Below are 71,200 nucleotides of genomic sequence, written 5' to 3'. Positions count from 1 at the left end.
GGGTGCATGAGGCAGGCACATGTGTAACTGACACATAGATATCTCTCTGATCTCTTTTTCTTCGAATTGCAAGAATTGGCAGAGAGGCAAGATCTAGCGGTGATGAGGGACTTCAAGAAGCAGGACATCTGCTGGAAGCCTCATGCAGAACATCTGATGAGTTCTTGCTTGGCCCTGCTGACAACTTCATCTCTCAGTAGGCAGAAAAAGCAATGAGGAAAAACTGCTACTCAAGACTTAATTATGACCAGTAAGGAATACATGGATAATGCTGGATATGGTATAAGAAACGGGGAGAAAAATGACTATGGCACTCTCCAAAGCTAGTAAGTGATAAGGTGGTCCCTCATTATAAGAAACTGTGACATCCATCTCAATTCCTTTTTGGAAACTGACAATGTCTACATAAATTAATTAAAATATTTAGATTCCTATTTCTTAGATACCAGGGCTGCAGACTTCTAAAACTTCAGAGAGAAGGATTATGATCTTGTGACCCCTGGTGCAAAATCATAATGGAGCTCCACTCTCCAACAGGATGGGCACTTCTAAGAAATGAAACTCAAATAAAATAATCATGAGTCATTCTGAGAAGAAAAGGAGAAGGCAGTTAACAAAACCCATGGGTCTTCATAAAGAGCTCTTTGATGAGCTCAGATTGAATAAAGACCTGCACAAAAGATATAAGTAGGAAAGCGTAACCCAGAATAAATCCGAAAATTCACATGGTCCTGTAAGGACAACAGGAATACTAATGCTCGGTATTTATGGAGGCTTTACTGTGTGCTGTTCTCATGCTTTCACATACATTAACTCAGTGATTCTTCAGAAGAAAATGATGAAGTAGATATAATATTTAGCTTCTTTTTACTGATGAAGGATTTAAGAGACAATGGTTAAGTTTCTGGTCTGAGGCCAAAACACCAGACCCAGAGTTGGGATTTGAATCCAAAGAGGCTGGCCCCAGACTTGAACCTCTTCACTCCTATTTTCCACTTTCATCTACTGTACAATGCTTCTCAGAACACTGTGTGGCAAGTTAGGGAAAACACAAGTTCAGACAGATTTAAAGGGAACATTTCCTGTAAAGAGAAAAGGAATTAATAATAGGGGCAATACAGGTTGCAAAGAGGGAGCAGATGTCAAAAAGAGGCAGCCCTATTTAATTAATTGTTTTTGTTGCCATTTTTCCAAGGGAAGATTTTTAAGTTTGCAAAAGTGTGATTAAACATTGTTGTAGTCTTGAAATAAAATAAAGCGGACACAAGGTCTAATTGCTCCAGCATATTAGCTGTCCTGGGGTTTGGGTGGTATTGGTCAGAAAGGAAAGAACAACTGTGTTTGCTGCTGTTGCGCCACAAAATAGAAGGCCCAAACCAGAAAGTGAAAATGGACAACAGAGTCCCCAAGACCCTAAACACCAGCCTGTCAGGACTTTTGCCCCATTTTACTCTATATATTCAACCAGAACTAAGAATATGCTCAGGTTTAGGTTAATATTTTGTAGGGGAAAACCGACCAATCATGACACACATGGGAGAAATGCACATACTGAGCTGTGTGAAGAGGTCTCTTGCCAGTGCAGCACCTCACCACTTACAATGTGCTTCTCGTGCCCTCTCTTCCTTGATCCGCAGGTGTTCTTCAGCTGTAGATGTTCCTAGCCTGTCTAAGAGAAGTTTATAGGAGGAAACTGACATGCTAGCAGAACTGGAACTGAATTTAAACTAAAGGCTCTGGCCACTATACTGAGCTTTCATGGTTGCTGTCCTCAAAGATCTGTCTGATAATCATGTACACGAGTGCTTAGCTTTGTTCTCTTAGTGCTATATAAGCTCTGAACTAAACAGAATTTCCCAGCTCCCTGACATGGTTCAAATGGAGCCGAGAGGACAGAATGTAAAGTTTCTCTGCTAATTGGAGGCTTAGTCTGTTACAGCAGTGGTTCTCAGATTTTCAGATTTCATGAAAAAACAATAACAAATGGAGGACTTATGTAGGATCTTACCACCTGCCTTTTATCAGCTCATTTATAAAAAGAAAAGTGAACATCAAAGAAAGAATAGTCTACCACTACGTTGGCTTTCTCTTTTTACATTTTGCTTCAGAATGTTAAAAAAAAAAAAAAAAAGTTGTCACAAACTGGCAACAATCCACAGACCATTATTTGGGAAACACTGGAGTGGAGAGTCTTCAAGATTTTGTTTTTTAATTTTAAAAATCGTACAACTTTTAAATCATATATTTTGGTACTTAATTATGCCTGCTTATTTTTTAGCTAACATCTTGAACATGTACTCAGTGCCAAGCAATATGTTCATTTATTTGATTGAATTGTCCAGATAACCCCGTGTAACACTGCTTGTTAGTCCACTTTCAGGGGAAACTGAGACTCAGAGAAGCGTAGTGACTTGTCCTGAGTCTTACAGCTTGAAATCGAACATTGACCTCTGACTTTAATGCCTTTACTTCTGTTAACGGCTATAGATAGAATGTTTATGCCACCTGAAATGTGAAAATGTCTACCTACAGTGTGATGGCTGGGAGGTGGGACTTTCAGAAGGTGACTAGCTCATGAGGGCTTAGGATCAGTGCCGAGAGAAACCAGAGACATTGTTCACCATGTGAGGACTGCGTGGGAAGACAGCAGTCTGGGAAACACGAAATTGGTCCTTGCCAGACGTTGAATCTGCCGGCATGTGGTTCTTGGTCTTGGCCTCTGGAACTGTGAGAAATAAACGTTGGTCCCTTAGCAGTCTATGGTATTTTGTGATAGCAGTCTGAACAGTCTAAAACCGCAGCAGTGCTATCTGACTTCTATTATCATTTCTGTAAACATTTCAAGTATCTTCACAGATCTGAGTTCCTGGATGGCAGGGTCTGTACACTTTTAATTCTGAATCCCAGTCATAACATAGTGTCTCTACTGCACTGAACGAAATGAACAAATATTTACCAAATACCTGCTAGGTTTCAGATCATAAGTGTGGGGGTTTACTGAGGCACACACCTGCTATTTATATTTATTGATTACTCAATTAGCAAATTCATATGCGAGGACTCTGACTCAACGAAGGTGGTAAGATTGAACTCACCTTCAACTCCTATGTTACAGGGAATTCAAACTCATGGGAATCCTCAGCAATGAGAGTCCATTCCCTGACTTAGCACCCAGAGACGAAAAGCCCCAAGGTTCTCTTGTGTCTCAGCCTCTCCTGTCAGTGTGAAGACCAGCGAGGACTGCTCTTGTCCTGTTTCCTGTGTTCTCCAAATACCTAGCCATGCCCAGGGACTGACAGGCTGGAAAGATCAGACATACTCCCTTCTGGGTGTTTCTGAGCCCCTGAACCACTAAAAGACTATTGGGAAGAACCCACCACCAGCCAAAGAGCGGGGAAAGCCTGTTCTATGAGAAAAAAAATGAGAGAACCGGGGGTAATACAGGCTCGAGGGAAAGATCCTAAAATGACTGGCAGATCCTAAAATGACTGGGAGCCTGCCGTTTGACTTCGCAGCTTAAATTCATACAATGCTCATCATCTGTCCACCATTCCATGTGCCAAAAGGACTTTTTGTGTTGCGCTGCCGCCTTCCCAGTGAAAATCCTTGTACCTCGCCAGGAACCACCAATCAGCGCCGTTGTCATCTTAGTGTGAACACAGCAGATGTGACTGAGCAGCCACAGGGGTGTTGGCGAGGACTGGGGCCCCAGTGAGGCTGTGGAACTACCCGTGCCCTGGCCGGCCCCCCAGCCTTCCCTGTCCCTGCCACCCTGCCCTTCCCGCAACTCAGCACACTCACGCTCACTCCTCCAGCGTCAGGGCTCAGGGACTGTGGGCGGGTGCGAAGGAAAGTGAGAAGAGTAAAATCTATCCATGACAACCTGAAGGTGGCAATAATCACATTTTCTGGAAAATTGCCTGAGAATGAACTACATGTTCTTGTGTGGATATGCAAACATATGCAAATGTATGCAAATGTACGACCCTCTTAACTGTTTTCTCCATCTGGCCTTGGACCCTTGTGGTGAGGCCAGAAGCAAGTGGCTTTAAGAGATGGATCCTGGGGCCGGCGCTGTGGTACAGTGGGTAAAGTCGCCGCCTGCAGTGCCAGCATCCCATATGGGCACCGGTTGGAGTCCTGGCTGCTCCACTTCCAATCCAGCTCTCTGCTATGGCCTGGGAAAGCAGTACAAAATGGCCCACATCCTTGGGCCCCTGCACCCACGTGGGAGAACTGGAAGAAGGTCCTAGCTCCCTGCTTCAGATTGGCTCAGCTCTGGCCGTTGAGGACATCTAGGGAGTGAAACAGCAGATGGAAGACCTCTCTCTCTCTCTCTCTCTCTCTCTCTCTCTGCCTCTGCCTCTCTGTAACTTTGCCTTTCAAATAAATAAATAAATCTTTAAGAGAGAGAGAGATGGGTCCTATCCAGTTCTCCCTTTGAGCAGAGAAGGGTAGCTGGTTCCACATACCCTTTGTTCTCCTGGCCATCTTTTTCCCATTGCTTGGGTATGGGATGGGGTTAGGGCACCTGGGCAGGCTCATGAACAGTAAATATATCTTGCTTGGGTTCAGGATGATCTGATGTGGAGAAGGCAGACTGCTGTCTGATCCCTGTCCCCTGGCTCATCCCCACTCCCAGCCCATGATGCGATAATCTGACAACATTATAGCATTGCATTGCATTGCGTGTTGCAATAAAGTGGGAATCTTCCTGTCCTTGAACCTCAGCCATCTGTAAAATAAGAAGGCAGAACCCGATTAGCTTTTTTTTTTTTTTTATTTGACAGGTAGAGTTACAGACAGTGAGAGAGACAGAGAGAAAGGTCTTCCTTCCGTTGGTTCACCCCCCAAATGGCTGATCTGAAGCCAGGAGCCAGGTGCTTCCTCCTGGTCTCCCATGTGGGTGCAGGGACCCAAGCACTTGGGCCATCTTCCACTGCTATCCCAGGCCATAGCAGAGAGCTGGACTGGAAGAGGAACAACTGGGACTAGAACCGGTGCCCATATGGGATGCGGAGGATTAACCTAGTGTGCCATGGCTTCGGCCCCCGGATTAGCTTTCAGATCCCTCCCAGGAGGTCAGATCTGAATGTCTTAAATTAGTGATAGCAACTCTAGCGCTGTTGCCACTCACCTCCTACTGGGCATATGAGAGAGGAGGGGAGCACGGGCTTTGGGCCATTCTGGAATACAGATCTGGGTCCACATCTTAGATTCCTCTGGCCTCCAACAGTTTACGCTCAGGACAAGTTTATCAACTTCTTATTGTAGGGCCCCATTTTTCTCTTTTGTACATTAGCCTGTAGGGATCTTTGCATTTAACCTCTGTCCTCAATGCAAGCATGAATATACATAGCAGACACTTAAAGTGAATAGTGTGTGTCCAGTACTGGGCTAGATTCTAGAAACTGAAAGAAAAGAAAGCTAGTCTTGTGGGGCAAGACACAAGGGCAAAGGTTCAACAACACAGGGTAATATTGTTATGCCCAAAAGGCTTTGGAAGAATACAGCAGGTACATCTAACTCAGAAATCCACCCTGGAAGGAACACAGTGGATAGTTGCAGACCAAGGAGCATCGGAGCTAAGAACGAGTAGCCATTGGCCATACAAAGCCTTCCAGAACCACAGAGAGGCCATGTGCAAAGGCACAGAAGCCCAGGAAAGAAGATGGTCTTCTTCAAGGCAGTTACTTGTCATTCTTTATGATCATAATGCAGCACTATTACCAAGGATGGAGTCAGGTTGGGGGAAGGTTAGAGAGACTGTGGGTGCCATGCTAAGGCTTCACTTTACTCTAGGACGACGGGTAGCCTGTGACTCAGAGGAGTGACGCAGATCAATTGGCATGTTTTAAGACTTTGGCTGCCAGTGGAATTGTTTGGGGTGAGTCAGGCTAGAACCTTGGAGACCCATCAGAAGGCTGGAAGTGCTAGTTCCCCCATCTGCTGATCTTGTGTAATACAAGGCAGCATCCCACACCACTGCCCAGAGCTACTTCACAGCACAATTATTTTTGGGCTTTCTCTGTCTCTGCCCTTTCTTCCCTTGGGCTCCTAGTCCACCCCCAGCTGCATGGTTTTCTCCTGTTGTTCTTGACCCTCCTTACAGCAACATCTCTGATATATTAACTTGCATGTAGTGTCCCTTATTCATTGCCCCCTTTTAAGTGTGTTTTCTATTCTAAAAGAGGAACACAAGGAGAGGGCAGTGTTTACCAATGAGGGAGAAATATCTTCAATAGCAGTCATTGCAGACATCTACAGTGTGTGTGTGTGTGTGTGTGTAGCAAGAACTGCCAGACAAGGCCCTCAACTACTGACAGTTTACACAACCACCTGTCCTATAGGTCTCGCCCACCCACTGAAGGAGAAAATAAGGAAGCTCTCAGATGTGTGACTTTGAGGGGAAGATTTGAGGAAGGTCTATATTTTCAGGACAGAGGAAGCCTAGGAAAGAATGGGCCCTGAGCTTTTTGCTACTTTTTTTCTAAAACACAAAGACTAAGGATTTGTACAGGGCCAGCCCTCAATGCACGGTAATTCCTGAATTCTGAGATGGAGTCTGGAAGGCAGGGGGTCTGGAGGAAGGAAAGTTCAGGGTGCAGGGCTTTCCATGGACATGAGAGGGTGGGGGGTGGGAAACCCTGGATGAACATAGGTCCAGGTCCAACAGCCAACAAAACATGGGGTGCTTCTTAAACTTTAGTGTGCAAGCCCTCACCTAGGATCTAGTAAAGTGCAGACCATGATTCAGCTGCAGGTCTGGGTTGGGGCCTGAAGACTGCATTGCCTGCCATCCCCCCAGCCATGCTGATTTTGTGACACACAGCCGTGCTCTGAGCAGCATCAGAACAGGTGGCATCCATGTATTTTCAATGAGTTGGGGAAGCTCAGTGGCTGCTGAGCAGATGAGTTCTTACAACGCCTCCACTCTCTCACAATAATGAGGAGCTTCCAAAGAACAACACATTCCAAGGAGTGGAAACTAAGGAAAGGACTGTAAGAAAGCTTGGCGCGTGGTCATTTAAGGACCCTGGAAATAAGGGTAGGCGAAGGGCATTGCAGAGGAAGCACTGCCTTCGGGCAGTCCAAGAGCATTTTATGGTGTGCTCGAAATAATATTGTAATTCAATAAAAGCCCACCCAAATGCCAACAGAATTTCCACCAACTGTCCCCATTACCACCACTTCTATCAACATTGCACTGCCCCACACCTCATGTTGGCTTCTCTTTTAAAGGATTGTGTCCTAGGAGCTTCCTGTTAACCACCATCTCAGGCAGGTCCTGTTAGCCCTTTGGTCACAAGGTGAGTGGGGACCCAAGGTCAGAGGTGGAAATGTGGCTCCGTGCAGTCTGGTTCCGATGGGCTTTTGTGATGACTTGGGTTTCGATGAAATGGTCCCAAAAAGTGATGGCACTTACCCAATTTGCTGATGGTCTAACTCTTCTTTAGCGTGAATTGCAGTGTATATTTTCTCTCGGGTATAGCTCATTTTACATCTTACACATCCATAGGTTCCTTTATTCTTTACACCAAACCTTTGCACTAAGAAGGAGAGGTGCCATTCTCAAATGAGAAAACAAGCTTGGGGAGCTGCTGCCTCATCAGCAGCCCAGCAGGCAGGCACCATGTCTCCAACCCAGCCCAGTGCTCTGTCTGAACACCCCTGCTCTGATACACTTTGTATTTTCCCAGGGAATGAAAATGACCCCTAGGATCTCTAAGTGATGGCCTGATATCTGGGGAGATAGATATTAACACTGATTTTGTAAAAGCCTCCAATCCCTTTCTTTCTCTAAATTTACATAATTCAAGACAAAGGAAAAAAGAGACAGAAAATTTGGAAAGAAATTCATGAATTCTTCCCTCTCTTTTTTACACCATTGATTCTAGAGAAGAACTTTCTAAAACACGTATTTGGGCTTCTCTGCTTTCTTTTCTTATGTCTGCTGTATAGCCAGTTTCAGCACAAGTGGGAGATGAAGTGACAGTCTCTAACCACTAGAGGGAACCCAGGCACCAGCTGCAATTTTTTTTGTAGCATTTGGTGCCAGGAACTGCACCCACCTCTTGGAAAAATTCAGGTCAGGTACAAATCTGGCTTGGAATCCCTTATTGTTCTACAAACCAGATCCTGAAGAGACCAATGTATCCAAGCTCTGAACCAGAAGAATTCAGTTCCAGAATCCAAGCAAAGAGATAAAGATAATCACAAGGGAGACCCAGACACCAGAATCAAAGAATATGTGTATTAGTCCAGCTCTGTGATTTAACACATTAGCACAGGGTTGCAGCATCCTCTAGCACCAAATATTCTGATTAAGAATATACTAGATTGGGTCAAGGACTATTGCAAATCTCTCTGCAGGTGATTCTGAGGCACTACCAATTCCAAAGGAAGCCACTGGACTGGTCCTGGCTCTGTCCCAAACACAGGATACATCTGCCACATTCTGACATTTGTCCTGTCCAGCCTCTACTTGAATCCTCTCTGTAACTACAAACTTGCAACTTAAATTGTTTCTAGCCTCTTATAAAAATTCTCTACTTTCATAACAGTATTTGTATTTTGTGTGTTTGTGTGTCTACCCTCTGCTTTTCATATTAGTCTCACATTCCACAAAGGCAAGGCCCATATACAATATGTTCACCACTGCAAAACAAGGAAACATAATGGGCTCATGAAAATATATATAGCCTCCTCCCCTACCCTTCCCTCCCTCCCTCCTTTCCTTCCTTCTCTCCTTCCATTAAAAAGAAGGTGATAGGGGCTGGCACGGTGGCTTGGCTAGTAAAGCCGCTGCCTGCAGTGCTGGCATCCATTAGGGGCACTGGTTTGAATCCCGGCTGCCCCACTTCCGATCCAGCTCTCTGCTGTGGTCTGGGAAAGCAGTAGAAGATGGACCAAGTCCTTGGGCCCCTGCACCCATGTGGAAGACCTGGAAGAAGCTCCTGGCTCCTGGCTTCGGACCAACACATCTCCTGCCATTGCGACCAATTAGGGAGTGAACCAGAGGATGAAAAACCTCTCTCTCTCTTTCTGCCTCTCTTTCTCGCTGTGTATAACTCTGACTTTCAAATAAATAAATAAATCTTTTTTTAAAAAAAAGTGATACCTATCCCTATGATAGAGTACATTGTTTTTTCAAAAAGGATTTATTTATTTGAAAAACAGAGTAGTTGCAGAGAGAGGAGAGACAGAGAGGTATCTTCTATCTGCTGGTTCATTCCTCAAATGGTTGTGATGATCAGAGTTGGGCCAGGCTGAAGCCAAGATCCAGGAACTCTATCCAAGTCTCCCACAAGGGTGACAAGGATCCAAGTACTTAGGTCATCTTCTGCTATCTTCCCAGGTACTTCAGTAGGGAGCTGGATCAGGAACAGAGTAGCTGGGATTCCAACTGGAGCTCCAATATGAGATGCCCATGTCACAGCTTAACCCACTGTGCCATGATACCAGCCCCAGATTCCACTGTTGAAAGCCTTTCCTAACAGTCAGCCCAGTTTTTTTCACCCAGTGTTCCTCAGTCTGAAACTACACACATCTAATGTTTCTTTCACAGCCCAACTCTTTAGTCATTTAGAAGCAGCTGTATAGTTTTCACACTTTGCTATGTAAGTATCCCTTGCTCCTTCAGCCCCACTCGTAGGAGTAACGTGTTCTCTAGATTGTCGTCATCTTGGTCACCCCCCTTTTAAAAGTTCTGATTTGGTAGTGGCCCTTTTAATACGTGGCTCCTGGAACTGGGCTCTCTCTTCTAAATGCAGCCTGCTCAGGGTGGGAGTGGCACGATGCCCTCTCTTGTCCCGTACACTGCGTCTTAATGCAGCTTGAGTCTGCATTAGCTCTTTGGCTGCCACACACGCTATTGAATCATCTTTAGCCTGTGGCCAAGTGAAACCTCTAAATTTTTTTTTTTTTTTGGTAACAAAAACTTCTGTTGAGCCATGTCCCTTTTATCCTGTTTTTGTGCAGCTGATTTTTTAAAATGAAGATTCTGCCTTAATCTCTATTAAATTTTATTCAATTTTTGGAATTTTTGTTAGACCAATGATCCTCCTCCTCTTGCTTCTTTCATACTCCCTAAAGGTTTCCAGGGATCTCCCCGTCAATCAAGTGTGTATGTGAAGTGAGCAGCCCTGTTCCGAGGCCTGAAGGAGACCATGGTTGGGAGGAAAAGCATGGTTGTGGTTTTGGAAGCTTGCAATCTGTTATCAGAGACAATATGCTTCTTCTTCACCTCTTCCTGAGGTCACAGACAGACACAGGCCAACAAATTAATACACAGCGTTCCTCTCCAGTCCTCCACACCCATTCCATCTCCTCTGGGAATTGCCTTTGGAGTCTACCATGGCTGCCTTGGAAGAGCGAGTGGGGCACAGGTCTTCTAGGCTTCTGCACGTGGAGAACATTCCTGAACTTGGCAGTGAGACAGGACCACTTGCTGACGTGATTTCCTACTGCTCTCCAGCTGTGAGGGAGAAGCACGGCCCCCAAAGTGTAGGTATCTGAGGGCTTTGTGGATTTCCATGTGTCCTGAAATCCAAATCACGTCCAGAGGACCAGGAATTCCTGAGAGCCAGGGAAGGAAGGAAGGATTTGCTAGGGGCCAAGGGGGTCCAAGGAAATGCTTGAAATGTACCTTATCCATTACTTTGTTATTCACTATCTTGAACTTAGTAGGTATTCAGTAAATTCTTTCAGTGCAATGAGTTATAGACCTCAAAGTGCCTTAAAGGGTTAACTTGACAAGTACCCAGCACTTGTCAGACAGAAATAGTCCCACAGGGGGGCGACAGAGGCCAGAAGGTGAGAAATGGACGGAGCTCGAGAGTGGGCAAGGGGTAAGGCTGAAAGTGAAAAGGGAAACTGAAAAGCAGAAAATCGTGAAGACCAAATTGATCTTTAGGTCCAAGGGAGTGTGGGCCCTCGCCCCAAGTGTGAGGAGTGGCTGGACTGGAATTTGATTCTGACCTCATAGAAGAGTTTGTCTCTGAGAACTCTGGAGCAGTGTCCTGTGACTCACTTTTCCTGCAGTGCGGATGAAAAGTGAAAACCCCTCCCAGCTTCCCCCTGCTGTCTAAATCCCAGCAATGACCTAAGAAGGAAGATGCCACTGTCCCTCCAGCGTGTGGTGAAGTCCCGCTGGTCCCCCTCTCTCCAATTGGCAGTAAATTGACTCAGAAAACAGGTCCACAGGTCAGAAATGCTATCCTATCTTCAACCACCAAAAGACAATTGAGGTGTGAGAGATGGGGACAGAGGGGGAGGTCAGTTTTCTTTCTTTCTTTCTCTCTTTCTTTCTTTCGAGTCAACTGCTTGCTCTCTTGTCCTTCTTCCTACTGGACTGAAATCTCCAATATGGGCAGATTTCTTACATAAAATGGATCAATTTGTTTATGTACTCAATCAATACTTGCTGAGCTCTGTGTGCCAGCCTCTGGTCCCCTTGGAGCATATTCACTAGGGATGAAAGGGAAGAGTGGACCGCCACTAAGAAGAAGATAATAAATGAATGGACACAGCGATCTTAGTGTGCAGCAAAGGCTACAACAGAGCAGCCAGCCCAGGTGAATCGGTTGGAGAATAACTGGGAGTGTGAGGTGGCCAGGGTTACTTGCCATTGGATGCCCAGGATCCCAAAGATGAGAAGGTTCCAGTCACATCAGGAGCAGAAGAGTGTTCTAGGCAGATGAGAAGTCAGTGCAAAGACTCTTAGAGTGAAAAAGATATTTTCAAAGGATATACTCTTCTCTGAAGGGAGGAGAGAGCATCCACTTTGCTTATGGCCGTGTCCAAATACCGATGGAGTCTATGGTTACAAAAGGCTTCCATAGCCTTGGCAGCCCATGGCAAGAGCCTTGGGTAATTACTGATGTCATAAATAAGAGTGTTAATTGTTAAAGGAACAACAGAAGTCACTGTGCACTTACTTCCCATGTAGGAACTCTATCCCTAATAAGTTGTACTATTGAGAATCTACTGCAAATTTTGTTCTCAAATTGTACTCTATATGTTGTGCATGTATGTAGGTTCAAACTATTGAAATCTATGCTTAACATGGAGTTCATCCTCTGTATATAAAATCAAACTAAAAATGAAGCATAATGAAGAAGGAGATGGGAGAGGGAGGTGGGATGGGAGTCAGGGTGGGAGGGTGGGTATGGGGGAAAGAACTACTATAATCCTAAAGTTGTATCTATGAAAAGCCATTCATTAAATAAAAACTTAAAAAATTTTTTGAAAAAGTTTTGTGGAAAAAAAAAAAGAAAAGGATATTTTCCCACTCAGAGTATAGGAGACCTGCCACTGAGCACAAAGTTGAATGAACAAGAGAAAGACACAGCTTTGGACAGATGGAAGCACTAGGGCACAACCCTGAGCGAAGCAACACTTGGGGCACAATGTGAAATTTTCCTAAAGGGAGACTGCGTGACTTTCATCAGATCTTCTAAGATCTCTCTTCCCCTCCTCCCACACATGAACAGCACCTGACTTAAAGAGAGAATGGCCCATGCTCTTAGAAAGGCCAGGAGAGTGAGGAGCGACACACGTGACTGTGTAATCCTCCAAGACACAGAACTACACAGGGAAAAAACTATACACAATGATCCTGATGGGGAGAGGGTGGAACTCGAGATGGTATCGAGAAAGCTTGGCGAGTAAGCAACTTCAAGTGCCCCCAAATGTGGCAGGAGCAAGCCAAGAGCTGGGGGGGGGGGAGTGTAGTGATGGGGAGCCAGGGCTCTCACAGATAGTTTGCACCATGAATGGGAGACACTGGAGAACGATAAGGACTCAGTCTTCTCATTTATAAAAATGTGTCTGAAAGATCCCCTAACTCTGAGACCCTTCCCTAGTGTATCCCACTGAGTCGGTGCTGATGTTTCCCCATTGCCCTGAGCCAGTTTTCCAGAGACTGTCTCCTGGAAATTCTCACTTCAGATCATTACAGGAAGGCTGAATGCAACAGGCATTTTTGCTGAACTGATTTCTCAGCCACCACCACGGCTATCCCACCCGTTGCTGTGTGCCCCACACCCCTCCTGCCCAAATCACCTGGTAGATGTCTGGAGAGGATTTGGAAGGACCCTGGCTTGTTAATTAACCTAAACAGTCACATTCGTCTGCAAGGTGCATTATTGTTAATTAAAACTGCGATTCTCCGTGTGCCCAGACGGCGGGCTGCTGTTGTCAGAATAATTAGATAGCACACGATGGTTTTCCTGCAAATCCCTGGCAATTAGAGTTGGCGGTGAATTGGGTTTGGAATCCCAGTGAAGTTCTCCATCAGAAATCCTCTGAGGGTGTCTCCAGGAGAAAGGTGGTAATAGGACTTGGGGATTAAGGACATAGGGCTGGGTTAAGGGGTATGAGGAGCAGCTGTTCCTCCCCGAAGTCCTCTGTGAGGGGCTCCAGGCTGAAATAACTGAACTGTGGGCACCATTGTGATGTTCAAAAGTTCTCTAAGAAATAGGTCTCTCCTTAAAGAAGCCTTACCATGCAAATTGAGCCCCTTCCTCCAGCTTCCTTTCCCTTCAGGTTTATGTGCTCCCAAGAGCTTGCCTCCCTGGCTCTCATCTTTCAGAAAGGATTTTTTTTCTTTAGCCAGAAGGGCCAATAACTCATACACAGCTAAAGTCCCTGCCAAGCCTCAGATTAAATTCTTAAGGGTTCTAAGGAAACAGAATTTGTATTCCTGAAGGATTGCAAACACAACCCCAGATCCAGACCAATTTTAGAGCGGCTGATGGCAGGCAGGGGGTTAAAGGGACAGGGGTAGCAGGTCCCCGAGGAAAGCACTAAAGAAATGACTGAGGTAGAGGTTAGACTTGAGGAAGAACTATCCAACTGCAGCATAGATAAGGGCAGGGAGCGGGCAGTCCCAGCCTGCAAGGGGCAGAGCTGGAGGGGGTGGGAGTGAGGGGAGATAAGCTTGCAGAGCTCTCTCCAGTCCACTCTGACCTCTTATCAGCCTGTGGCTTCTGCCTCTGCCTTTCCATTGTGAGGGATGTGATAGCCGCTGAACTGGGGCTCCCTGTAACTGGACAAGTGAGGAAGGATTTCCATCTGGAGGCATGGGTGGGGGCCAGATAAGGCAGCCCTAGTGGTCTTCAATTAAGCTTCCCTTGCAGTGACTTGACATTGGGAGATTCAGAGCATCAGAAACCCCCTCCCCTCCCTCTCAACTAGGTCAGCTTCCAAACCCAGCCCCTCAGAAGGGAGGCAGGCAACATCTGGCAGGATTGAGAGAGAGAGGTCGGGGCTGCAGGGGGATTTGCAGAGAGACTGGAAAGGGAGCAAGAGAAAGCAAAGCACTGGGGCACATTCGGGCACCGCGATTGAAGACCTGTGCATCATTTATGTTTGTAAATTATTTCCATTTTCTACATTTTCTCTCCATTCCTTTCTGTTTCAGGATGTCTCCCGCGTGTCTCAGTTGGTCCCTAAATCCCGCCTTTCAATTTAGGATGCACCAATCAGGAGCTAACCTGGTAGTTGCTAAGAGACAAGAGGTGGGAGATTTAGAGGCTTTGTCATGGCACCTACCCAGGAAAATTCCCTGAGCCTTTTGCACCCTCCTACCTGAGATGCTCTACCTCATCTCCCATTTACCGGCTCCCCCTCCTCCCCGCCCCCAGCCCAGAGACTCAAGCAGAAACCACTTAGGGAAGAAGCCAGGAATAGCACATCTTTGAAAGATGTAAAGACCCATGTAAAACACCTGCTCACATTTCCCCTGCCTTTCTTGAGTTGGAGGGAAGAACTCTTGTTTGTGGTCTCTCAGTTAGAGGCTGTGTTTGTTGCTTCCAGTTCACCCCAATGAAAAATGGAAGGAGAGGTTATTTCAAAGGCTGGGGCTCAAAAGGGAGTTTGGGGGTTCCAAAATGATGAATCAGACCGGGGCCTCTCCCTTTAAATTTTTGCACCCTTCCCAACTTCTTGATCTTTTCTTCCCTCTACACATCCTACACAGAAAACACTAGGCATAAAAAATCAGGGTAAGGAAAACTCATTTGCTTAAGGAATGAGTCATAAATTCTGCTTTCATATCCTGAGAACAGAGATGGGTGAAGAAAAGAGTGGGGGGAGGGGCCCTCAGAAAGGTCAGTGCACACCCAGGTGTGTGAGGTCTGCTCTCTGGCAGAAATGCAGGCACACGTGTGGGTCTGTGTTCTTACATGCATGCCTCTAACAGGGCTAGAGAGTCCAAAAGGTGGAGAGACAGATGCACCACGCTGCACTCAGGAATTAGGGTTCGTGCTGAGGAATAAACTTTGGAGAGAGGACTCCTGAGAAGTGGCTATAAAACTATCTTAGCCTGTTCACCAGGCCAAGTAACAGTCCCCAGATTGCTTCTCCCACCCTGCCCACCATTGCGCTGATCTCTAAACGAAGCCAGAGAGGAGACAGAAGACAGAGAGGGGCTGCACTGGTCAGACAGGGGAAAGGAGCTACTGCTATGGGCTCTGCTGTCACTCCCCTTCTATTCCTACTGCATTGCTTTCTGCAGCTAGCTTCTCCTCTTCCTTTACCCTCTAAGCCATCTCTTCTGAGTGTTTTGAGTTGAGCTGCCTTCTCTGTTCTGGTTCCCTTTCTCTTTCCCCTTGAGGTGGCAGCGGCCCCACCCCCAAGAGAACATCTGCGTGCCCTGAGGACGTTCGCATGTCATTCACTTTCTCCTCAGGCCTGCGAGAGAAACACACAGGCAGGAAAGTCTGCCATGAAATGTCTCTCCCTGCATCCTCCTCCCTCCCCTCTCCCCTGCATTCCCAGACAAAATAAGAAACCACCTATAAAAGCAATGTAGCCTTTAATTCAGGTTGACAGATGAGGAGCAGGCTAGGATTTGCTCCCAAAGGTGTCCAGATGAGAAGACCGTCTCTCCGCGAGGGGCAGGGAGGGCAGGGAAGAGCGGGTGGCCTGGTGGCAGAACAAGGCCAAGAGCAGGGGCGTAGCCACGCAGTGCAATATTGCCAGGGCTTCTGCGAGGTGCAGCAGCAGGTCCAAAACCTTCTGGACCAGGCATGTTGGCAACAAGATGATCCTGAACCTCACTAGGGTGTCCAATCCTAGGAATATCCCATGAGGCCACCAAAAAATGAACCAGACCCACAGAATGTCAACCCAGGGGCCTGGCCCCCAACCCAGGGCTTTCCTCAGGCCCTTGGCTCCCATCAAGCCCAATGGCCACAAGATAAAGACAACAAAGCAGGCCACAGCATGTGTGGACTGCAAAGCTCCCAGGCCCCTGCTGGATGCCAGGGTGCAGAGGCCACGGGAAGTATCACTGGCCAGGGTGATTGGTAATCCCAACAGGGCAGCTGCCACCCAGATTCCCACAGTGAGTCCCAGGGTGAGGCCAGGAGACTGGCCTGCTCCAAGCTTGGGGCCCAGACAGGCACGGCACCCAATCAGCAGAGCCTGGGCAAAGGCTGAGCCATACCAGACCCAGTAGCCCAAGCCACACAGGATGATGCTGTGGGCACTGCTTAGCCCTGGTGCCAGGATGGGCACCACAATGCTGAAGAGGGCACTGCCCACAGCCAGCTGTGCCAGGATAGGCCTGCCAGGGCAGAGTTGCCAGTGGAACAGAGGTCGGAGAAGGGCGAAGAGGACAGTTCCACTCGCCAGGATGCCCAGGACGCTGGCGAGGATGAAGAAGGGCAGGGAGGAGTCGTCGAGCAGGTTACAGGAGTGGCAGGGGGCAGCTGCCTCCAGGTCCGCGTTGTAGTCAAAGGATTTGTAGGACTCATTCTCATCGTAGGAATAATTCCATTGGAAGTTTCCAAGGACCCACTGGTTCGAATTTGGGTCAACTGAGAGGGAGGGCTCCACCTGGGGGAAAAACCCAGAGGGGCAGTCAGACCATCTGATTCTGCCCATGGAGGAGTCTCCTGGGGACAGAAGGGAAGAGGGCAGGGGAGAAGCACGGGAGCGCCTGGATTGGAAGGACAAAGGAACTGGCAGGAGTGGGTGCAGTGGGTGGGGGGGAACAGACAAAGCAGGGAGACCAGGGTCCTGGGAAAGCAGAGGAGGCTAGAGGAAGGACTGGAGGGACAGAGGCCAGGGGAAGGACACACGGGGCCTCAGTGGGACCTGGAAGTCACAATCGGAAAGGTACATGAGGCCAGCAGTGGGGACAGGAGACTCGAGTGAGGAAGAGCAAAGGGAAAACAATTTCTAGTGTGAGAGAGAAAGGAGAGACATTCTAGGAGCAGCATGGAGGGGTATAGATCCAGGGGTAAGCAGAAAGGGGAGTGGGGGTGATGAGGTAAGGGGTTGTGGGGCACAGGCCCACACTCACCGGGTGCAGACAGTTCCCCATGGCACTGTGCGTTCAGGGCAGGCAGAGAGAAGGGCTGGCACGGCTCTGTCAGGGGCTGTGGTTCCAAGATAAGTGCCAAGGACTAATGAGGGCCCTCAAGTCTGGGAGGGCCACGGTGCAACGGGGAGGCATTCAGGAAGCCTGTATCCCACGCCCACTGCCTGCCTAAGCCTCAGGCTCACGGGGGCAATGGCCCCGGGGGCTTCCTGTTTTGCGGTTGGACCTGCGGGGTCAGACCTCTCTCTGGAAAGGAAAAAGGTGGGGACCAGAAGGTGGACGTTTTCCCGAAGGTGGGCAGGGACGCTGAGAAGCCAGGGGACTTTCCAGCAAGTAGGGGTTCTTCAAGCACAAGGAAGGAAGAGGGGCCAGGGGTGACTTGTGAGGCAGAGATAAGAAAGGCATGGATAGGCTGGAGGGAAAGGGTGGCTGACAGCTCTCACTGCTCTCCCACCCGCTTGGGGAAAGCCAAGGCCATTCCACAGCCATGTTTGGAGGATGGGGTGGTTAGCAGGCTTCTGGGTTGGTCTGTCCCGTCTGAGGGGGATGCCTGTGGTATGGACTCTGCGTGTATCAGCCTGGGTGTGATACACACCTGTTTCTCTGTGTGTAGCAGTGTGCACACGTATGTATTATGTGCTAGGGGTGTCTGGGTCTCGGCACTGCTGTCTCCAGATCTGGGTGTTTCTTTGTGAGCAGAGGGAGAGCTGTCAAGGCTACATAATGATGTTACTTCAGGGAAAAACTGGGCATGAATCTTTCATGCCATGCGGAACACACATCCTGGCCTGTTTAGGCTCTGGGGACAATGGGATAACGTATTTTAAAAGGAGACTGTGGCCCACAGGGTAATCCCTGTCCTGTCTCTGACAGGAGGTGGAACAGCTTCTTTGGCCTGGCGTCTGGCAATGTAAAGGTTCTTAAGGGAGGTGATGCTGCTGCTCCTCTCTGGCTGACAAAAGGGTATTCACCTTGCCGGTAGATTCCCAGAAGCCCCTTCTGCCTGCTGCTGTCTCTGCACCCCTTTCTGAGTTCTGTTCCGTCAGGGGAGACACAGCATGGACTGGAGGGGTGGGCCAGGGGGTCGTTAAGGATCTTCTGCCTCGTTCACACAAGGATGCCTAGGAGCAGAGCACCACAGAACCAGGTGCAAAAGGAGGGGCCCCACGTTTCAGGTCCAACAAGACGGGGGCTAGCTGTGAGCTTGTGGGGGTCGGTGACGCTCTCCCGGGTGGTGAGGTCAGTGTCCATGTAAACGTCCTCCCTGGAGGGGCAGGAGTAGTTCGGTGCCCCAGCCCACACACACTGGATAGCAAGGACCCGGCCAAAGGGGGAGGAGGCTCCTTCTGTCCTGGGAGAACAGCATTGTTTCCATCCTCAGGTGCTCATGGGGTACCAGGCGCCAGGCACAAGGACTCCCAGGAGAATGGCCCTTCCACACCAGGCACAAGGACTCCCAGGAGAATGGCCCTTCCACCAGGCACAAGGAATCCCAGGAGAATGGCCCTTCCACACAAGCATCCCAGCCGGCAGCGAGAGCAGCAGAAAGGAGGCTGAGCAACACGGATAATCCAGATATATTGAGGGCGGCCCCTCTGAGATTAGCACAGGAGAGTTAGAAAGATTATAAAGATACACGATCCCCTCCCTGTTCCCTTCCCCCACCCCCCCACCACGGACAGACGCACACAGCACAACGGCCCCTCTCCCCCCGCCCCACCCGTACAAATATGGCTTCTGTGTAGTATGGACAGAGTGGTTCAGCTCGAAGAGGAAAAGTCATTTTCCCAAAAGCGGGTGCTGGGAGACTAGGAGCCTGACAGGCCTGGGACCCAAGGCTCCCTTGCTGCTGCTGTATGAGGAGTGGGCCCTGGCTTAAGTGAGGGGCTGCCTGCGGTGCCCAGGGCCCTAACCAGTGGCTGGAAGATTCATGACGTTATTACCTGAACTGAAGGGGGTGGGCAGACCTGCTGGATTGCAGCTGCCCCGTTTTGCGTTTTGCACATCCATGTCAGAGCGGGGAGGATGTGCTGAGGGAGGGAGAGGGAGTGATGCCACAAGCATCAGAACATCAGGATGGGGGCGGGCAGACCGGCCAGGACAGGGAGAGTGCACAGCCTCATCTCCAGGGCAACCAGCTGAAGGAGCCCCCACCCCGCCCCGCCCCGGGACAGAGGGGAAGACAGAAAACCAAAGCAGAGGCAGGGACCCAGCCCCTCTAATTGCTGGGTTCAGATGGTGGGAAATCCAGGGTCAGCGCCAGGAAGAGCCTGAGGGTGCATAGCAAAGGCTGTGGCACTGATGCCACAGCTTGGAGAGGGTATGTCAGGGGAGAGACTGGGCGCTCTGAGTTTCAGGGAGATGGAATAGACAGTGGCGCAAAAGCACATCCTAAGACTCCTCTGTCTAGGACAGACGAGTGCTGGGGGTGGCCTGGGAAACACAAGGATGGTACAAACCCCGACTAAAGTCCTCCACTCCCAAAGCCCTTTCGTGTCACTTCCCACACTCCGTCCACCTGCCCGGGCCCCGGCTCTTAGCATCCTCCTCGGTTCCTCTCTCTGCCTCTCACTCACACAGACACACGTGCACATGTATACCCACGCACACTCACACACACAGTTCACATTATTCCCTTAGTTTGGGCAGGAAACAGCTCAGTGCAGCGAAGCTCCTTTTAGTATTTTTGTTGTTATGTCTGCCTGGCTGCTGAGGGAGGGCAGACTATGTGCTGGGGTCTGGATGGACAGGACACACGGTGGCACAGGATGGGGAGGAGCAGTTGCTTAGCAATGCTGTGAAGAGTGGTTGCCGTGCAACGGTCCAGGGGTCCGGGTAAGAGTGTGGGGCCCCTCAGGGGGAAGCAGATGCAGTTCAGGCCCCAGTGCAGTGCCTCTCCTATAGCTGCTGGAGCAAGGAGGGGCCTCCACATCCTGCCATCCCCCAGGGCAGTTCCTGTGGAAAGAGCCTGGCTTCATTCATTGATGGGGAGGCAACAGGTGCACAGGGCCCTCTCCGTCATTCTTCCTCTTCTACTTTTGCTCACAGGTATCTGTGCCCTCCCCACGTGGAAGCTGCATGCCACCTGCGTTCACATGGCCTCCGGACTTGGGAGTGGGGTCAGAGCAGCAGCCCCCTTCCGGTGTGTGGCTGGCCGAGGGAAAGCCACCTCCAGCCTTTGTTCACTACTCTCTGCCTCCTGGGTTTCCGGAGAAGCTGTGGCAGCTGCTCTGTTGTAAAGGATGGAGAGAGGGCTGGGGAGACCCCGCCCTTTCAAACCAGCCCTGCTAGTCACCCTTTCCTTACCCCTCTACCTTCCTCCTCCTCCGCACACTTGAGATTTTTTTTTTCTTTTCTTTTCTTTTCTTTTTTTTTTTTTTTTTTTTTTTTTTTGCTTTCCTCGTCCCAGGGCCCCCACTTCTCCAGCCTGGAGACAGATTTGGGATTTGATTTGGGATTGTTACAAAAATAATAATAACCCAAACGCAGAGAAGCCACGGAAAGGGCTGAGGGCAACCCTCCCCTCCCCCCCGCCCTCCTCCCTCCCCATTCCAAACCGAGTACAAAACCGCACCCAAAGCAGACATTCTGTACAGGGGGGGTGGGGGGGTGGGCTGGGGAGCAAGCGGGAGGGGCGGCCCTGGGGTCACTCTGTACAAGTCCAGGTTGGTGACGGCCCAGCAGTCCCCATGGGGCCCCTGGGGGCGCAGGAGGTGGGCAGGCGCCCCTAGATGAAATACTCCTTCTTGTCTTCCCCTCCTGACTGCCCGCCTTCTGCGTTGATGATGGCCGTGTCTGCGTCTGGGGCGTCATCGGAGCCCTTGGCCTCATGCGTCAGGTAGGTTCCTGTGTGGAGAGAGAGGCTCCTCCTTTCAGGAGCAGCTGGCAGACAGCTGAAGTGCACCTTGCCCACCCTCCCGCCCACCCACTGTTGCTCAAGCAATCTTTCTTTCGTCTGGAGCGTTCCCACTTTACCTAATTTGCATGTGGCTGTCAACATCCCCCCCTTGACCACACCCCTCTGTGAATAATGAATCCAGCCCTTAATTGGAATCTCATCCATAAAATGAGCAAAAATACATAAATAAAAATAGATGTGCATGTGGGTGGTCGCGAAACTGCTGTGTCAGCCTCAGGAGCAATGCCATTGAGATCCGCCTCCCGTTGACCAGCTCAGGGCCTCTGGCTGCTGGCTAGAAGATGAGACAGAGCAGGAGTCTGAGAGGGAGGAATGAGGGAGATGATAAAGATGTAGGAGGGAAAGTTTTAAAAAAAAAGAAGAGTGGAGAGGAAAGACAAGAGATGATATGGGGACCACTGGAGGAGACCAAAGGAGCAGGGAAATGAGGCTCACAGACAGACAGACAGACAGACAGACAGAAGGACAGTGCAGGAAGAAGGGCTTCGGCACGGTGTGGGAGACTTGTGTCTTACAGCAGAGACCCTAGAGGCAGGGCAGCATGGGAGCAGCAGCTGCCTGAGTGGGCAGGTTTGATTTCACTTGGATCATCACCAAGTGATTGGCTTTACTGCAGGGTTGGTGGTGCTGTTATCACAGGGTTGGCACCGATGGGGCTGGTGGCATTTTTTCTTTCTCAGACACTTCAAGGAGCTGAGGGCATCTCTGAAGGGCCTTCCTGCAGCCTGCTTCTTTCTGCCTGTCCTTGGCTGACCTCCCCACCTCCTTCCAAGTCCTCTGGTTGCAGCCCTCACACCTCTGACCTTTATGCCGGATCAAGTAGTGGCCCAGGAAAATGAGCAGGATGAGCAGCAGGAAGACGATGAATGCCACAATCCCTCCGATGATGGCATGGTAGGTGCTGGAGGATGAGGGCACTGGGCTGGGGTCTGGAGGGAAAGGGAATGCACAGTCAGATGTGGGGAGGACCCCTCCCTTACTGTGATGTTCTGACGTCGCCTCGGGTGCCTTGCACAGCACAGAACAGGCACTAAGGTTGCAAGAACAGAACAGCATCACCCAGCAAAGGGGACATACCTGATCTTGTGCTTTTAATTTCTTGCACTACACCTGGAACATAGTGGGGATCAAAACAAGTTGGTGTATTCATGATTAAATAAATAAATCCGCTCACCACTAACCATGTAAGTTGAGTTCTTGGCACAGCAGTTTGATCTTGGTCAAAGATGATTGCTTTAACTTCTCGCTCCTCTCTCTCTTCCACCTCTCTCTCATAATGTTCCTTTCCTAGCCTCCACACTCTCTTACCTGCCCGTCTTCTTCATATTCCGAGCTGACCCTTCTAGAGGGCTTCTCAGCCGAAGACCTTACTGTGCTGAGATCAGATGGGGGAAGGAGCTGTAAGAAGCTGACGGGGCTAAGAATTAAGCTCACCGACAGCACCTTACAAAAGATGATGGACTATGATCCCTGGCAGCAGTGTATCTTCCTGCCAGTAAAACCCCATCCCTCCACCTGTCCCTGGGACTCCATCTTCACTTTGCCGCCATCCAAAGATGTGTAGACAAGGATTGACTTGCTTTTCCCGTGATGACTGATGTCTCTGTCACTGGAAATACGGACTTTGTCCTCCAGAGAAGCAGAGGTGAGACTCATTCTGCACAGACTTAGCCACGGTCAGGGCCCTAGGATCTGAGGCGACGTCTGCAGGCCCAGGACACGGTTCTGATGCTTCCAAACCCACATCAGCTACAGATACAGCTTCCCCACCCTTGGGAGACCTACTGTTTTTCCAAAGACTCAGCTTGAGTCTTGATGCCTCATTGACTCCTGGTCTGCTTTTTTCTTTCCTACCTTATGTTTCCTCAGGCTTGGCTGGCTGGACCAGCTTTTAGTTCCTTGCCTGTCTATGCCTTATTTGAAAAGAAAACATTTGTGCTCTGTTTTTTATGCTTTGCTTGGGAGGCAAATACTCCATAATATGATGGGTTGAATGTGATAGTACAACTTGGAGGGTGCTTTAGCCACACCTTTTCCCAAGGAGTACGTGTGACATGGCCCACATTGAAAATCAATCCTGGAGCGCTGTTACAGAGGCCATGGAAATGGGAATTCCTTAGGAAAAACACAGACTTTCATGGCCCCAGCGACCTCTGGGGTCATCAGTTAAAAGCTCCTTCCACTGGGTAGAACCACATTTAATTTCACCCCAGGCACACCCACTTAGGAGAATCCTGGACGAAGCTGCAGCAACAATTTCCACCACCAGGCGTCAGCACTGGGAGCATAGTGGATCAGACAGGACTTCCTCTGCTCTGGTTTCAGCGCAGGGCAGAGGGGAGAGATCAGCAGATACCAATCACAAGGGCACAAAAACTTTCTCTCACTGCTGCACATCGTCAGAGTCAGGCTGGAGAGCTCTGGGGGCAGAGACCGGGCCTCAGTGCATTGTCCTTGCTCCTGGCATCTTACAATAGCCTTGTTTATTGTGCTGAGGCAGCTCCCACTTGCTGAGGTCAAGCCTTAGAGCTGGAATCACCCATTCAGACATTCTGGTCCCAAGAACTCAGGGCTTTTATCCCTGGGAGGCATGGCTGTTATCCTGCCATCCCCAGGCCACCCGCACAATACTGCTTTAAAAATCACTTCAAGTAAGGCAGTTGCTGCAGTCCCCCAACAATGCATTTCCCACATCCTACGGAAAGGTTTGGAAGACTTTCTGGCAGCACCCTGCTGCCTCTGGGATCTTAAAAAACTACGGCAAACGGAAGACCTTTCTCTCTGTCTCTCTCTCACTGCCCCTCTGCCTGTCAAAAATTAAAAAAACAAAACAAAAACAAAACAAAAAAAAACCTCCACTGCCAACTCCCTATAAAGGGGCCTCTGTGCTAGGCTGTCACTGCTCCTAAAGCCAGGTTTTGTGGTCACAGCTTCTTCCAAGAAGGTCCCTGGTCCCTCTGGAAGATGCATCATTCAAGAAAAGATTCTGATGGCTGCTCTGAAGAATACAAGCTTATCTCTCTTTGCTGCCTGGGGTGTGCACAGGGTGTCCCAGGCCTTCAGGGAAGGGAAGGACAGCGGCAACATGCATCCCATAGGTAGTCCTGGGAGGAGCAAGCACAAGAACAGCCCATTGGGCAGGGGAACATGTGCATGCCTGCACACAGGTAGTGTAGCTCTGGGGCCTCTAACCACAGATGCATCATTCTTAGTTGTCAGAAGAGTGTAAGAGATAGAGGGTGGTGCCACCCAGGCCACCGCTGTTTAGCAAAGGTGGATGAGAACCCACCCTTCTATTAATTTTTCATGAACTCATGCTCCAGAGTAGACCTGTAGAGCCTTTGTCCTCAGGTCCTGCAACAGGGGGATGTTTTCCCTTTGCCCTGCTCTCAATCATAATATGTGGGGGTTATCAGGAGGTGAAAAGAAGAGAGTACAAGACAGACAGAGAGGGGAAATGCTGGAGAAGAACAGAGGAGGGCTTACCATTAACATTGAGAGTGAAGTAGGCCTTGTAGCTGCCCATATTGCTGGTGGCTGTGCAGCCGTAGGTGCCACTGTCGCTTTTATTGAGGAAGGGGAAGATGAGTGCGCTCTCCTGGGTCATCTTCAGGGGTGGCACACTGCCCTCCTTCTCCCATAGGTACTGCTGGGGGCTGTTGAGGAGACAAATTAGAAGTGCTCAGGAGAGTGGCGACTGGCAGGCTAAAGGAAGAAAATAAGTAACGGGGAGGGGGGAGTCAAGGATTGTTTGATGAGGCTCCAGAAATTACAGGGGACTAAGATGCTGAGTTCCACAAAGGTGAGGGTGGAGGTTCCCTAACTTGAATCTTACTGTAGCTTGGCTTCTTACTGGAACCTCAGGGGCTGAGCTAGGGAGTGGCCTTTGCAGGAGAAACCATCAGAGGACAGTCATCATCGGATTTAGTCCAAGAAATGGGAGGCTCAGCTCAGACAGTACAGAGAGACAGGAGGATGTCAAGTGAAGATAACAATCTGAGAGTATGGAGGTGTGGTAGAGGCAGGAAAAGGGGGCTTCTTACACCGGATTGCCACGTCCCTCACAGTGTAGCAAAAGTTTCTGGCCTTCACGGGGATGTGGAGGGTCTGGTCTAATCATCACAGTCGGTGTGTCTGGAAGAGAAAATGGGGTAGATGCAAAACTGTCTAAAGTGCTTAGATTTCCAAAATCTCAAAATCACTCAGCAAACTACAGCTTCTACCCCTAAATGTCTGGGGAGACCAAGAGGCTATGAATACAGAATTTCTTCACCCTCCATGTCGGGAGCAAAGGCTGCAAGGGCTATTGAGTGTGTGACCCACTTGCTCTATTACAACCTTGTGGTACTAGGGCACTAGAAGGTCTGTCTAGTACATAGAAGGAAACTAATACATATTTTTGACACAACAAGTAAGCCAGAAGTTGCCACTTACTGAGCCCACAACATCTCAGTTCTTTCTGCTCTGAGAGGGAACTTTGCACTGGAAGCAGTGTTTGAACATGAAGCCTCATTTTCAGTGGTCAATTCAAACATGAAGTGAGAGCTTTGGAACAGTGAGAGATAGGGAAGAGGGTCATAGTTTGGCTGCAAAAAGGTACTGACACAATATAGACGGGCTCTGCGAAGGAATATTGGCATCTGCCATTGACGCCAAAGGGCTGCTTGGGAGGCTAGGTCCAGATGGTGGCTTAGAACAATGCAACCAGATGCTGGGTTAGAACAAGAGTGAAAGAGGCTGAGCTTCCCCCCTCAGGACAGAGCCAACCTTAACAACCAGTTAGTGAATGCATTTCAGTCATATCCAGCAGGACAAAGAGAAGCTGGCCAGGTGAGAGAATGGGTGTGCTGGGGCCCCTCAGCACTGAGTGCTGATTACCACTGGGCCAAAATGGTCCCTGGAGAGTAACTGCCAGATGGTCTGGTATCCAGCAGCCGAGTCTTTGGGACTCAGACAAGGAAGGGCCTACTTTATGCCTGGCCAGGGACCAAAGCTTAGGGGAGAAGAGTCCAAGGAAGCGGCTTTCTACTCAGAACTACTGATTACAGAAACACCTCACAGCTGCCCCCACACTTTCCTAATTAATAAATTAGGACAAGAAATGCATCATTTCATGACTCTATATCTTATGCCTTTGTATTTTAGTCTCCTCCCCCCCCACCCCCCGGCCTTAGTCCTTCAAATCAGAAATGTTATTTTGGAAAACTTCCAAATTTCCTCAGATGAGAAATTCCTAAATTTCCACACTTCCTCAGAAATTTCCTGTTCATACTAAAGACATATTCCAGTGTCTTAGGAGCAGTGACAGTGAGAGTGGTCAAGTCAGGTCAGGTCAGAATCCAAGGAAAATCATGGACCTGGGCAAGCAAAGGAGTCTTCAGTAAGAAAAGGATGTGGGAATCTTTTCCCAGGCAGGCTGTGCCTTCCCACAACCTGCACTTTCCTGAAATCAGAGAATGTTAGACAGAGAAGATACCCTAGTGACTCCCATGGTCATCTCTGTCTTTTAGCAAATAAAGACTCAACTTGGTGGGGTACGGTAATTTTCTTAACATCACACAGCCAATAACTGGCAGAGTGCAGACTAGAAACTAAGTCCTAGGGGTTTCTAGATGCCACAGTTACCACTGCAACTTGCAGTTTGATCACATTACACTGGCCTCACCCTTCTCCCTTGGGTCAAATCCTTCTAGGTGCATGCTTTTGGAAATAAAGTTTTATTGGAACACAGCCAACTCACTTGTTTACATTTTGTCTGTGGCTGCTTTTCTGAAGCAATAAGCAGAGTGAAGTAGTTGAGACAGAGACCTCAAAGCTCTCAAAGCTGACAGTGCTTGCTGTGGGGCCTGCACAGAAAGATTGCCTGCCCTTGGCCTAGTCCTGCCACCTCTCGTCTCATTTTTTTTTTACTATGTGTGCACATAGTTTCATGTACAGTCACCTGCACTTTCCTTTACCTACTCCGTTCTCATACCTGGCCCTTCTCACCCGCCAAGCCCATGACATACATAAGACTTCAATGCGTTGAGAGGTGGATCTGTCAGCTCCCTTCAGAGATTCATGGTTCACAGAGCACACGATGTTTGCTCCATCATCCTCCCGGGTAACCTGGAACGTCACTGAGCTGCTCACGGTGAAGGTTTTCCCATTGGGATCTTCCTGTATTCGAGTTGGTTCTCCTAGAAACACACACACACACACACAGATATAGAGTTAGCCCCACCACACATACGTTGTGTGGTCCCCATTGTAGACATACAGCTAGTGAGTGTAAACCTAGAAAAACTCAGGAAGCTATGAAATAGATATGTGTACATGAGAGAATGTGGGCTGTGACACACACATAAGTATGCACTAAATATCAGGCATTCCCATTTTCTCCTCCTACATCCTGTCTTATGCACACATAGACAAACGCCCCCACCCTCAGCACCACCTCCTCCTGTAGTAACCCTTAGGCAACAGCTACTCACCACGAAGCTCTTGATCACCCTTCCTCCAGGTGAGCTGGGCCGCAGGTTTGCTTCCAGAAGACTGACAGTGCAGGGTGGCTGTCTCCTTTTCCCGTAGTGATGACTTGTAACCAGTGATTATGGGCTTCTGTGGGATGCCTGCCAGGGATAGGGAATGGCCAGGATAGGAAGGAGAGGCTCCCTGAAGTCATACGTCATCTCTCCCTATGGAGACGGCCTCTCTGAGGTCAAGGATACCTAAGTTTTCCTTTGGTTTGTATTGGTAGAGAACCAGGGTAACCATCTTTTTAGAGGACCAGAAGGCAAGATCAGGGAGAGGAGGTGTGGCAGTGGGGAGACATGCCATACCTGAGACACATTACCTGATCTGATAACCCCTAGCACAACTGGTGGCCACAGAAAGAGTATGAGGCTCAGGGAGGCAAAAAAAAAAAAAAAAAAAAAAAGAAACACAGGATGAAGATGACAGCTTATAGACAGCTGGGGTACTTGACTTTACCCAAGTACATCCCTGCACAGCTCATATCCCCCTCGCCAATCTCAGGACGTTGGCAAAATGGACATGATCACTCCCTGTGATAAGTTGGGATATTCAGGCTCAAAGAAAGGCAGAGGCTTGTCCAGCTCAAACAGTAGCTAGAGCAGAAGGGATCAGAACTCAGTTCTCTTGGCATTGTATCCCATTGCAAGGGAAACACAGGCTGAACTTTTGTCCGAAATGCTTGGAGACTTGCCTGTCTCCAGGCTGCTTTCGGGTGCCCACTGAGGGAGGTTAGCTGGAAGGAAGCATGCTGTGGGGACCCAGGGGTTTGCGAGCCTCACCGAGCACAGTGACGAGGGACTTGGCGGTTCGCACAGGCATAGTGAAGATGGAGCAGGTGTACTCGCCCTCGTCGGCCAGGGCCACGTTGCTGATGCTGATGCTGAGCTCATGGGGCGTGGAGCTCACCAGCTGAATCCGATTATCTCGAAGGGCTAGGGAGATCGGGACAATTGGAAGCCAGGTTTTTACTGCCCTCTTTCAATTCCAGGGCAGCAATTTGGGGTCAGGGGTCTATTATAGTGGGGTAGGGGAAAAGCTGTTCTTTAGGGCACTCACTCACTTTTTGGGGCCATTGAGCATAGTCACCCAAAAGATACTAAAAGTGTAGGTTGGTTCTTGTGCGCTTCCTTGTGACATCCCTGGGGCAACACTGACAGCTGCCTGTTAGGGCTTCTTTGGGGTGCAGTCACTCAGGATCCTAAATGACTGTGCATGGCCAAAGTCAGAGCTGAAAAACTGAAGTTTCTCTGAAATCAGCTGAGGAGCCATGCTTGTTGTTTCCTCAAATAGCATACCTCCATGTTTCCAGTCCCTGAGCTGCAGGGACAGTTCACTTCCCCAGCCCAGGGAGAGCGAGAATTCATGGGACACTACCTCTCTTCTCCCCAAAGTAGAGAGTCTGCTGGGCAGGGTTGGACCACTGCAGGGATGAGTCCTCATGGTCCTTCACTTGGCACTTGAGCACCACGGTGCCGCCAGCCACCACTGTTTCATCTGAAGTCCAGGGCTGGCTGTCTGCAGGAGTAGAGCAGAGTTAATCTCTTGAGGACCTCCTTGGCCCCTCCACCCATTTCTGGGCCAAAGTCCACATAATCTAATTCAGACCATCCAAGGGCCTGATCTATACAAGGTCTCTGTGTTCTGTTAAGGCTTCATGGGGGAAGGAACAGGAGGGGTGGTGGTGGTGGTGGGAGAGACAGACCTTATATTCTCTTGCTTCAAATACACAAGAAACAGATAATCACTTGTTGAATGTTTGCAGAATGAACTGACAGGACCACAAACATTTAAAGAATAAGGGCACCCCAAATTTGCACATACCACTCCGCATAGATTTTTTCTGATACAGATTTACCATTCGCCTTTGAGAACACACATACATATCTGTCATTCTGTGTTTTGCCTTCCTGCCACCTCCTACCTAGCAGAGCAAGAGCAAGAGAAGCAGTTGTGACTAATAATCTCAAGACTATGATAGGGAAAAGGCCAAACCAGCCCTTGGGTTGTACATTCATTTACACGAGAGGCAGCTGAAAAAACTGTGAAACAAACAAAATATAAGGACTAAAAACTGAAACACTTTGACACGCTTTCCCATTCTTCTAACAATAACTTCCCCTCAATCATGCTGTCCCTTAACAAATTCTCTTTAGTGTTGAGACTACCCATCTCCCAACCCACAGGCCCAAATCACCATCCTGATGTCCCTGTAAAGAATGAAGGATTAAAGTTTCCCCTTCCATGTGATGAGAGTATGTTTTCTAATCCCTTTCTCATTAGTCAAGTTAAAAAAAAAAAAAAGAAAAGCAGAGAAGGGCTAGTCAGATATCTCTATCTCCAGTGTGCCTTTTGGTCATGCCCATGTGTGAGCCCCTCAGACTGTGACACTTGCTTCTTCCACCCAATATTGTGCCATGTTCCCCACAGCAAGAGCTCTGGTTTCCAATATTGATTCCTTCATCTTCAAAACCGACTTTCTGGAACCAATAGCACTGACCTCCAGAGAACTCATCTAAAATAAACACCTTCCAGCTCTGACTTTGAAACATCCACAAAATCTGTCCTATGGCATTGAATTACGTAACTAGCATTGCTCATCCCTGAATAGAAAACCCCCCAAAAAATTACTTTCTCAAAAAGTTCATGGAAATAGAATTTAAAAAGAAGTTTATTTTGGTACAAAACATTAAAAGTACTCATAGATAGTTTTTCTACAACATGCATTTTCCATTAACTTCATTAAGATCCCTCATATGCGTGAATTTTACAAAATTTTTGCACCAACATAAACTTATGTTTCAATTCTATTTTCTACAAACTTTCTGAAATATGTTTGTATTTCCCTTCTTTAAAAACAACCTATGCCTTCTTTGGCGCTGATCTTATCCTTGCCTATCCACTTACTCATTTGTTTTTGGCCAAGGACACTCCATTTTCGGAAAGCAAACATTGAGCACCCCCAGCAGAGAAGAGGCTCTGAGGAGTGAAGCTGCATGTACAGGAGTTGATAGCAAGCACCAACTGGTGAGCGTGGTTGCTTCCAAATTGAAGTGCAAAGCCTGGTGGTTAGTGTTAGTGTTTAGAATTGTAAAAATCAGAACTGAGGGAGATCTGAGGGATCATGGGATCCAATTCCCTCTTCTCACAGATGTAGACAATGAGGCAATGCAGGTGAAGTGACTGCCTAAGATCATTCTGTATGTTCAAGTTGGAATTAGAACTTGGTTCTTCCATCTCTCAAAGCAGTGTTCTTTTCATTAGAATGTTTCTCAAGTAGTCATCTAACTTGAGAATGACAACTATGAATTTGAGAACCAGTGACTGAGCTGGCTGAGCAAATTTGGAAGTGATATATTCCTAATATAGCTCAATAAAAGGTTTGAGAAATCTTTAATTTATTTATCTATATCTATACATCTCTCTCTGTATATATATATTATATTATATATATATTTATATATATTATATTATATATATTATATATATATGTATATATATACATACATGCCAATTTTTGGCTAGGAATCCCTCTGTGTCTGCTTCTTTTGGAAGAATATTACTGTGATTGTGTCTGCCCACTAATTCTTTATTCTGAGCAATATATTACCTTAGAATGACTTTATTTATTTATTTATTTATTTGGATGCTGTGTAGGGTGAATAGAATTCTCTGTACTGGAGAAAGGGAGGAAGGGGTAGGTGCAAGAGAAGCTGGTGGTGCAGAACTAAGAAGTCAGATGCCAAATGGGACGGAGAAAGAGTTGTGTGGTCATGAGGGGAGTGAGAACATGGGGTGAAGGCAACATGAGTGGGAGACAATGTGAGGATGAGTGAGTTGAGGGACATGGAGATGAGGGGCCTGGATTCTCACCTTGACTGGCCAGCATGTCAGGGCTGCTCCAGACTGTGGAGCTGATGGCCTCGTCCAGTGGAGCCAGAGTTCCCAGCTCCAAATCCTGCTCCTGCCAGTAGCCTGGGGAGAGAATCTCCATCAAGGATAAGCCCTGCATATATCCTGCTTCCGCCTGGGGCTATGCTCTTGTTACTGGGCCTGAGGGAGAGGCTAGGCCTCTATGGAAATCAGGCTTATCAGGATACCTAAGAGAAGGTGGGTTTATCCTAAAGGAGGGAAATGAGCTAGAGTCCTGAAAACAGAAGCCACTTCTCCTCTGAAGGAGTGAGTTAAAGGAGGGTGCTGTGTTTTATCAGTCAATCATATGTTAGAGCCAGTGAGATCTTAGAAGTCCTTCAGTCCAGTTCTCCCATTTCAAGGATGACAACGGAACCCATTCATCTAAAAGTGACTTAGTGACAGACATCCAAGGAGCTTTCATTCGTTAGCCAGGATTCCTTCTGCTGTACCACATGATCCACTCAAATAATTTAATGATTAGAAAAGATTTCCACACTTAATCATTTGTGTAGAGCTGTCAGATATGTACACCGGCATTATCTATTCCTCTTTTGGAGAGTGGAAGGGGAATGAAATTACTTGCCCAAGGTCATAATCAACCGAAGAACAAAGACCAGAAATTAAATGTCTGCTATCAAACGAAAAGCTCCATTTGTTTCAAGGTGGAACCCCACCTTTTAAGAAAGAGATCACGGTAGGGTTGAAAGTTGCACGGTGCCTTTCCAATTCGACCTCCTAGGCGGTACTCACACTCTGTGCAGTTTTTCTACTTTATCCTCAGTCCCTCTCCATCACCACTCTGCTCCTTCCCCTGGCAAAGCAAATCCCTTTCCTCTTCACCCAGCGGGCTGGAATGAACGCCTCTCTTCCTAGTAGGTGCCCCTAATCCCTTTTGTGAAGTGCCGGTAGCGTCACGCACCAATTTCCCCCTACCCAACCAGGAGAGGCAGAGGGACAAAGAACCCGGCCACAGGAATCTTTTCAGGATCTCCCGCCGGAGCGCCCTGCAGTAGCCAATCAAGTGCGTAAAATTCAGTGAGGTCATTGGCTGCTGAGCAGAGTCGCGGCTGGTGCCAGCCCAGGGGGTCTCGGGAGAACTTCGCCAGGGGTGGCTGCGCGCTGGGCGCCCGCGCGGAAGGGATGAGAAGCCGGCGCTGGGAACGAAAGAAGCTGGGGAAGTCGAAACTACCAAGAGAAGTGGGACAGAAGCTCAGAGTCCCTAGGAAAGAAAGGGGATCAGGACCAGGGAGCGTATTGCAAAACCAGATGGAAGGGAGAAAGCGAGGACGGGGAGAGGGAAGAGGGTGGAGGAGAAAGGCAGGGAGAGGGAGAGAGAGACAGGGAAGGAGGAGGGAAGGAGAAGGCGTAGGGAGGAGGCGGGCTGGCGGGAATGGAGCCCTGAGAGAAGGCTGGCCTCAGAGTTCACAGGCCTCCAAGCCCGCGCCTCTTCGCCTCACTGTTGACCTCTGCCAGCGAATTTGAGAGTTACTTTGTTCTCAATCAGGAGAAACGCTGATGCCCAAATGAGACAAGGGAGTAAAGTAGAGGCAAGAGAAAAAGTATAACAGGCAAAGAGAAGCTAGCAGGAATGGGGCAGAAGGCAAGTGTGTTAGTGAAGAGAAGCAGGAGATGCGAGACTGGACGAAGGAAAGAGGCACAGGAGGGGACCAGAGCTGTCCAGTCCCGCAGAGATGCTCCTCTTGGGTGCCCACGGCCAACTGCACACACCAAGGATGACGCTGGTGAGTGGTCCTTGTTATTTTCAAGCTTGTGTGTTTGTGGGTTTGTGGGTGCACTGCGTCAGTGGTTGTGCTGCAGTGAGGGATGGTGGAGGGACCAGGAGGATCCTGAAGGGTCAGTGGTCAACCCTACAGCATTAGTATCTGGTGCACAAAGTAAGCATGACACAGGCCTTTGCTCAAACAAGCAAAGGAAAGAGGAAAACTGTCAGGACATACTGTGGTATAGGAGTTCAGTTTGCAGAGTGCATTTTCAAAATCACCTTGAGAGACAGGCTGCAGATAGAATCAGTTTTTAAGAGAGGTTCGGAGAGGTTTAGTGACTCACCTAAAAACATGCAAATAACACACCTCTCAGGAACCCCACCCCCTCAGGTGGTGCTCTCAAAGCCTTTTCCATAGCGCCTGTTTCCTATGGCATTTCAACACACTGTATTGTGACTCCTTGTTATCAGTCTCCTCATCTAAATTTTGAGATGGCAAGTGCAGGGCCTTTCCTTAGTTATCTTTGTGTCTTTAGCACTTAGCCCACAGTGGGCTCTCAGTACATTTCATTGGCTCTGGTCATTCAGCCACACTTGGCACTGTGCTATGCAGAGTGTTAATCAGGCAGAGGAGTCACCCTATCCAACAGCCCGGTTCTCCTCCACTCGCCTGCTCTCTCTTTCCTCTGTGCTTTGTTCTACATCCTCCTCTGTTGCTTTTCTCCTTGCCAGTGCTCCTTTCATTACCCCTTCCTGCTGTGTTCTGCTGGTATAATTTTTTCTGCATACGAAAATAAGTGAAATGGCAATGTAGATCATTCAAACCATTCAGATGAAGGAGGGGACTGACAACTAAGCAAATAGTCTCCAATAAATGGTATATTTTGGATATGCATGGTGTATTGTTTCTGTAGGTTTACAGAGAAGTCACTCTGGCTTGTCTTGATTTAAGAAATTGTTTAAGAGGTGGCTTGATACTTTTGCCACTTGGGTGGTGGGTGATGTTTCTCTTAAACACACCTATGATATTATGTCTCCTCTCGGGAACTATCTGGTAATATGCCTGAAAGTGTCCTGGCTATTTTTGTAAAATTGTAAACCTGTCATGATAAATTTTGAATGGCCACTCCCCCTGGAAGCAGATGAGTGATTGTAATGCTATCAACAGAAACACAGATAAGTAGCAGAAACCATAACCTGAATTGGGAAAGGTTTATACCTTCTTTGTATTCAGAGTGTGCCCATCATTTATGATATCAGCATGAATTCCTTCAAAAAATTCAGACTGGAAAGGGAAACTTACAATTACTCTGCAAAGGCAGTGTGGACTTTGAAGTATAATTAGTAAAAATTCTGCTCAGGGACATGGCAAGGAGCTGCTTTTTTTTTTTTTTTTTTTTTTTTGACAGGTAGAGTTATAGAGAGTGAGAGAGAGAGAGACAGAGAGAAAGGCCTTTCTTCCATTGGTTCACTCCCCAATGGGTGCTACGATCCGAAGCCAGGAGCCAGGTGTTTCTTCCTGGTCTCCCATGTGGGTGCAGGGCCCAAGCATTTGGGCCATCCTCCACTGCCCTCCTGGGCCACAGCAGAGAGCTGGACTGGAAGAGAAGCAGCCAGGACTAGAACCTGGTGCCCATATGGGATGCCGACGCCGCAGGCAGAGGATTAACCAAGTGAGCCACGGCTCTGGCCCCCAAGGAGCTGCTATTATGTGGGTTAGATATGGAGGCCACACACTCACTAGTGAGGGAAGGACTTGGGTGTTCTGGTAGAACAACAGTTGAGAGTGTCAGTCATATTTGTTATTTTGTGCCCCCCTGAGACGTCATCAGACTCTCCATTGCATGCAGATAGCTTCCAGGTTGTCGGCCTGACCTTTACAATCCTGTATGACCAGATGTACAGGCCAGTCCACCCTTCATCTTTTTCTTTTCTCCACTTTTCTCATCCCATATTCCAGACACAAGAGGGCATATAGAATTCTCTCCATAAACCCTTTGCTTTCCCATGTCTCTTCCCTTTTCTATGAGTGTGATAACTGTATTGATGATGCCCTTTACCCATCCTCACATGTCTAAATTGTCTCCACCCTTAAAGCCTATTTTTTGTGGGACCTTCTTCAAGAAATCTAACCTGATTTTCCCAGATGGAAATAAGGTCCCATTTCTCTGACCTACAACACTTTGTCTACATTTCTTAAATTATGCATCACTTTCTACTTTGCACTGCAAATTTGGCTTCCCTCCTAAAGTATAAAGAAACAACACATAGTGTTGATATCTGATTCATCTTTGTATCCACTGCTGGCTCTAATACAGCATATTGCACATAGAAGGTGATTAATAAATATTTATTTATTAAATGAATCAGATGCTGAGCATCTTCTATTGTGAGAACTAGATTCAAAATCTGCCAGTACAGAGGAAATAGCAAATCATACATGATAGAGAGAAACAGACTACAGTAAAGAGTAGATCACCTAGAGACTAAAGCTCTAGAAATCTACAAGACAGAGGGAATAGATAGTCATCAATACTTTGTGTGTCAGGATCCAGATGACATGCTCTATATTCATTATTCCAAATAACCTTTTCATGGGAATTATTTTGCACATGTTAAAGCTGAATTAAACAACTTGTCCATATGATGTATCTGAGTTGGTATAGGACAGACTTTAAGCTTAGGTCCTTCTGGCTACAAAGCCCAGCCTTTCTCCATGTCTACCCTACACTATGGGAGCATGCATTTATGTGTACAGTGACGGGCAGAGGGTAGGGGGGTAAGAGTTCTCTTGCATTGCTGGCCAGGGGTAGCTCACCTTAACAATACACATAACACTGATGTGTAGCAGGACAAAAATAACAGTGTAACAAGTTGGAGATGGGTGCTTGTGGCAATGGTAGTGCTCTTATTTGTACCTACTGATTTATATTTTTATTAGATTTCTGAATGTGTCTTCTGTATGCCTCCAGGGCTGTTTTGTTCACTCCTAAGTGCTTTAGAATATAGTACTCCGACTAACTAAGCCGCAGACAGATCTAGTTAAAACTAACAACCCCTCCCTACAAGCATACACATTTTCATCGTGCTCTAGGACCTAGGCCTCAAAGATTATCTGCTTGTTTCACCCTATCTGCTTGCAGGCTTTCTTAATTCTTGTTGTATTTACCCATGGGTTCTAGTACTTCCAGGATTCCCAGCACTTGAAAGGACAGAGAAGCCCTTTTACCCACTGATTTCCTTATGATTTCCTGTTCCTATTAGGAGTAGAGGGGTGGGAATTGAGGCTTATTAATGTGCCTCTTTAAAGCATGCTTTGGCATCTATGATTCAGTTTTTCAGTCCTAGCACAGGACCTCGCACATAGTAAGTGCTCAATAAATATTTATCGAATAAATGTGTGAGTGACTCACATGAATTATGTCTCTGATTTGTGTGGCTCTGGTGGGGCAGTCTATGAGAGACTGCCAGCACAGTCCCTGATTGCTCGGTTTCTGTATCTCTGCTCTGCATGCTTTGGGGGACCTACATTATAGTGGCTTTAGGGCCATAAACAGAGTCACAGGTGCAAATTTGGGGTATTGGGACAAGGGAATAGGGCTCTCCCACATAATCACTGCTGCACAGGGCTCACGTCCAAAGCCCCACTCCCCTGATTGTAGAGAAAGCCAGCTCCCTGAGTAGGAGTTGATGATGATGGTGATGGTGATGATGATGATGATGACTCAGCATTTCTCTAACTCTGGAGTTAAAAATACTGTTCATCCCAGCCTACTTGTTATTCCTCACGACTGCCATGACAGGTGGGTGGAGGAGTGTTATCTCCAAGGGAAAAACATCCTGAGGGCTGTGGTCCAGAATACTGAAGGGACCCACTTTCAGAATGCTGCATCCACATCCATTGCTAGGCTCCCTGACTAGAGAATATCATGCTAATTTCTCCCAACCCCAGCTTCTTAGTCAATTCTTACATACATTTGGATCATATACAGCAAAATCAGAATTAGATCTCAGCCCTGGAGCTTTGGTTTATGCTCAGGGCCACGCACGTCTTTGACGGTGAATGGCGCATTGTACATTTGGAAGAAAGTGAACTGGTTCTATCTGAACCCTAACTTAGATAGTACCTCCAAGATCTGGGGGAGTTGCTTTGAGCTTAGAGCACAGTTCAGATTCTGTTTACATTTAACTTTCCATAGTTGCTCTTGGGCAGCCGGAATTATGCCACATTTACTGAAGTCATGATTGTGTCTCTTAGTCTAAGACTTTGATGGCCTGAGTGTCAAAATGTTCTCTTAGTTCCTGCCTTCTATTTCTTTCCTTTCTAACTTTGTCCTCCCCTAAGGTCCCAATTCCCACACAGTTGTGATATTACAGTGCAGTGAGACAGAAGCTGGGCCATAAGAGGTGGGAGTTATTCTGTCACCTGGGACTGTCTGTCTTTTCAGGTGTATTTCCTTCTTTTTGTGTTGTTCCTTGGGGATAGGTCCCTGTCCACTCACAGGCAGCAGGATGTCCTAAAGGATCTCCTTTCCTTAGCTCAGATGCGCTCCAACTCACATTGACTTCAGGACTCGGGAGCTCAGTCACGCTTCAGTTGCCTGCTTCCCCCATCTCAGCCTTCTTTCCACCCTGTGCCCCCTCTACCTTCTTTCTGGCTAGGCTGCTGAACACTTGCTCCTCCTTGTTGCTCCCTCCATTACTTCTGTTGCTGTCACATTTTTCCTCCTGGAGACTTGTTTACCAAGCAGCCTCTTGGGCCCCAGTTCACTACTCTCTGCTGGCTTTGCTTTACTCTCCTAGGAGGCGTGCAGGCTGCAAGTGAAAAGTACAGATGGTAAATAAGGGTGGGAAACAGAAGCTTCACTAGAAGACCCTAACACGCTGACTAGCTCCTTAGCTTGGTAAAGCCTTGTCCAGAGTTCCAGGATTTATAGAACCAGGGTATAGAACCACTCACAGTGGAAGGGACTGGTTCCCAATCTGAGCTCACAGAGGTTATCACTGCACCTTTGCAGACATGTTTTAGTTCCATCCCAAGCACATTGGAAAGGAAAGACCTTTGTCTCCTGGGCATGGGATGGTGTGTGGTGAGCTTTCCACTCTGCATGAGGAGGGAATCTTTGGGGAGCTGACAAGCTTGCCTGTGGTAGGTCTGAGGGCAAGGGTAAAACACAAAGCTTATCTTGGTGTTAGCATTCTGTTATTACTAAAAGAAAAAAAAAACCATCATTCCAAACATCTGTCTATATATAAGTGTTAAGAAAAAAAGCATGGAACATTAAGATGTTGTAAATAAATATATTTTATATATGTCCTGGAGTCCTGCAGTCAACTTATATATCTGGGCATTTTCTACTGACCCCTAATGGCCAGAGGTGGCTATTTCTAAGATCTTTTTGATTCCATCAGACAGAGGATAGAATGAGAGATGTCGTTTTTCTATTGCCAAAGATCAACCTTTCCTGTCCTCTTTCTGTTACACTTCATTCTACCCTGAATATTCTATGATTCCTAGGGCCACAGATGTTTAGAGTGGACATAACCTTAGCAGCATCCAGTTCAACCCTCTCAATTTAAAGATGAAGAAATAAAGGCTTCAGAGAAGTTTAGACACTTGAGAATGGCTACACAGCCAGTTTGTGAGGGTTGTGACAGTAAACCTAGTTTTCTGCACTCATTATCATTTCATAGCAGTCTTTGTGCACTAGCTAATTCAGAGGTTAAGTTACCATTGAGTGTGAGTCACTTCTAGTAACATCTCTCTACCTACTCCTCATCTCCTGGTATATAGTAGCAAGGAGCTACAGGACCACAGGCCTTAAGGGAAGGAAGTCTCCTTGATGCCAAGCAGGTTGGAGGGTTGGGGTGAAATGAGGAGTGAGTTCCTGAAGGTTTGACAGGTGGCCTCTTCACAGACTTCAGGCCTTCCTGGCAGACTCCAGTTCTCATGAGAGGAGGCCAATGGGCAGAAGCCGCTGACAAACTCTTTTTTTTTTTTTTTTTTTTGACAGGCAGAGTAAGACAGTGAGAGAGAGAGACAGAGAGAAAGGTCTTCCTTTTTCCGTTGGTTCACCCCCCAAATGGCCGCTACGGCCGGTGTGCTGCGCCGATCTGAAGCCAGGAGCCAGGTGCTTCCTCCTGGTCTCCCATGTAGGTGCAGGGCCCAAGGACCTGGGCCATCCTCCACTGCACTCCCTGGCCACAGCAGAGAGCTGGACTGGAAGAGGAGCAACCGGGACAGAATCCGTTGCCCCACAGGACTAGAACCCGGGGTGCCGGCACCGCAGGCAGAGGATTAGCCTAGTGAGTCGTGGCACCGGCCACTGACAAACTCTTAACCACAGAGGGTGACTGCGAGGGCATGCTGTCTCTGTGCATGTGCATGTACCCGTGATTCTGTATGTGTGTGCTCATACCTGCACAGTGGAGAGCCATGGGAACATTAACCTGATTGTGAAATAGAAGAACAGAGGCAGGAAGAGAGAGAGAATAAAAAATAAGTGTGTCCTATTCTTGAGGTAGAGAGAAAATATCTGGAGGCAGAAGTGGGCTTGTGGTAGGCTGGGGTGGGGGTGGGGGCTCAGAGACTTAGTTAAGATTCTGAGGAGCAGAGACTGGGAAGTGGGTGGCAGAGAAGGAGGTGGGGACAGCTGTTGCTTTGATTTGCTATTGAGTCAGTGTTCTCAGTGCATTAGCACTGGGAGGGAGCCCTGGGCTGGCCCCCAAGCAAAACAAGCCCTTGTGTAGCCAATACTGAGTGTTAGCAATGGCAGTTGCCGTGAAGGGACAACAAGGAAAGGGATCTGATCTCCAAAGAGCCACTTCCTGACCTTAGCTCCTTCCTTCCGAGACTGGCCTGTGTTCCTATGCAAATCTTCAGTGTTGTGCACTAAAAGGCTGGGAGGGAAGAGGCTGTGCACAGGGGTGGCTCATAAGAGCGTCTAGGGAGTAGGTTCTGTGCAGGTACTGACAGGGGAGGCTCCTAATGCTGGGATGAGAACAGCCGTGAACCGTTTTAGGAGGGTCTGTTTATCCCATTTCCTTATTCCTTTCCCACCACAATCACATACTTCAGCAATCAGGACAGGTGTGACTTGGGAACTGCAGTCTGATGAAGTAGAGTCAGGAAGCCAGACTTTATCCGAACAGGGATTCCATGCCCTGTCCCATCTTGCTGCTTTCCCATGTGTAACAGAACTGAGGAAAATGCCAGTTTTAGGAAAGTATTTAGGAAAGGAAACATCATAGAGTCAAAATCAGAAATTGCTTTAGCTCATTGGAAGGGGTATGGGAAAATCAGGATGGAGAATGGGCAAGAAAACCCAGAAAATCAGGGAGAAGTGAACAATAAATCCCCTCTGGGTAAGGACACCTTACTCGTGCTCTCCAGTCCCTGTCCCATAGTCTCAATACCTATGTGAGTGCATGGATGAGTTCCCTTTCTCAATGAGCTCCACTTTGTTCTCCTTTCCTTTTTAGGCTGCACTTCAGATATTTCAGGGTGATGGCTCAGTGTGGTGGGATAACAATGCTGTGAAAAAGTTTAATTTGTTAGAAGTCAGGCAAGAAAGCATTTATCTCTCCTGGTTCTGATTTTTTCTGACTTGTTTTTACTGCTTCCCTTCACTGGATGAGCAGAGTCAGGGTGTGGATGACAGGTTCAGGGCAATGATGAGGCGCATTCCATGAAGAAAAATGTGTTTCACTCTACACACCCACACTATTCTACTTTCCCTTATTCTCCCAAACCTAACTGATATTTAGGCTCTTCCTTCCATTCTTCTTAATTTACAAAATCCCTGTATTTTTAAAAGAGTGGCACATTGTTCACATTAGCCTTACTTTGTGCCTTCTTGTGAATTTAACTTTTCTGTGAAACAGACACATTGTCTTCACGTCTGCTGAGCTCACTGTCCACCCAAATGGCAAATCATACTGTTTTTATATAAATATCTTTCCTCTATTCTTAAACCTTCACAGAGTTTCTCTTCTTCAGTGTGAGTCTACACTCAGTCTTCCCAAAGATGCATGCATTTTCTGACCTGGTTATCCTCTTTCTTTCCTTTAGCATGTGTCCTTGAACATATATACAACACATTTCAATTTTTCACTATTCATTTCCCTAGTTTTTTTTTTTTCTGACATAAATGCACAGCTTTTCTTATGACCCAGATACACAGCCTTTTTCACATGTCCATATTAATCAGAACCCTTGACATCCAGAAAACCATATGGCTTAAACTCAAGAGATTCTCCCCAAGCAGAATTCAGGCTCTCTATTCTGCTCTAACTCCCCAGGAGAGGGCCAGAATCCTCTCCTCCCCAGGGCTGAGGCACAGTCCATCTGTCACTGACATTGGACTCCAGGGCTTGGAAACCAGAAAAAGAGTTGGCATTAAATGGCAGTTGAGGATAAATGAAAATATGGAAGGCCCAGGGGCTTAGCGATGGTGGTTTTTATATTTGTGTGAGATTACAGGATAGAGATTGGAATAGAAAACACATAATATGTGTTCGGAAAGATTTCATCCTTAAGGAATACAGTGAGAACTACTCAAAACTAGTTAGTGCAATTGTCTCACTAAAATTTTTGCATTTGTCAAGAGACAAATGATTAGGACCAAGTGGTCAAACTCTTACTTTATAATACCAGATCTTGGCTCTAGTCTTTTCAAAGTCTGACCATCGTGCTAAGTCCCAAGTTACCTGTTATTGATGTACTTATTGGAGTATTGCTGGGTTTCCAAGAAGTATCAAGTGTTTAAGTAAGAGACTCAATACACTAGTTCACCTTTGGGTGCCTTTTACCCTGTTTGAGGATTTGGCTGGAATTCTAGAATTAGAATTGCAAGTAAAGAACTAGGACATACAAGAAGAAAAATATATTAAACAAGTATCTGCATGTTTCCAGTGAAATTTAATGTTGGAAGTACCAGTTATCCACTCTATCATTCCAATATCTGAGACTAAATGAAGAAAAGGGAGACACTCACTGGCTAGCTTAGAGATGAATGGTTGAGGCATCAACCTTCATTTCTTTTTCTTTTTTCTTTTCCCTTGGGCAAGGTGATGCACCTGACCTTCCTGGCCCTGAATTGGAAGTAAATGAGCTAAAGGTGCTTATAATTACCAATCAATACACAATTAGTGTTCATCTGGCTGGGGGGAAGGGAAAATAAAACCTGGAGGAAGAAAACATTTGAGTTTGTTCTTTATATTATTTAGCTTCCTTATCACTCTCGTGGAGACCTCCAGGTAGAAAAATGGAGAGATGAGAGGGTTAAAGAATCCTAGAGGTAAGAGTCCCCATAAAGGGATGATACACATACCAAAAAATATGTTAGAATCCTTGCCTTTGAATACTTGCAAATACATCTGCTCTTCATGTGAATAGAAGGCTCAGGGAGATGAGTAGATCACAGATACTCCAGCTGTTACTGTAACCCTAATTCTGTCTTTCTGAAGGTTTGCTCATAGAGATAAATCACTCCCATTACCTGTCCTTGAGGAATGCAGTTTCTCCTTGTTGCAAATAGGGAGATGAAAGAGGGTCCTGGAAATTCATTCTGGAAGCCTGTCTGCCCAAGTAGATGCTGCTGCAGCTCATTCATAAGGATTAACTATTTTATGAACTATCATGTGTACATTGGCATGGAGAAATCAGAAGCTTGCATAATTCTAATGTGATGTGAGGAATAGGTTGGCTCTTCTAAGACTGACAGAGGCTGAGCATTCTCGGCTCCTTGCCACAACTGACATCATCAGCTTATTGGCAGACATTCTCAAAGAGCAGCAGAGTCCAGTTTAAAGATGCATCTACTGAGATATGACCAAGTATATTGATACTGTGATGCAACGGTTATATTTAAGGCCATCTATACAGGAGGGTTATAAAAGTGGTGGGGGGACAGGTCAGGGTTTTAGTATTTGTTTTTGATGCCTATTTTTGATATATTGAATTCCTCCATTATGTATTCAGATGACCCGTTTTCAGTATTATCTTCCCATTTGTTAAGGTTGAGGGAAAAGGGAAAGTGAGCACCATGACCAAATGGTTAGAGCTGGTGTCAGGCTCATAGTGCTATTAAGAGGTACATGCTTATGAACTCAACAGAACTCACTTTGCATTCCACATTGGTGGTTTATATATGTTTTTCATATATGAACAGTAGTGGTGTCTCCATCTAAAAAAATGACTGTGTATTGTTTTGTTTGTAATCTATGAGTCCAGATATGACAAAATATCCCATTTGAGGCCATTCGAGGTCACTGTAGGTATTGATTACCTGAGCATCTCAAAAAGTACTTGCCCATTTGTCCCTTACCTACAGTTAATTAGATGGCTACGAGGACTCCAAAGATCTGGATTTTATTTCCACTTCCTAGTGTAGCAGATTGGAGGCCATAATCAAGATCATGGGTTACTGGTTGGGAGAGAAAAATTCCAGCCCTGTTCTGAGGGCTGCACTGTGGAGAGTAAAGAGATACTGAAGCTTGAAGGCAGAGCAGGACCATGGAGAGCAACAAGAAGAGCCTGGAGCGTTACTGTCAGGAGCTAGCACCACGGAGAGCTCAAAGCACAGGTAGTTTATTCAACAAAGAAAACTGGAATCATGGGGTAAGGCAGCCTGCTCTCAAGCCTATGGACATCAGAGCATCTGTTAGAATCACGTATACTCATCATTTGCTCTAAAAAATACTTTTAAGTACTTTGAACCTATTAGATATGCATATAAGAGAGTATTAAAAAACGAGGACCACCCCCAGAATGAGTTTATCAACATAAGCCTCTGTAATTATGTCACATACTTAGGTATTATGGTGATGGGGTTGGGGTATGGAGGACGGTTAACTTGCAAAAATTTACTAGGAATAAAATTAGGCTTATCTTCTTCTTACTTACAGAAACAGTCCACAGAGCCTGTGTTCTTTCAGAGACAGTAGGGCATGAAGAAGCCAAAATATGTATTATAATTAGGTAGGGCATGAGATGTATCAGAGTCCTGATGTACTCGGAATTTCTGTAAATAGTACAGATTTGATAAAACATAGAAAAGAGGAATGGGACCATGTCTTAGAAAAACACCTTCCCCAGGACCTAGAAAGCTTTGTGCTAGCTGGGAAATTTGGTCACTCTCTTTAGGCTTAGGGAAATTTTTGTAAGGAATACATGATTCTCACTTCAGCACTTGCTACTTCAGTGAAGAACACATAGCTTTACTGAGCCTCTATTGTGCAAAAACTTCAATGCTTCATGTGTTAAGACTCTTGAGATCATGGCAGCTCTGCACTAGAAGGCATGGATCTCCTTATTGTATATAGCAAAATTTGATTGAGTTTTTACTTGGGTAGTTGTAAGAGCCCTGAACATCAACTTGTCTGACCTTGTAAAGAATCATCACTACTGCTGATCCTGGAAATAGAGACAGGTCTTTGGCCCTGGAGAATTGTTCTCTATTTTGCATTGACATCGAATGTTTACCCTTAATTTTATTGGATTCTTAGAGACTTGAATCTTTTTCTAATGGCTTGCCTCTCTATGCTGTTTGCCTCTCTCTTCTTCTTCTTCTTCTTCTTCTTCCTCTTCTCTCTCTCTCTCTCTCATAAACATTCCCATGGGTATTGCTATTTTCAGTTTATGTGTGGATGTCTAGGTCATGACCCTATACAGGAAGCAAAGTGTTCTGGAATATGGGCCTATAACCAAGGGTTAAAGAAGAAATATTAAATTCTATCATTAAAATAAAAGGAGAAACAATTATTCAAACTTTCTAACAACCTGGATTTTTCATTCAGTAATCATTAAGGAGCTGGTCCAGTCCACAGGTTGCTTTCAAGGAGAATTTGGAACCTAAATAACCATCCTTACACAAAATCCCATGATTAAGAATTAGGTGACAAAAATGGGGTTGTGGAATCAGTACACAGTTCCACTGAAGTAGGAACAACAAAGAATGTTACTAGTTACAGCCCCAGGGGATTTATTTCTGTGGTGATAACTGTGAAGATTTTTTTTCCTAGCATGTGGCTTGAGTAAAAACAGTTTTTGATCCTATTCTATGTATTACATGGGCTGCAAGATAGCAGTAACAGCAAGAAGTACAGAAATCAAATCCCAAGATTTAAGGAGTAATGGCACAACTACCCAGTCTGCTGTCTAAAGTGACCAGAACACCATAAAGATGCCATCTGTAGAATTTTGTGGCTGCAGAACTATGAGTCACTCTCTCCAAGTGAATAGTGAATATCTCCAGTATGGCACTCTTGACATCAGACTTGGACTTCTTTTCCTCCTCAGTTGGAAGATAGAGAGAAAGCCTAAGGGGAGTGAACTGGCTCATTCTGTCAGTCTAAGGCAGAGGGTTTCAAATTGTATACCAGAACCTCAGGTTGTACAGTAAGGATTCTAGGAGTTGAGGAAGCCAGTAAGAAGGGGGCAACAGCTTACAGGTCTTACTTTCCTATAAGAACTTCTCAGTTCTTCTTTGGTCTGTTATAAAGAAGTTCCATGCCTTAGAAAAAAAGATGAGAAAACCACTTCCTTAGAGCAACTTATTAAAAACAATAGTGTGGCTCAGATCTTGGAAGAGCCCAGGATACAATATTTGGCATAACTGCTGGGTAGGCAGTTGACATCCCATAGACTGGACTTCACATCAAGCTGACTGGTTGTTCATGGAATTAATTTTACTATCCTAGGTCTCTCTTATGGTCTCTGCTTTTCTGTGCCAAAAAATCCACATTTCTAAAAAGGGCAGTGCATTCTTACAGCTGCAACTAGGAAGAGAACAGGAGCAGAAAAGAACAAATAGCTGCAAATAGGAGCAGAAGCTGGATGGAGTAGATCTGCCACGCGAATCTGTGGGCAGCACTGGAGTGAATGCCTGCTGGACTTATCCAGCACATTGGGCATGATCTTCATACTGGGCACAAGGCCAAGGGGCTGCAGAATGGATGACAGTGGACAGAAGGTCATTGGAAAGGAAAAGATACTCATGTGTGGGACAATGCAGTACAAGGCTACATTGCTAATGCATGGTCCAAAGGAAAGCAAGGCTGTCCATCCATATGTTTCTACACTGAGTCAACTCACAGAGTGTTGGAAATAGTTGGAAAGGAAGAATCTAAGGAAGGCTAGGCACAATGCTGAATGTCAAGCTTCTCCCCAGAGAGATGACCACAGGCCTTGTATCCTCAAAACCTAGAACTGTCAACTTCTGCAAATACTAATGGAGAAATGTGAGAAGGAAGGGCAGGTGGCAAATTCTGAATGTCATAACCCTTCCTGACATGCTAGCCACAGTGCTAATGGCCCAGTTCAGATATTAGTGGGTTGTCCTTCTGTAACTGCCCAATCCCTGTTCAGCCTTATTTTATATTTTATATTGTACTTTAGGAAGCTATATACCTCAGCAGTACGTGAAGTTTGTTTTCCTTATTCTAAATGGAGATAGCTCCTTGCCACAACAGCCTTGACCATTCAAGCATGAGTGTATTAGGGTACTTTGTCCTTAAACCTTTCTACCACATCACTCCTAGTTTTGGTCAAACAGTACCTGTTAATATGTATTATCTAACTCCCTGCCCAGGGGCCCCAGGCCAACCAAGGGACACAACTGCATGATTTTGAGGATCATGAGTTCCTGATCATTAAATCTATACACCAGCTTTCCAGTATCAGAACTGGTCTTCTTAGTTCCAGAAACTAAGAAACAGAATTAATATAAAAGAGATCTGTGGGTATGTCTCATACATCAGCACATCCCGAGATCCTGCACACTATACAGATGGCCACTATCTGTGGAGACGATTTTCTACAAGGAAAATGATGCTTGATTAGACTCTTCTTTGAAGAGTCTTCTTCCACTTCCTGACTTCTTCTCCAGAAATTCCCCACACCTGAGTTACTATTTCTGCTCCTTCCACTCAAGCCACTGCTTTGAGATGTATTTCAAAATCTCTTTCACTTCCTCTCCATTGGATGCCTGAAGAGAGGCTTGCCCCTTTGTTGAGGGCCAAGAGAGCATAGTGTGGAGGGGAAGACTTGGCTAGTGTACAGATCTACACCAGTCTCCAGTGTTTACATCCTACAGAGGAAGAGCTCATGCACAGCTTTCTGGGGTGACACCTTTCTCTCTTCAGCTCTCAGCCTGGCACCATCAGTTCCTGTTGCTGACCAGTTGCTGTCTGGGTCACACTTGCATCTCATTAACTCAGCCTGAAGAATGGGGAAGCCAGGGGCTAAAGTTGAAAGTCAAGGCTTAGTGGGAGGGTTATTACTGAGGCACAAACATCCAGCAGCTTCTCTTTCCTTTGCAGGTAGCCTGCTATCCCCCAGGGCTCTCCTGGCTTCAGGGAATAGGGTCATCAGTGCAGACCTCTGGAGAAATGAGATTCCATGTTGGGAAAAGCCGGGCTGCTATCTGTAGTGATTCTGGCAAAAACTCCTGGGGGAGTCTGATGGGTAGAGGGTGGGAAGAGTGAGCTACCCAGCTGTAGGAAGGGGATCCCCAGGGCCCCCATAACGTGGGAAAGCTCCTTCTCATGATGGAGACAGGGCTAGGGGAGGTCAGGGGAGGTGGAGCGGTGCTTCCTCCAGCACCCTGGCTTTTCGCCTGTTTTCCTCGGATGAAATCCTCTACATCATCCACCCCAGCTTCAACCCCTCCCCTCTCCACCCCGCCCCGCCCTGTGCCCATCCCTGCTGGCCACTGGGTCCATCGCCCAGGAGCCGCCTCCCCTTTTCTCCTCCCCTGCGGTTCTTTCTGTTTTTCGTTGGCATCTGGCCGGGCACAGCCACCACCCTCTCTGTCTCTCTCACTCTCCCCACTTCCCTTTGCTCCGCGGAGTCCGGGCCCCTCTCCCTTCCCCCACCGCAGCCCCCCTCTGGCTGGACTGGCGGAGGGAGAATGGGAGGATGCATTCCTTCAGTGTCTTCGCAGCCTGCCCGCCTCCTCCGGCGACCTGAGGCCCCGAGCTGTGCTGCCTTCCTGGTCTCCCAGCAGACTGCCCCCCACGCCACCCCATTAACCGCCAGCAGCCTTGAAGAAGGCTGAGGGGCCCCCACCGCGCTGACCTACATAGCCCGGCCCAGGGCGGGAGGGGCTCTCCCCAAGTCCCCTCACCCCGGCCCCGCCTCCTTTCTCCTCCACTCCCTCCCTTCATCTCTCTATCATCACAGCCCAAAGAGGGTTTGAGTGCCAGACTGGGGCAAAGGGGCTAGGGATGCCACTGGACCCCCAAGTCGCGGAAAACCGGGGTTCAGGAAGGCTTTGGATTTTCCGTGCATCCGTCTGCCCCAACGTCTTGAGCCTTCCTTTTGCCCAGCCTCCTCCCCCCTCCCACACAGCACCTCCTCCGCTCCTGTCTGGGTTTCTTTTCCCAGCCCCTGCCGCCGCTAGGGATACTGGCATCCTGGGGGCCCTCCGCCCGGTGTTGTTGTTTTGCTCCAAGGAGAAGCTCCCCCCTTCGCTGCCCACGCCCCCCTCCAAAGCCTCACCCAGGCCCCCTTCCCTGCCCACTCGGAGCTCCGCCGCGGGTGGGGGACGGGCGGGGAGCAGAAATGTTTGCACACAGCTGTTTGGGGAGATCGCACTGGCTCCCCAGCCCCTACAGACACACAGACACAAACACCCGGACACACGCCCTGCCTGAAACAGCGACACATCTCACTCCGCCCCCAACACACACCGACACAGACATACACACAGACTGACACAGAGACGCAGAGCCAGACACCAACACAGACGCGCACACCCAGACGCACACACGGACGTCCACACCGCCAGACCCCGGGCTGCTCCACGCCGGCCTCGACCCCCGATGGCCCAACCCGGTGCACACGCAGACCCACAAGGGGTGCCCAAGCCGGCACAGCCCGCGGTCCGGCGACGCGAGGCGGCTCGCAGGCACACGCAAGGGTACTCGCCGCGGCTGGCGACTCCAACACCCTGGTGCCAAACAAAGCCAACAGGCTCCCTCCGCCCGGCTCCCGACCCGAACCCCCGCCTCGGGTCACTCCCCCCTCCCCTGGCGCCGCCCCCTCCCACACTCACCGTCCTGGGAGAGGTTGGCCCCGCCGGGCGCCCAGCAGCAGGCGAACAGCAGGAGCAGGGGCAGGGCGGAAGGGGCCCCCATCGCGCTTCCCGGCCGGCTCCCCTGGCTGCGCGCTGGCGAGCCTGGGTCCCCAGGGGCTGGGGCTGGGGAGGGGGCAGACGACGACGCTGACCAAACGGGCGCCCCCGAGCCGCTTCGGAGCCCGGGGCCGAGGCGGGGACCGGGAGGGAGCCGGCGCTGCTGCAGTCGCGGGGATTAAATAGGGCGCTCGGAGCAAACCATTCGGTTCGAGGTGGAGGGGGGGTGACAGGGGGCTGGGCTGGTCGCGGGGGGGCCAGGCTGCCGCATTCCCCACTCCCCCCGCTTCCCACACCCCCTCCTCGCCTTCGTGGTGCCTTCCACCTTCTCCCCCGGGAGCTCCGCCGGCCGGGTTCGGGTGTGGAGCAGAGGGCGGGCGCTGGCTCAGCAGTGGGACCCCGCGCGCACGCCACTTAGGCTTGGGGTGGAAGGAGGGGAGTCGGGCAGGGCCGTAGGCCAGCTGGCGAGAGCGGCCACTGCAGGCCTGGGTAAGGGCGTGCCCACTAGCCTGAGCGCCTCCAGCCCCGCCTTCCATCCTTTGGCGACTAGGGATGCCCATAAGCCCTGGGGTCCCCCAGTGAGTCGTGTGCCCAGAGACACCTCCCCAGTGGGTCACTGGTTACCCTCGCCGTTTTTCTGAATGCGAACAAACCTAGCTCCGCTCACCCGAGAGCCCTTGATTTGGCTGACCAGCAACAATTTGTGGCCCCAGGGTGCCTCCCTCCAGAGGCATCTTCCAGTAGCCTCACCCCCCCCCCCCAAGGCCATGGGAACCAGCAACTCCGCAATCCCTTGTCAGAGAAATTACTCACCTCCTGAAAACATGATTTCACCTCAACTCTTGCCAACCACGTAGCCTTTCCATCCACTTCATAGTTTTCTTCCTTAACGCACATCCCGCCCTCCCCTCTCCTTCACCCAAGCTCTTCCTCCCTCTCCCACCCCAGCCCCTTAAAGTATTTTTCCTTTGATCTTTATCATTCAGAGGCTCTTTTCCTTCCTTCTCAAGTTTTCCTTAGTAATATTCCTGGGTGATCGGCCGGGTCACAGACCCTCCTAAGACCGATGTGTCTGTGACTAATGCAACTCTTGTCTCATATAAGATGGATGAGAGAGGATGTTTGCACTTGCTCTTGGCCCCAGAGTCCCAGGTCCCTGGTGTTTGCTGTTCTTTGTGATTGAGTGTCTCTGGCAGTGCCTTAGTGCATCTCAGAAAGGGATGTGAGTCAGTTTTGTTGGAATTTAGCTTTTGGGAATAAATGTATGAATTTTAGAATCTTAATTCTAGATCTGTAAGACTTCTTAGATAATATCTGATTCAACCTCCTATCTTATAGGTACAACGGAGACCCACAGGAAATTAACTGAGCTATTCAAGGTTAGACTGGCAGTTAAAGAGTGTTAGCCAGGTTATGGAACAATATGATTTTATAGTGTCTTTCAATCCTGTGAGGCTGGTCCTTTGTTCCTAGAGGGATCTAAGAGTCTGTCTTCCAACCCCTGGACCAGTCCTCTTTTTAAACTGTTGACTCTACCTTGTTGTGCTAATTTTCAAAGTTTGGGTGACCTTTGATCTTTCTCTCTTCAGGTTTGTTAGTCCTCTGTGTTGTTGCTAACGTCTCTGTTACCTAGGAAGACAAGGGCAAGCCTTGCAACCAATGAAGCTCTGGGCAAATGACAATAATGGCGAAGACAGGAGATAATTTTCTCAGTGTGGGTCCTTCAGGATGGCAAGGGTGCTGCCCCATGGTTTTTTCCTCTCACTGTTTGTAGAGTTTATGGTTTCTGATTGCCTCTTGAACATTTCTTTAGTGGCTGGGTAGTCTTTAAGAATTTCTTTCAGAGCACTTTTAGCCATCTTTGGCTGTATGACTTGTCTGCCGTTGCACATCCCAGTTTCTCCAATCCCTCTGCCTGCCTGCCTGAGGTCCTCTGAAGTCTTGGAATTGCTAAGAGATGAAGATAGAGGGGATAGTGTGGTTGAGGGATGTGGAGACCTGAGAGAAAAAGAGAGAGAGAGAGAGAGAGAGAGAGAGAGAGAGAGAGAGCGCGCACTGGGCTACGGAGTAGGAAGGGAGAGAGATAAGGGGAAGATTGTATTTTCTGATAGAAGTGGGACTAGGTTGGCATGAGGTTAGTTATGCAGACAGAAGTCATGGGGGTGTTTTCAAAAGCAATCAGCTTCAAAGGGAGAAGGATTAGGCTATCCTAGCTAAAGAGTCTTGACTGATAGAGAGTATTATCTTTGGAGCTAGAAGAAATCTTACAGATCATCTAAGTGGGCTTAGCAGAAGACAGGTTGATGATGGGGAGGGGCAGGGAGTGAGAGTGGGGATGGATGATGCAGGGAGGCCTGGGTGTGAGATTAGGTCCCAAAGTCCTCTAATTAATCATCTTTTCCATCTGCTGTTCTGCAGTGATCCCCTTCTGCCTGTCCCTGCTTAATTCTCAAATGACGGCTGGTGTGGCCCCACCCTCTACTGAAGCTGCATGGGATGAGAACCAAGGGTGGGAAGAAAGGAGGATAGCTGTTTTGCAGAGAGAAACAAGCAGAGAAACAAGACTCTGGAATGCTCATTTCCTACTGGCCCATCTTCTCTTTTCTGCATCATCAGCATCAGTTTGGCAGCAGTTTAGGTCCCGAGAATAGGAAGCCATCATCGGCTTTTAGAATTACAGAATCAAAGAGTATAAGAGTGGTAAAGATTACCTAATGAACACCCTTTGTTGAATAGATGAGGAAAATGACTCTGAGAAGCTAAGTGACTTTCTGTGTCCATACAGCTTGTTAGTAAAGGAGTTACTGGTATTAGATGGATGGACAGAGAGTACTCCTGGGGACTGGAGAGATAAGGAGAATCATTCCCAATATTTTACAGCAATGTACAATGTGAGGAATTCCTCACTCCTGTCTATCTCAGAGAGAAAGGGTAGGTTCTTTGACACTGATGTGGACATCCCCATCTGGAATAACTCCTTGCTTATAATCAGTCACGTGCAGCCAATATCCTACAGGCATCTTATTCACTGGGAAAGAGAGTTTTACAAGGATATACAGACCTATAAGGATTATCTCCAGCATAAAAATAGTCAAAATGAAAGCACCCTTGCTGTACTGTGCTGTCCAGGGTTGCTCTCTCCTCTAACATGAACTAACAAACAGTATGAGTTTCCCAGAGACTTGTAGAAAGTCTATAGTAGGCTGTCTGTGGGATTACAGAACTGGCAGCAGCAGTGAAAACTGAGGGAGTGGAGAGAAGGCAGATTTTGCCTCCTGGGTGCTCCTGTCCACTCAGCAACAGCCTGGGTAGCTGGGGGTGTGGAATGTGGTGCTGGCATTGGTGCTGGGCCAGCCACAGCTGTGTGGGCCGTGGGCATTCCTTTCTCCAAGCTCCTGCCCTGAGGGGAGAGGCAAGGAACTCAGACTTAGGGACATGAATTTTGCATATTTGTCTGGAAGGGTCTGACAGTATCTGTAGGGAGAAAACTTAGAAGATTTGGCTCAATATCCATTCGGATTCTGCTTAGCACTCTAACCCTTCTCCTCTATATGAATTTTCTCTATTAGTATATTCTACATCAGCTTGTTTCTAATATTGCTTTCCTCTTCAATTTTCCACCCAACTAAACCAGTACTCCTCACACTGCTTCTTACTTCTATTATCCAGTTTTAATTAACCTCATCCTTAAAAATAACCTCTGTATGCATTTTAATTCTAACCTTAATTGAATTCTAATTTCAATCCTAACCCTAATCTATTATAGAGTCCAACTACTAATCCTAATACCAACCCCAGTTTAATTGCCAGTTTCAACCACATCTTAATTCTAACTAGTTTTAAGCCTGCAACTAGAATAGGAAGTTTCACATGGTAAAAATTATCACATGTACTATTTATTGAGAATCCATCAAATGCCAGACTTTTGCTGAGCATTTTACATGCATAGTATCTCATTTAAGTACCAGAAAATATCTTTATTTAGCTAGGATTATTAGCTTCCTTACCAATATGAAGAAATAATATTTAACAACATTATATGATTTTCAAATAGTGGAGCTGTATCCAGATCTGCTTGGCTTAAAGCCTGTGCTCATTCCTTTATCTGCCAACAAATGATTTTTTTAAAGATTTATTTATTTATTTGAAAGACATAGTTACAGAGAGAAGTAGAACCAGAGAGAGAGAAAGGTCTTCCATCGCTGGTTCACTCCCCAGATGGTTGCAAGGGCTGGAGCTGCGCCGATCTGAAGCCAGGAGCCAGGAGCTTCCTCCTGGTCTCCCACGTGGGTGTAGGGGCCCCAGGACTTGGGCCATCTTCCACTGCTTTCCCAGGTCATAGCAGAGAGCTGGATGGGGAGTAGAGCAGCCGGGACTCGAACCAGCGCCCATATGGGATGCCGGCACTGCAGGCTGCAGCTTTAACTGCTACGCCACAGCGCTGGTCCCAACAAGTGATTTTTGATTGATTGTCTCCTACCATGTTGAACAATACTGACTGAAATGATCTCCAAAATACTGAATTTCTTGAAAGCATATCATTATTGGTTTAGTTTTTTAAGTTTTTTTTTTTAATAAATAATGATACAGAATGGAAATCAACTAAACAAAAAAATCTCCCTCTCAGACTCCACTGACACTTTAGACCATTAAAGTTATTTATTTTTGAGGACGAACGAGTTAAACTATAGAAAGAAACAGTCTGAAAAGCCTGCTCCTTCTTCCCAGAGTCGCCATATTGCACAACCCCAGGGGGCACCCTTCTAATTGGAGTTGTGTAACATAGCAGCACTGCCTCCCACGACTTTTCAGAAAAGCAGATAAAGTCAAGGAAAATAGCTACCAAATCCAATCATCCTATGCTTGTGTATGACTTAGGTATGAGAATCACCAGACAGCTTGGATGTATGATTAGCAATGACCGTGAATGGCCAGATTTCTTAGTGTCAAAACTAGATTAAGTTCTTTACATTTACTATGTGATTTAATGGTCATGGGCCCTCTGTACAGAGTTCATTACCCCATTTCACAGATGAGGACAACAAGGCTTGAAGAAGTAAAATGACAGACACAAAGATGACTGATAGGCTCAGATTTCTTTGTATTTTTAAATAAAAAAAATATTATTTGAGAAGTGAGGGGAGAGGCTAGGGCAAGGGGTTTGGTTCAGTGGGGGAGACAGAGAGAGATCCCAATCTACTAGTTTACTCCCCAAAAGCCAGCCAGGGCTGGGCCAGACTGAAGAGGCTGGGAGCTGGGAACTCAAACTGGATCTCCATGTGAGGGGCAGGAACCCAACTACTTAAACCACCACCCGCTGCTGCCTCCCAAGGTGTGCATCCATAGGAATTCAGAGCAGAAATAGGACTCAGACCCAGGCCCTCCAGGCACTCCAATATGAGATGTGGGCATCCCAGCCCGTGTAACTACTGGACCAAACGCCTGTCAAATGCAGATTTTCCTTACTCCAAAACCTAATTTTTAAAACAATTATGCTTAGCTGGGACTGCTTCTCAGAGAAGAGGTCATTTTAGCTTGATTCTGAAGGAGAGACTGGGAGTTGCCTGATAGTAGATGAGTAGCTAGGAGACCATAAATGGACTTAGATCAATATGGGAGAAGACAGCACAAAAAGGAAGGAGCTAGAAAACTAGATTACTAGAGGGAAGTGAGTAAAAGGTGAGAGAGTAATAGGGGAATAGAGCAACTATGAGCGGAGAACCAGGAAATTTTTTTGTTATAAATTCAGGCGAAAACAAAGTCATGTAATAAATATGTGTGTCACTTCTGCTCCAGCTACAGGCTGATTGATGTATTGTGGAAAGGCAGTAGACACACATAATCATCTGCAAACAAAAATGCACATTTTCAGTTACATGGGTATCTGTAACCTCTTCAGTGAAATATCTGCACATCCTCCCCTTGCAGTCTGTGTTCTAGCAGTATCAAATGGCTTGTAATTTCCCAAACACACTGTTTGCTTCATGCCTCAGTGTCTTTGCACATGCTGTTTCCTATACCTGGATCACCCATCTCATTAAGCCTGATGAAACTTGTGCTTGTGTTTATCCATCCAAATTTTGATTAGGTGTCACTGCCTCTGGGAAGCCTTCTACCTAGAGGTAATCTTGTCTTGCTAGGTACATCCGCTCTACTGAATATATACCTCCACTTTCACGCTTCTTTCACTGTGTTGTGATAAGTTGTCAATACTTTTATCTGCTAACTGTACACTCTCTGAAGGCAGGAATGATCTTTCATGAATCTCATTATTGTCAGTGCATAGTATAGAACCCAAAAAGTTAATTCTGCATTAAACTGAATTGCTATGTTTATAAGCACAAAGGCTTTATAAACCATCTTTTTCCAGAAACGCATACATGTATGTAACTACACTTCATTGTCATCCTCCTTGCTGATATGTGTGCATGTGACACACTGACACAATGTGGCCAAAACAAAGTGAATGGTTCTGCTATACATATACAAGTATTTCCATCCATGCACTCGGTATACATTTTGTAAGCCTTGGAATTGAACTTAAAGCCTGCTACATCATTTTGTATGACTTCAGTTGCAGAAAAAGTTCATCCTTTGAGGAAGGCTTTTAATTTCAAAAACAGTCAATGTCTTTGGGATCTAAGCTTATGGATAAGTTGGTGATTCATGCTGGGTAATAAAAAGCATTACATTTGGCTGTAAAGTAATAGTAAATGGCTATGATTTTGTTTTTAAGGCAGTTTCTAAAGAGGGATTCTAGGAAATTTTTAAGCAGGAGCATTCTGGTCTAGTATTAGCATAAACAAAATCAAGTAAGCATTTTGTCATTTTGTAGTCATGTCTGGTGAACAAACATGCATGTGTACAAGAACACAAAAAGTGAGGTGGGCATTTGACTCGGCAGTTAAGTCTCCACTTGGGATGCCTGCACCCCATATCTCATACAGGAGTGCCTGGTTCAATTCTGGCTATTTTGTTTCTGATACAGCCTCCCGTAGTGTACCTGGGAAGAAGCAGACAATGGCTCAAGAACTTGGGTCCCTGCCACCCATATGGGAGACCCATATGGAGTTCCTGGCTCCTGGCTTCAGCCTGGCCTAGTCCTGGCTGTCACAGTCATTTGGGGTGTGAACCAGCAGATGGAAGATCTCTGTCTCTCTGCCTTTCAAATAAAATGAACATTTTTAAAAATTAAAAACATACACACACACAAGGTTATGTCCAAAGCAGAGCTCCCTAGCTATTCATTCAATCATTAATCTAGAGTTTCTTGTGATTGTATATGCCACACATAATGCTGGTTGAAATCAGTCATTTTAACCTAGTTGTTCTGTTGCAGCCTATTAAAAAGATCTATAAACTCTTAGATTTTGTTTTTTAATCAAAAACTAAGATGCTCAGTGAATGCTCTTATCCCACCCTTAATTCCGCGCTAATTTTGAATCCTTTTCTCTTGAGGAATAATGCAAAGTTCAGGGATAAGATAATATTCAGAGATGTAAAATAATTGATAATTGAGACCATTCTGAAAATGATCATAGTTCACTTTTTAGAAATGTAAAATAGAGGTGTATGGTAAAAAGACTGCTACAAAACATCAATATTTGGTGCCAGTCATTTGAGAATACAAAGATGAATGAGTCATGAAACCTAACTTCAAGGAGCTCATCATCCAGTATGGAGAACAGGCTTGCAAACACATATTCACTATGCAGTGTGATAAATGGTACAGTAGAATTATCCATGCAGCACATTGGGGACATAAATTAAGTTTATAGAATACATTAAGACTAGGAGTTGGCCAGGTGTGAAGGATGAAAGACATTACAAAAGAGGGAACAGTAAATGCAAAAGTAGTAAAGCAGCAAAACAGCATAGTCAGTCTAGGCTAGATTGTGAAGGTAACTTATGCTAGAGATTGCTTTTTATTCTGTAAACAAGGCGCCATTGAAGGATTTAAGCAGAGAAATATCAGTGCCAAATTTGCATTTTAGAGCGATAACTCTGACAGTGGCAGATGGATGGATTGGAGGATATACATCATTGATGTAGAACACTGACCCTCTTGGAGACCACAGATCTAGTGCCATGACTTTGAAAAGGACCCATTGAGTGTGGTCTTGTTTTACATCCTATGAGTAAGGGAGAGATAACACCCAGGACATTGTTACAGGCCCCAGACACCAAGATGTAGTATAGACAGCACTGTCGGCACGTAGGAAGACAGAGTGCAGCTAGCAACATTAAGTTCTCTAAAGGGGTTAGGTGTGATGATCAACTAAGTATCCCACTTTTCCAGGGATTGAGGCACTTTCCAGGACTAGCAGCTGGTAAAGTCCTGGACACTTGGGATGGTTGATGACCTTAGGTGACTCCTGGCAACAACCATCTCCCCTCAGTAGCACCTGTTACCCAGATAACCAGCTGGGGTCAGTCATTGCTAGGGCAGACTGGAGTGAGAGGAAAAGGCAAGTGAGTTGCTTTCAATTTTAGGTTTAGGGAGTGGTTAGTCAGATAGCAAGGCCAGTTGAGTGGGAGGAGAGAGGAGAAGAAAGGCTAAATAAGAGACAGAAGGTGGAAGTTGGTTTCTGGTCTAGGATCCCACTCCACTGTCTGAGATCTTGGGCTTTTTCATGGTGAAAAGCATAATAAAGAGTAGGTGCACATACTTAGCTTTTTGTTCATGCATAGGTTTCATATATCCAGGCAAATATTAATTCACTCAACTTTCATCGAACCGCTACTCTGTGCCTGTCACTTCCATGTGCTGCATCACTTAGTCTTTATACAAAGCTATTACTTATAGGTAGTATTAGATGAAGAAAATGAGGCTGAGGGAATTTGATGACTTCCTATGCACCACATCATAACTAGAGCTGAGGTCCTAATTTAGGTGAATCTCTAAAGTATCTGGTCATTCCAGGAAACCAACATATCTACCTGTGCTGGGCAAAAGAGTCACCTGGAAGTATTTGTTAAGGATAATACCCAGCACAATCTGCTTCCACATGTTATTGGTGAAGCTTCCTGATCGTAGTGCCAACAAGTGCTTCCAGGTAGTTCCCAGGCCCTGTCAATCCTGAGAAACAATGCATCACAACTTGCATCTCCTGACAAAGAGCATATTGTCTCCTGAGGAGACCCAATGTGTAGATGTCTCCTGGGAACACAGTTGTGTTAAGATTTAAAACCAAAATATACCACTGCGTTATTTTATAAATAATTTTCTTACCTGTTCCTTTCCAACAAATGCTAACATGGAAAAATCCTACAAAATCTGGTCCTTGCCTTTCTCTGGCTTTTTGTAACCTCAGGAGCACACTGTCCGTTTTTGTGTGTGTCCAATACAGGAGCTCATGGTCACCCCAAACCTTCGCACTGACTGATCCTTATGGATTGGAACAGCCCTCCTCTGCAGGGTGATGAGCCATTCTTCTTTTTGCTCAGATGCCATCTCCTTGCAGAGGACTTCCCATTCATCTACAATCACTTATCATTTCTTCTACTTTCTTAGAATTTATCTTTCTTTTACTTATGGTCTGTATTACTTCTCCAAGTAACTGTAAACTCCATGACAAAAGAGACCCTGTCAATTTTGATCAAAGTTGTGTGGCCAGAAACTTAAAGGATATTGCACATAACAGTGCCTGGCACACAATGAGTGCTTATTAAATGTCAGTGGAGGCAGGCGCCATGGCTCACTTGGCTAATCCTCCGCCTGCGGCGCCGGCACTCCAGGTGCTAGTCCCGGTTGGAGCTCTGGGTACTAGTCCCGGTTGCTCCTCTCCCAGTCCAGCTCTCTGCTGTGGCCCAGGAGGGCAGCGGAGGATGGCCCAAGTGCTCGGTCCCTGCACTCGCATGGGAGACCAGGAGGAAGCACCCGGCTCCTGGCTTCAGATCCGCACAGCGCCGGCCATAGTGGCCATTAGGGGAGTGAACCAACAGGAGGAAGACCTTTCTCTCTGCCTCTTCTGTCTATAATTCTCTCTGTGTCTCTCTCTCTCACTGTCTAACTCTGCCAGTCCAAAAAAAAAAAAAAAAAGTCAGTGGAATGGATCCATGAAAGAGCACGCTCTCGCTCATCACATTATTTAACTTCACATTTTGACTTTATGATCAAGAACTTTTTAAAAAATATTTATTTTGTTCATTTGAAAGATAGAATTACAGAGAGAGGTAGAGACAGAGAGGTAGAGGTCTTCCATCCACTGGTTCACTCCCCAAATGGCCACAAAGACCAGGGGCTGGGCCAGGTTGAAGCCAGGAGCCAGTAGCTTCTTCTGGGTCTCCTACATGGGTACAGGGATCCAAGCACTTGGGCCATCTTCCTCTGCTTTCCCAGGCACATTAGCAGGGAGCTGGATCAGCAGTGGAGCAGTCAAGACTTGAACCAGCCACCATATGGGATGCCAGTGCTGCAGGCCAGGGTTTTCACCTACTGTTCCACAGCACCAGCCCAATTAAGAACTTTTGTCTTAGTCATTTCAGGCTTTTCTCTTTGGTTCGTGAAAGAAGACATCTTTCTTCTTTCCACTAGCCTCTACACATGTCCCTCTGGAGGCTTTAAGACTGTTACTATATTGCTCCACAACCTCTGCACATTACATGAAATGTCCTAATTCTAAACCTTCTACAGTTCTTTTATCATTTCAGTACCATTTATCTGCTCCTGTTCTCGTAGATAGTTAAGTTCAGAACTGGTCCCGGGAGGTGAGTAGGGCCATGGCTGATGGTTTTGTGTTGAACATGAGATGCTGTTCTAGATCCTCTTGTATGTTTCTTGCTATTGTTTATTTTTAAGCAGTCTTCTTAGGCCAACTCATGATCAGCTGTGGTCTATTCCGACCCTCACGTCATTTTAAACCTTAAAATTCCAGAGCTTGCCACCATCCGAGTAGCATTCCCTCACCAGGTGACACTTGTTCAAGTTTGCCACCAGAGCTCTAGTCCTGGGACTTGCTTGTGAACTGGTATGCCTATGTGCCTTTTTTTTAAATAGAGATTTATTTATTTATTTGAAAGGCAGAGTTACAGACAGGCAAAGAGAGAGAGGTCTTCTATCTGCTGGTTCACTCCCCAAATGGTCCCAACAGCCAGAGCTTGTCCGATCCAAAGCCAGGAGCCAGGAGCTTCTTCCAGGTCTACAACACAGGTGCAGGTGCCCAAGCACTTGGGCCAACCTCCTGATTTCCCTGGTCATAGCAGAGAGATGGATTGGCCACTGGGACTTGAACCAGTGCCCATATGGGATGCTAGTACTGTAGGCAAAGATTTTACCCTCTACGTCACAGCACTGCCCCCCCCCCCCCCATATGCCTTTACCTATTAGGCTGATGATTGTTGCAGAGTTCATTCTTGCATTGAAACCATGGGTAGTTCTTGTGTAGTTTATGAGGCCCAAGAATAACTATCTTGCTCTAAGAAGTTAACCAAGTTCTCGTTAAATACAAGGAGCTATGAGTTACAAGGAGCTATGAGAGACTACTGACTCATTGGAGACACAGTACAGAGAGTAAGGAAATATGGATTTTGAGGCTGGACTCACATAGGCTTAAGTGCCAACTGTGTCACTAACTTTATTTGAGGTCAGTCATTTTTCATTTGCTACAGATTAGATATTATTATTTTCTATATTTGTAGGTTTGTTTTGAAGATTATTAAATGGGAGATACCACATAACACTTCTAGTATAGAACTCATCATTACAAGGGTACTTCAATAATTAAAAGATAAATTTATTGGGGGCAAAAATATTTTGAGATCCATGTATAGATCCATGCTTCATGCATTATCTTTTTCTGTTCCCTTCACCTTGGAGCAGAAATGTGAGGCACTATTCTCTGGATGTTTCTAGAATCTTGCCCTGTGCTCATTATTTAAATATAGAATACAGCTTGGATCTAGATTTTTCATTTCCAGTAAGTTATTCAGGTGTATCCAGGTCTCTTAGCCTGCTCTCTGCTACCCTCATGTGGCCACCCTGACCCCGTATCATTCCTGATCCTCTGCTCCCTCGGTGTGGTTGCTTTGCTGTAATGCAGCCTCATTCCTGCTATTTGGTATCTGATACTCTATGAGGATACATCTTGTCAGAGCTACTGCACGAAACACATCCTGTCTGCTGGAAGTGTGGACCCAGTAAGGTCTGCCTGTTGCCTTATTCAACACCCAGTTCTCTGCCCTGTAAATGCTGAAAGAACAGGATATTGCTAAGGACAGCACACCTGTTCATTCTTCATCAAAGAGCAATAGTGGATATGGGATAGACCTAGGTTACTGCTTCAGAGAGAACCTGTATAGACCAAGGAGGTGCCTGTTTTCTCTGACTCCTAACTGCGTGGCATTTCTATCACAATAATAAAGGATTGTGGGGCTGTCATTGCAGCATAGTGGGTTAAGCTGCTGCCTGAAATTCCGATATCCCATCCCATATGGGTGCCAGTTGGAGTCCTGGCTGCCCCACTTCTGATCCAGCTCCCTGCTGATGTGCCTAGAAAAGCATGGAAGATGGCCCAAATCCTTGGGTCCCTGCACCTACTTAGAAGATGCAGATGAAGCTCTCAACTCCTAGCTTTGGCCTGGCCCAGCCTTGGCCCTTGTGGCCATTTGTGGAATAAACCAGTGGATGAAAGATCTCTGTCATTGTCCCCCCCTCTTTATAACTCTACCTTTCAAATGAATAAAACAACTCTTAAAAAAAGAAGGGTTATTTAGGATACAGTAAGTATACTAGTTTTTTTGACAAACTTTGTTGATGAAATTAAAGGGAAATAAATTTGGAGAGATGTTTTTAAACAACTCTTGAAGAGTGGAATTTGAAAACTAGGCATTGAAGAGCTTTATCTTTAATCTTTTCAGTTGAAAAAAATTGTAGTAGGCTTTTATATGATCAAATTGCCATTTTCAGATTAATCTCCAGATTCAGTATGATACAGATGCTAACCCTTAATTTGTAAATTCAGTGCAATACTGTGCTAAATCCCAAATAAGATATTTTTATGGAACTTGACCAGTGAATTCTAACATTGCCTTAGATGATATAGTTCATCATGATTTTAAACTGTAAACATATAGGATTAGGGGGAGGAGAGTTTTCCAGCAATCTTAAATCACTTAAAATTATAGCAATTAGATCCGGATGGAGTTCCAGGGCTCCTGGCTTTGGCCTGGCCCAGCCTTGGATATTGCACTGTTGCAGGCATTTGGGAAATGAACCAGTGGGTGGAAGATTTCTCTCCCTCTTTTTTTTTCTCTTTCAAACCCCATGGCTCCTCTTTTCAAAAAGATAAAAAAAATAACTAAGCATATTTTTAAAAACACTGAAATGTTTACATAAGAATATACAAATAAATCCCTGGAATAGAAGAGAGAATGTAGTTACAAACTACCAAGAATTTGGTGGATGAAGACTACTACCTTCATCATATACTACACTTCTAATGAGTAACTAAGGATTGAACTGTGTAGTCACATTAGGGAAATTGTTTACACATTTATCCATTGGAATGGAGTAGGACAACCCAAGCCCTTTGTTATAACATATGCAATTATATATTTCAGGTGGACTCATGCTAAATTTCATAGACAAAAACAACACTAAAAATATTTTTAGCAGTAAAAATGTACATTTAATCTTGGAGTGCAAAAGGCCTTTTCAAGAAAGACACAAACCCCAGAATCTAAAGAGGAAAAGACTGACAAGATTTATTGCATGAATTTTTAATTGATATCATTGTAGACAGCAGAGACAATTTTTTTTGGAAGAGGAAGATAGTTTATTATCAAATAGTAAGCTCAACTTTCTGTTTGTGTTGTGATGAATACAGCATTGAAACTCAGATTGAAATCTTATTAAGCCTGAAGAAAGTGAGAATGTAGTTAGCATAAATCCATGGGTAAAAGACCCATGGAATTTGGGAATCACCAACTCTGTTAATTGATTGTTGTGTCTCATTTTAAATTAGTAGTCCATCTGTTACTATAAAATCATTGAGTTATATGATACTTTATGCCTTTCTTTTTTTAGCATACAAATATTAATTTATTATTTCATCATTTAGTATCTTGAAAATTATAGACATCATTTCAAGTTACAAATATTTCATAATTGACCGTTAACTGAAATTATGCATATGTCATGGACAAGCCAGAGTATTTATCTGTATGTATTCAACATTTGATTAGCTAAGATGAAGTGAAAATACATTCTGTCTGTGTGTGTAATTTGATGCATATCCTTTAGAAAGACCATAGTTCCATCAGTAGTGGCAGTTACATCAAAGAAGGCTCTGTAGTTGTTAAAAACAAGGGCTTCGAATTCAGATATTATTTTATCACTCACTAGCTGTGTGACTTTGTTCATTAGCTCTTTTTTTTTTTTAACCTAGAAACCTTTTACTTAAGGTATACAAACAATGCATTTCATATATACAAATTTAGGAACATAGTGATTCTTCCCACCCTACCCTCCTCCACGGTAATTGCATGTGACTCTATTCTCTAGGATTGTATGCTGTGAAGATTACATAAATTAATGCATTTATAGTGTCTTGAGGGGCAGACATTTGAAGGGTGAACCAGCAGATGTGAGCTCTTTATCTTGCTTTCTTTTTAAAAAAGATTTATTTATTTAAAAGTCAGAGTTACAATGAGAGAGGCAGACACACACACACACACACACAGAGAGAGAGATAGAGAGAGAGAGAGAGAGAGAGAGAGAGAGAGATCTTCCATCCACTTGTTCACTCCCTATATAGCTATAATGACCAGGTCTGGGCCAGATTAAAGTCAAGAGCCAGGAACTTTATCCAGGTCTCCCCTGTGGGTGCAGGGGCCCAAAAACTTGAGCTATCTTCCACTGCCTTCCCAGAAACATTAGCAGTGAGCTGGATTGGAAGTGGAGTAACCAGGACTCTAACCAATGCCCTTGTGGGATGCCAGCACTGCAGACAATGGCTTAATCTATTGTGCCACAGTGCCGATCCCAGCTCTTTCTCTCTTAATTAAACTAAAAAATTTTAAAGCATTTTGAATAGTGTCTGGCACTCAGTAGGCACTTGATGAGAGTTCCTGTTTTCAGATAAATGTTTATTTGGGAAATAATTTCTAGAGTGGAAGTGGGATTTAAGGAGTAATGTTAACTATTATTATATAATTAATATTTTATAATGATTGTGTACTCACATATTGAGTGTTTAAAAGAGTTAAAAGCTTCATCTAAGAAGATAAACTAAATGATGATTATAGAAATCCAGGAACAAAGTAAATAGTCTTGAGACAGGGCAGTGGCCCTGGGAATGGAAAGGAAGTGCTGTTTGGTGCTGGGTATGGGGAGCAAGAGAGGGAGAAGGCAGGGGTAGCTCTCAGTTTTGGTGATTTGAAGGACTTGGAAAATGCCGAACCATGGAAAGAAGTAGTGGAGTCAGGAGAAGCTTTTTCTGGGGTGTGGTATTTTGGGATGGAGGAAGCTTAGTCTTGCTTAGTCCTGGCTGTTGTGACAGAATACCATAGAGGGATGGAAGGGATGGCTTAAACACAGATATTTCCTTCTCATAGTTCTGAAGGGTTGAAGTCTAAGATCTGGATGTGGGCTGATTTGGTTCCCACTGTGGACTCTGTTTTTCAGATGGTCACCTTCTTGTGTGTCTTCACATGGTAGAAAAAGCGATCATTTCTCTTTATGTCTCTTATAAGGACACTAATCCCGTTTATGAACACTCTTCTTTCATGACCTAATTACCTCCCAAAGGGCCCACTGTTCAAACATCATCACTCTGGGGATCCGTGCTTCAACATGTAAAAAAAAAGGAGATACAAACATTCAATCTATCCTAATTAATTCTGTTTAAATTATGTTGAGTTTAAGCTGATTAGAACCTATCTAATAGAAAGTTAAATGTTCTACCAGTTAGATGTAGAACAGCAGAAGTCTAAAGTTCTTTGTTTTCATTTTAAGAGTTCCTACTTAATATTTCCATGATAAAATTAATAATTATGGTATTGTACAGCAATCTGTGTGGTTGGAGGACAAATATCTGTTCTAGTGATTCTGTTTAATTTTTTTCTTGATTTTTCCCAGTAACATATATTGAGCAACTACCATGTGCCAGGCACAGCTTAAACTATCAAGGGTAGAAAGAACTTAAGTTGCTCACCGTATGGTAGGAGACAGACGTGCACAAATTGATTGCAGTACAGTGTGCTCAGTGCTCCAATAGCCATATGCACAGGGTGCCATAATGGTGTGAAGATGGGTGTGATCCAATCTGCTTAGGGTTGTGGTGGATGTCAGGAAAGATATTATAGAAAATGAGGTGATTGAGCTGAATCTTCAAGGAGGAGGAGCAGTCTTCCAAGCAGATGTGAGGGTGGGTAGAAGAGAAGGGCATTCCAGAAAGACACAGCGTGGCAAGGTGTGTTACTGTGGAATAGAAGTCTTTCCTCCCATTTAGGAGACTTTAAGTACTTTGGCACCACACAGTGTAACGCAAGGGTAAGGATGGGGATAATAGTCAAGCAAGTTGAAAACATGAACATGAATCACATCATAGATGGATTTTAGGCTCTTCTGTAGTCCCAGAGAAATGAGAAACATTGAGCAGTTTTGCCTTTGTGAAAAATCACAATTGCTCTTTTGGTGGTATAGCAGAGAGCTGGAGGGAAACAGAGAGCATTGCAGGTGAGGGGTTATTAAAACAATAAAATAGTCCTGGTTTAGAAGCATCTGATATTATGGTATCTGAAAAATAAGCCAGTAGTGGGAAGGGGAAAGTAGTGGGAAGACAGATTTGAGAGTTATTGAAGAGGCAGAATGAGTAGACTCTTGTGGATGATTAAATTTGGATAAGGATGGGTGCAGGAGTGTGTCAAGTGAGGTTTCTGGTTTAGCCACTGGATGGCCAGTTTTGTTCCCCTGGAACTATTTTTATCAAATCAAACTCTCCTTTGACTTACTATCATGTAGTCACTTGTTGTAGTAGCTCAAATCTCCATTATAGCTTAGGTTGACTACTGCGAAAGCTTCCTCTTTGTGCCCTCTTGAAATTAACCACTGCATAGCAGCCCGAGGGATATATCTAAATTGCAAATCAAGCAATAGTTCTTCCTTACTTAAAACCCTTCACTACCTCTGCATCTCTCTCAGGATTAAAGTAGAAGGTCTTTAACATGACATATGAGGTTCTCCATGATCTGATCTTGCTGCCACATACTTTGTCAGTTCTTGCCTAGGTCTTTGGACTTCAGCAACATCTCATTTCCTGTAGTTTCTCACATCAAGAAGATGGGTTTTGGCTATATTTCTAACTCACACTGTCTGTCCTCTCTTTTGAGAGTACCTGAGAGCACGTGCGCACACACACACATACACACACACACGACTCTTCATCTCAACCTCTTACTCTAACAGCTGTTCTTACTTAAAACTCTTCTTAGGTATGTAATTCTAGAAAACATTTTTAGAATTCTTAGACTGAATTAGCTGACAAGCTTGCCCAATCCTTTTTTTTTTCTTTTGTAACATACTGGACATATCTGTGCGATTGGATCACTATTTAATGATTCAATTTATTTATTTATTTATTTTTCTGACTTTACTGAGTACATATATGGTGTTATCATCATATTTACAGTATTGTCACATTTCTTGATATATAATAAGTTTTTATGAGTTTGTGGAATAAATTAATAAATGAGTAGGTAGATGGTACCATAAACTAAATTTGTGAATCTTGTTTTTTTTATTTTATTTATTTTTTTTAGACAGGCAGAGTTAGACAGTGAGAGAGAGAGAGAGAGAGAGAAAGGTCTTCCTTTTTCTGTTGGTTCACCCCACCAAGTGACCTTTGCAGCCTGCGCACTGCACTGATCCGAAGCCTGGAGCCAGGTGCCTCCTCCTGGTCTCCCATGTAGGTGTAGGGCCCAAGGACCTGGGCCATCCTCCACTGCACTCCCAGGCCACAGCAGAGAGCTGGACTGGAAGAGGAGCAACCAGGACAGAACCGGTGCCCCAACCGGGACTAGAAGCCCGGGTGCCAGCGCCACAGGCAGAGGATTAGCCTAGTGAGCCACGGCACCGGCTAAATTTGTAAATTTTGAAGAGCAAAAGATATATGGGGAGATATATGTTCAGATTTATGTATCTTGCAATTGAGATGCCTGTGAGTCATTGAAGGATGATAATTTAAAGCACTTGAGTATACCAATCTGAGATGCTTGGTTTTAAGATGAGTATGGTAATGTTTTTTTTTAATTAATTAATTAATTTGAAAAGCAGAGTTACAGAGAGAGTAGGAGAGAGATATTCCACCTGCTGGTTCACTCCCCAAATGGCCATAACAATCAGGGCTGAAGCCAGGAGCTTCTTCTGGGTCTCTCAATGCAGGGTCCTAGCACTTGGGCGGTCCTCCACTGCTTTCCCAGGTGCCTAAGCGGGGAGCTGTTTCAGCTGGGACATAAACTATTCTGTTACCTGCATGAAATGCTGGCATCACAGGTGGCTTAACCAACCATACCACAGTGCTATCTTCTAAGGTATGGAGGTTTTTAGGTCTCTATGTGTGCAATGGGAGCCATTTAAGAACCTCTGAGGAGAAAATATAAAAGAGAGTCAAGGCAGTGTTTATTTTAGGGAAGTGTTTCTTACCACAACCCATAGAAGAACTTATTTGTTTTATTGTGATCCAGAACAAATTTGCCCATACATATGTATGCACAGGCAATTGAAATAAGACTTTCATGCAATAATACATGGTCTTATTAGAGAGTAAAACCCTCTGATATTTTCTTTCCTATCCTATTATGTCCTTCGTTATCCTATCCATAATCCCTTTTCTCTTCTAGTTAATATTATAAAAATACTGCTAATATTTTTGACTTATAAGCTGGTAAATACTTCTCTTTGGAAAGCTGAGAATTAGAAGAAAGAGGAGAGGCTGATGAAGGAGACTGAGAAGCAGGGCCTGAGAAATAGGAAGCCAATAAGAATAAGAGAGTAACTTGTGTCCAGGAAGCCAGAGGAATGAACATTTTTCTGAATGAAGATGTGATCAGTACTGTGAAATGCAGCAGAGAGGTAAATGAGACTATTGAATTTGACATTTAGGAAACCATTATGATTTTGTTGAAGACATATTAGCAGAAGCTAGATTGAAGTCAATTGAGGAAGGTGGGTGGTGGAGTTGGGGTGGGGACAAAGAGCCTATGGTGCCCACTCTCTAAAGCCAGCCTTCTGGCACTGTTCCCCTAAGGAATTTTCCTTTCTTTGTCTCATTTGTTCCTTTAAAGACCTTAAAAGGTAGGCTTTGTCAATTGTGTGGATTCTAAAAACAAAATAAGTAATATGAGCCCCAGATTCATTCAGGTGCCAGAAGGTCCCCATCATCACACAGTAAATTGCAGAGCTGGGATTCAAACCCTGGTCATTCCAATTTTAAACTCTATAGTTTTCCAATCGGAACATAATTGTTCGTCTATTTTTGTACTATTGGTTAAGTAATTTGATTTCTATGGGCTTGGGCTTACTAATCCATGTAATTACAGATGGATACAGTTGACAGAAATTATAGACCACAGAAATATAGAAAATAAAGAGCAAACATTCACTCATTTAGCATTATCAGTTTAATCTTCAAACCGTTTTTTGAAAGGCAGAGTTAGTGCGAGAGAGAGAGAGAGAGACAGAGACAGAGAGAAAGGTCTTCCTTTTTCTGTTGGTTCACCCCCCAAGTGGCCGCTACGGCTGGTGTGTTGTGGTCGGCGCACTGTGCCAATCCGAAGCCAGGTGCCAGGTGCCTCTCCCTGGTCTCCCATGCGGGTGCAGGGCCCAAGGACCTGGGCCATCCTCCACTGCACTCCCGGGCCACAGCAGAGAGCTGGACTGGAAGAGGAGCAACCGGGACAGAATCCAGCACCCCGACCAGGACTAGAACCCAGGGTGCTGGCGCTGCAATAAAACTAACAAGAACACGTGACAAAAATTCAACTAATGCATAAGGTGACAAGAGACTGACTTATTTTGAAATCTTTTTCTACTTTGAGTCTTTTGTGATTCTGGGAAAAGGTTAGTCCAGCCTTCAGGTTTCTAGTTTATCAGTTAAGAGTGAACACAAAGCATGTCACCCTTCTCCTCCTTGCCCTTCTCCACACTCTGTATGGAGACTGTACTGGGAATTTCACAGATTCTGCACACTCTGGTGAAGTAATAAGAGCACTTCTCTCCAACAGCTGGGACCAAGGTCCAGCTTTGTAAACAACTCACTGGCTGAACTCAGTCTGCATGTCAGTTCCCTTTGTTTTAACAGAAAGTGACTGAAGAAGAGACCAGAGAGTCTGACCTCTGTGTTACCTGCTAAGCCCCACAGCTTTTACCCCACTCTGCAGCCCTTGTCAAGCCCCCCTGTCCTATCCTTAGAGCACAACCTACAGTTTCAAAGATGGGGAAAATATTTTGAGGAAATGTCTCAGAATCTTGCTTTCTGAAACAAATCATAATGGAAACAGCCTGCGCTGGTCAACAAGCACCTCTGGAAGCTGTGTGGCATGGACAGAAGTCAAGACACCTCAGAGTAACTTGCCTCTGCCCCACCACTTAATGAGCTAGGTGACTTTGGGCAAGACCCTTCACATCTTTGTTCTTCTTTTGTAAAAAGACAATAATGATAGTCACTCTTTTCACAGTCTAGGATAGTTCTGATGATAAAATGAGATAAGGAATTCAAAATACTTTGGTCATCATTATTGCTAATGTTAGTACTGTTTCTTAGAGGCATGGACAGGTAGCTTGAAGAAGGGCCTTGGAAATTCAGCTTTCACCTTCTAAAAGGGTAAAACATGAGCCTGAAGGAGAGTCATTGGCTTCCTCAAAGGAAAACTTTTCCTTGGACTCTGTTTTTGGTGTGGAGATTAAGTTTTCTTTAGGAACAGAGTTCAGAAGGGTCATTGTTGCTTGTTGCATAAGGATGAACTGTGGATAGACCTGCCTCTAGTTTGTCAAACATTAGGATTCTGTGTAAGGCAAGCTTAGTCTCCAGGATTGAAACTTCCTTGATCATACTGTTTTGTTTAATTACACTGGTGCACTGTAAAGGATGAACAGTTTCTTCTCTTGCCATTGTAGAATCTACTTTGTTTCTATATTCACATCAAGACTTCTTCTAGGACACATGGGAAATGGGATTGATGTGGGCCAAAGACAGAAAAAGCCAAGAGTGCTCATAATATTAGACAAAATCAATGTTCTGGAATCCCTTGGCCTATAATCCTAAAATAATTAACCTTTTAATGAACCATCTTCTGATTCTTTGGCCTCTGGCCTATAGTATCTGGCCCTTTAAGGACTAGGGCACCATTGTGACCAAGAAGATTAAAGAGCTTGGTTGCCAGTCCATCCCCATGGTAACTCAATGCCATGGAGATTAACAGTGCCTTATTCAGGGCCTCTTGGTTTTAAAGCTAGTGACAGAGTCCCAGGTAAATAAGTAAAACAGATATGAGTGTGTCATGAAGTAAATATGAGGAAGAAGGAAGGAACCAGCCAGGAACTCTGGACAAGCCTCAGGAGTCTGCCACCTGATGGACTGGGTGGAAGGAGACGCAGAAGGAAAGGTATGGAAGATGGAAGATTTAAGAAGGAGAGGGGACAAGACTAAATGGATATTGGACGA

The 71,200-nt window shown here is 46.1% G+C and overlaps 2 protein-coding genes across 3 annotated transcripts; both read right to left on the bottom strand.

Moving 5' to 3' along the window:
• Window positions 1-15,824: 15,824 nt before the first annotated feature.
• On the bottom strand, window positions 15,825-18,975 carry ACKR1 (atypical chemokine receptor 1 (Duffy blood group)). The gene is made up of 2 exons (XM_062193692.1): window positions 17,315-18,975; window positions 15,825-16,845 (listed from the first exon to the last, which is right to left on the bottom strand). The coding sequence occupies exons 1-2, from the start codon at window positions 17,333-17,335 to the stop codon at window positions 15,850-15,852; spliced, it is 1,017 nt and encodes a 338-aa protein (XP_062049676.1). The 5' UTR covers window positions 17,336-18,975; the 3' UTR covers window positions 15,825-15,849.
• A 1,942-nt stretch (window positions 18,976-20,917) lies between these two features.
• CADM3 (cell adhesion molecule 3) lies at window positions 20,918-49,647 on the bottom strand. Of its 2 annotated transcripts, XM_062192549.1 has the most exons (10): window positions 49,461-49,647; window positions 31,638-31,739; window positions 29,142-29,282; window positions 28,547-28,699; window positions 27,725-27,862; window positions 27,260-27,430; window positions 25,295-25,385; window positions 24,738-24,907; window positions 22,055-22,180; window positions 20,918-21,178 (listed from the first exon to the last, which is right to left on the bottom strand). In XM_062192549.1, the coding sequence occupies exons 1-10, from the start codon at window positions 49,540-49,542 to the stop codon at window positions 21,060-21,062; spliced, it is 1,293 nt and encodes a 430-aa protein (XP_062048533.1). In that variant the 5' UTR covers window positions 49,543-49,647; the 3' UTR covers window positions 20,918-21,059. The 2 variants fall into 2 exon arrangements, with proteins under 2 accessions (XP_062048533.1, XP_062048534.1); XM_062192550.1 differs by lacking the exon at window positions 31,638-31,739 and having other exon boundaries at window positions 20,919-21,178; window positions 49,461-49,637.
• Between the last annotated feature and the right edge of the window lie 21,553 nt (window positions 49,648-71,200).

Source organism: Lepus europaeus, chromosome 5 (assembly GCF_033115175.1).
Source record: "Lepus europaeus isolate LE1 chromosome 5, mLepTim1.pri, whole genome shotgun sequence".
Classification (NCBI taxonomy): domain Eukaryota; kingdom Metazoa; phylum Chordata; class Mammalia; order Lagomorpha; family Leporidae; genus Lepus; species Lepus europaeus.
This window is presented reverse-complemented; position numbering and strand designations above follow the sequence as displayed.

Coding starts and splice junctions, on each gene's coding strand:
- ACKR1 (XM_062193692.1), bottom strand. CDS start 17,335: ATGGGGAACTGTCTGCACCCG. Junction 16,846..17,314: donor TGGGGAACTGTCTGCACCCG/GTGAGTGTGGGC, acceptor TTTTTCCCCCAG/GTGGAGCCCTCCCTCTCAGT.
- CADM3 (XM_062192549.1), bottom strand. CDS start 49,542: ATGGGGGCCCCTTCCGCCCTGCCCCTGCTCCTGCTGTTCGCCTGCTGC. Junction 25,386..27,259: donor TCAACGCATTGAAGTCTTAT/GTATGTCATGGG, acceptor TTTCTCTTCCAG/ACACACCGACTGTGATGATT. Junction 22,181..24,737: donor CTTCACTCTCAATGTTAATG/GTAAGCCCTCCT, acceptor CTTTCCCTCCAG/ACCCCAGCCCAGTGCCCTCA.